Source organism: Benincasa hispida, chromosome 12 (assembly GCF_027475165.1).
Source record: "Benincasa hispida cultivar pf3 chromosome 12, pf3_genome.v1.1, whole genome shotgun sequence".
NCBI lineage: Eukaryota > Viridiplantae > Streptophyta > Magnoliopsida > Cucurbitales > Cucurbitaceae > Benincasa > Benincasa hispida.
In genome coordinates this window covers 77,378,815-77,450,903 of record NC_143489.1, presented here as the reverse complement: position 1 = coordinate 77,450,903, position 72,089 = coordinate 77,378,815, and the positions used below count along the sequence as shown (strand labels likewise).

Below are 72,089 nucleotides of genomic sequence, written 5' to 3'. Positions count from 1 at the left end.
AGTACTCCTACTGCAAGTAGTTTGACGTAGAGATTAAAGATTAGAAGGGAACCGAAACCAAGTGGTAGATCATTTTTCACGTTTAGAAAATGAGGAAATTTAGAATAAAGAGAAGGAGATAGAAGATTGCTTCGCAGATGAGAAACAAATAAGTCTGAGCTAGAAAGAACCATGATATACGGATATTGTTAACTAACTGGATTACATTCTAATGCCTGAAGCATACAATTTTCAATAGAGGAGATTGTCCACAAAGAAAAATTTTATTGTTGGGATGACCCATTTTTATACCGATTAGGATCTTATCATATTTTACGGGGATTCGTTCCAAAGTGGGAGTTCATCGCATCCTTGAGCAATATCATGAGTCCCCATATAGTGGACACTTCGAGGGATAAAGAACCGCTGCTAAGGTCCTTCAAAGTGGCTACTTCTGGCTTACTCTATTCAAATATGCTCGTGTTTATACGGTGAGCTGTGATTAGTGTCAATGGACTAGTAATATATCAAACAAAAATGAAATGCCACTGACTTTGATTCTAGAATTAGAGTTGTTTGATGTGAGGGCATCGATTTTATGGGTTCCTTCCTTGCCTCTGGTAGACATTAATACATCCTGGTAACAGTTGACTACGTCTCCAAATGGGCGGAGCCCAAGTTCTGTCCTAAGAATGATGCGGCCACTGTTGCCAAGTTTCCAAAAAAGAACATCTTCTCATGATTCGTGATTCCTCGTGCGTTGATCAGTGATGAAGGTAATCATTTTATCAATGTCCTTATTTCTAACTTGCTACTTAAGTTCAATGTGAAACATAACCGCATACCATCCACAGACCAACAGTCAGGCAGAAGTATCCAACAAGGAGATAAAATCCATATAGAAGAAGGTGGTCAACACCTCTCAGAAGGATTGGACACAGAGATTGGACAAGGCTTTCTAGGCCTACAAAACCATGTACAAGACACCCATTGGCATGTCTTCTTATGCGCTAGTCTCTGAAAAGGCATGCCATCTCCCATTGGAACTAGAGTACAAGGCACAGTAGGTCGTGAATAAGTTAAATCTAGATATAGCAAGTTCAGGAAAGGCTCAAAAACTCTAACTGAACGAATTGGAAGAATGGCGGTGCATCGCATACGAGAATGCAAAGCTCCAGAAGGAATGGATTAAGCAGTGGCATGACAAAAAGATTTGTAAAAAAGATTTAGCTGTTGGCCAACGAGTGTTTCTTTTTAACTCTTGTCTTCATCTTTTCACATGTAAGCTTAAGTCAAGGTGGTATGGACCATTCTTTATGCGTGAAGTCTTCCCCCATGGAGCCATGGAATTGATGAATGAAGATGGCAACAATGTCTTTAAGGTCAATTGACAGCAAGTGAAGCCTTATTACAAAGGCTCTATAGATCATGACAAGGAAACCATTGACCTAGGCAGGCAAGCTTGATCGCCCATGCTAAAAAATCCCTACAATGATTTAACTCCAATCTTTCCAGTGATGTCTTTTTTTACTTTATTATACTTTCTTGTTTTGATTTATTTTATTTCTGTTGTTTTTGGAATTCTTTCTCTTGGCTTCTTGACTTGGATGAATTTGAAATTGAAATCTTGTCTGATGTGATGAAAAATGAATGATGCGTTCATATTATTATGCAATAAGTTAAAATCAATCAACTCGACGCATGGAATGTGTAGGGTCTTTATTTATTCAAATTCTAAGGACAATCGAGTGCGTCATTTGACGAAATTTCCTTTCGTCTGATCCATTTTTAATGAAATGTCATGACGTGACGTCATTGCCTTCGGTGATTGCGTATCCCGGTCTAAGCCTATATAAAGCACTCGTCTTTTCCATTTCATTCTTTTATCGCCTTTATTTGAACCCTAAGCCCTAAGCCTCTCTGAGCTTTTGAGTTCCCAAAACCTCTTTGATCATCCTTTTTTTCCGTTCTTGCCCTAACTCACCGGAATCAATAGTTTCCCAAAACAAAAATACCCAAGGTCCCACCTTTGAGGACGCTGGAAGCCTTCCTATGCAACCAAACACCTCTACTCTTCTGGCTTTAACTAAAGGAAGCAACTTACCTTACTGTTAACTGGAAAACTCAAGCCCAACAAAAGATTACTCGACCACCGTTCCCCGTTGAAAACCCATCATCCGTAAACAAACCCCTTCTCCGACTGTTTCGACCTCATCGCACAACCGAAAGGGACAACGCCAAGAGAGTGTCTCCACCAACAGTCCTGCACTAGTCACGTCAACGCTTCCCTCTAAAAGTGAACTCAAGAGGAAAGACGACTAGGAAGTGTTTGGCAGTATCTTAAGCACCATCGACAAGAATGGTGGCTTGGTGGTAGTTGGGGTGGTCAACCAGCCAGTAAGGTGAGAAGAGAACTAGGGTGGAGTAGTTGTGGTGTTGCCACAAAGGTCAGCCCTTGTGGCTAAAGATCCTAAAGGGAAAGTGCCAATAGATCCTATTGATGGACCTATCAAGCTGGTGGTGGAGGAATTGACCGCGAGGAAGAAAGAAAAAGAAAAAAAGAAAAAGAAGGAAAAGGAAAAGAAATTCAAGGAGAAGGAAGAAAAGAAAAAGAGGAAGGAGGAAAAGAGGTTGAAAAGAGAAGAAAGGCATCGACGTAAGATCGATCGTCAAATAGTTGAGGAGCAGTCCACCACCATAAGGGTGGAAAAACTGTTGGCGATGAAGTCTACTGAGCCAACATCACAAGATGAAGTTGAGCTCCCATGAGAACGAATGGTTGCATGTGAGGCCTAACCAAGGGATGAAGAAGACGAGAATGATGTGCATGAGCCTTTCATTGAAGGTCAAGAAGAAGAGAAGAAGAAGAAAGGGTTGCTGAGCCCAAGAAAGATGGACAAGTGACCAGTCCTGAGGTCACCACAATTGGGTCTCTTGTGGACCTGGCCCATGTGCGGTTAGCTGAGCGCATCGAGTGGGAAAAAGAATAAAAGGAGAAGAAGAGAAAGGCGGAGCTGTTGGAAAAAACCCACCTGTTTATCGCCTCTGGTGACTTAGCAATGAGTTTGCATCAGGAGGAGGTTCATGGAAGATCTCCCCAAACGGCATACGAACTTTGGCTTCTGATCGATTGCTTCCAAAAGGGAGGTTGTGGGTTTATCTAGTTAAGAGATAACTGATCCCCATAACGCGTGACAAAATAGTATTAAGGGGTTATCTAATGGTTTCCTACTGCATCATAAGAGGCATCCCTATCAACATTGGATGCCTCATCGTATTGCAAATACGGGGAATGTTCGATAAGCCTAGAAGACAACTCTTCTTTCCTTGGACCATCACAAGCCTTTGCCTGTGCATAGGCTTTGGTCGAAGAAGAGCCCTTGGCAAAAGTAAATGAGATTATCACCAATAAGATCTTGCACCGATTGTTAAGAAACTCCCCGCTTTGACCTGAACCTGCCAAAAGCCCCCAAGCGTCCAGCCCTCATTGACTTAAATGACCTCTAACCCCCTCTAGCCAGATAGCAAAGGTCCAAAGCCAAAGTCAAGGAAGTGGTCGGAATTAGTTCTGAGCGCCATAATCTTGTAGAATAGTTCTACACTCCATCGTTGCTACAAACCCTTACGCCCCAAGACCCTTTGCCTCTACTCTCCCCTTTGCCTGACACTTTAAGTTTACTTCCCCCTCCGGCTAATCAACAAGGCCAATCTTCTGCTGAGCAACAAAGGAACTCTCCTTCACTGTAGAAGTCTCCCTCCGCTGACTCTAGACAAAAATTTCCTTCGTCGCATCTTATGGCGAAATCTGATGACCCACTTGATTTGGGCACTGGCCCATCCAACTAGCACCAACCGAAGTTGGTGAGGATTTGGACATCTCGTCGCACCAATCCTCTCACTGCATTCCCCCACCACCTCCATCTGCTTCAGCCATCAACCTTGAGGAGTTAAAGGACTTCATTCGCACCGAACTCACCTATCAACTATGGCCTCTACGACAGTCCCTTAACTCTGTGTAGCGATATGTCTCTATCATGCAGCAATTTCTTACCCTCCAGACTCATCGAAACCATGAGTACTTTAATTTCTTAATGTATTACTTCCATGGTCCCATTATCCCAGTCCATCTCTGCAACCCTCTACGTTTTTACGATGATCCTACCCCTGCTTCTGAGCATAGAGATGACGACTCTCCGATGTAGCAGTAAATTTGGGGGTGTTGTTTTAGAAGTTGATTTTCTCTATGTTTTGTTTCTTTTGCTTATATCTACAAATTTTGTAATTCAACGCACTATCTTTATATATAACATGAATTTTATGTTTTTTTGCGCTCATTGTTCTGCTTGTATCTATTCTTGCCTTGTCATTTTTCATGTCTCATCCTTTTGCAATTCATCTTTATTCTAGATTTTTTTGCGCGTTGATAAATTAGCAACCGTGATGGTACTTATGTACTTCACTAGTTCACTCACTAAGAGTCCCATACTTCTCTCAGCCTTAGTTGCTTCTTCATCGTTTGACAATCTTAATTTTTATGCACTTAAGCCTCTACTCTATCCTATTTTTCAAAATTTTCAAGTAATGTTGTTTTCATTTTTTTTAAGCAATAAGGACCTTGCTGCTCTAAAAAATTTGGGGATGGGAGAGGTCTGAGCAAATGTGTTTAACTTATACATTGCGATTACATACATCATTTAACTTTTTTAAAAAAAAACCAAAAAAAATAATGAACTCCACTATTAGCGTAAGGGAAAAACCCAACCTGATAAGAGTTTAAGTTATGAAAGAAACTGACTTGTAGTTTGATACTTTGCATGACACCTATGCAAGTATGAAAAAATGAAGGTAGGTGACCAGGATCAACACAATGTAAGTAGTATTTAATAAACACAACTCCAACGTCTAGCAAAAAGTAAACTTAGTCAAGATAAGAGTTGAGTTGAACTTGACATCTAACTACTATAGTTGGATGTTTACATGACACCCATAAGGGCAAGCCCAAACGAAGGGCGTAACCAAGTTCAATGGCTCGCGATAATTTGAATAAGTAACTGCAAAATGTTAAAATTGTTTTTCTTTTGAAAATAAACGCATACAAAAGAAAAAAGGGATACGAAAGTATTTGAAATGAGAAAAAGGATTTTGAGCGGAGGTTTTTCGGATTCAAATTAAGAAAATATTTCCTTAAAGAAGTGACCAGGCTTAAGAGAAAAATGTAGTTTGAAAAAGGAGCGCAGGTGAAAAACATTTTGAGAAGCTAGTCAGCGCAACTTTGAGGTGTAGAGTAAGTTTGAATTTCTTTAATATAGGATATGCTTGAAGACAAACATTATTCTAAATTTAGGAATGTGATAACTTGTAGAAATATAAGTTATCGTAGCCTTTTATTTAGAATAATGAGGGTAGATAAGAAAAATATGTGTTGATTATACTAAGAATTCATGTTAAATAATATATTTGCACGAAAGTACACTAAAAATCCCTATTGACCGCATATCATGAGTTAAATTATGCCAAGGTGTATATTTTGCAGTTTATCGCAGGATCTGTCCACATGCATCGAGCTTCCACCTGATGAACGAATAGTTGGTCGCATTCCTTGGGATCTCTGACGCAGTGCCAGCAGATCTTCTGTCATAAACTTCATAATGTTGACCATGATAGCAATGGTAACATTCTCACCTTCCACATCAAAGATGACGATTGATCAGAGCGGGATTCCCAACTATTGTTAGCACATGACTCTGTAAATAAAACCTTGACACCCATGAAGAAAAAAAATTCCAAAGATTTGAGAGTCGAGATTTTACCTGAAAACAGCCCCAGACACGATTCTTGCACCATAAGAAAAGAGTGAACTAGAGGATTTTTTTAGAATTTCCACTTCCAAACTCCACCCCGACTTGTCATCAAAACTTCACCAGAGCAAGAGCTTGAGAGGGCCTTATCCACTCCACACTATCATTCTGTCACCAGCAGCCTCGACATTACACCTGTTGGAAGCAAGACATTGCTTTAAACTTCCCTTCCCTTTACTATCTTCTTGTCTTTTACTGTTGTATTACATTTGAGACTAAGAGATTATTCACTTTGTAATAAACAAGTCTATTTTTATTTATATATTATCATGTCTACTTCCATTATCTCCTCTCTCTTTACTGTCACTTTTTTATTCATCATGAGTAGCTAATCTCAATGGGGGTAAGGGGGGAGTTTAATGCTCCTGTTTGCTTAATGTGTGAATATTCAAATACTTGTCTATGATTACTCATTGAGTCAAGTAGCTATAACCAACTTCCCAAGATGATAAGTAGTTGTGGATCTCAATAAGCAAAATAATAAGTGTTTCTAGAGATAGAATTAACCTTATGCTCAATGCATCATCATTCATGCGTCATAAAGATATGACAAATGTGACATTGAGAGGTGTGCGATGAACGAATGTGCGAGCTGTGATTAATCTCGGAACTAAACTTAAGGATGTGGTAATGACTTCCCCCCAACCCTGCTTCTCCATACATTTCCTTACACACGTTAAAGTTGCTATCTATATAAGTTTCCCAGAATTCAACTCGAAGATTTCTTTGCCTGTTTAGATAATTTAATCACATGGTTTCTTTAATCGCGTGATTTTTTACTCTACTACAATTATTTTAGTCCTTGTCGCATACATGTTATTCTTGAAACATTCATAGTTACAAATCCCTAAGTTCAACCTCGGCTCACACCGAGAAACTTGTAGGTTAGTTTTACTAGGAAATCTATAAGAAAACTTGTGATCAGTGTATGATTAACTACAACTGGACGCATAGTAAATTCAACGCATAGTCATTCTAGCATAGTTCATGTTAACCGCATTGAACACAACACTTTCATTCAAAGTTATGCAACGATTCTCACTTCCTTATAGATTCTCGATCATCTTGCATGCATAAATATTCTTTTGAAGTCGTCTAAATGTATTCATTAATTAGTTTAAGGTAAATATCAATTTATACCTTTGAAGTTTAGTGTTTGTATCAATGAATTTATACCTTTGAAGTTTAGTGTTTGTATTAATTTGAACCCTACACTAATAATTGAATCAATTTAAACTTTGAACATTCATAAGTATGTCAATTTTGTACCCCAAACTATAATTATATCAATTTAAATCGTGAAATTTCATAAATATATCAGTTTAAACCTTGAACTTTAATAAGTGTATCAATTTAAACCCTCCATTATGTTTTATTTGGATATACTTATAAAAGTTTAGGGTTTAAATTGATATACTTATGAAAGTTTAAGGTCTAAAATGATATATTTTTGAAAGTTAAAGGTTTTAATTAGTACAATTATTAGTTTGGGTTATAAATTGATACAACCCTCAAGGTTCAGGGTTTAAATTGATACAATTATTAGTTTAGGGTTTAAATTAATACAACCCAAAAGTTTAGAGGTATAAATTGATATTGGTCATTATTTCATACATTTATGTTGAGGACTAGAAAATATACATTGTCGTAATAATAATCCTCACATTCATATCGTGTGCACGATAAGGTTGGCAAAAATCCCTAGGGGTCGAGTCCCCGCCCCGAATCCCCAGTTTTATTGGGGATGACGGTCAAATCGGAGATTATAATTGGGTTCTCGGTCGGGGGTGAGGCAGGATGGGGAGGGTATCCCTACCCCGTCCCCATCCCCAACCCGACCCCGTTTAATTTTTTATTTTTTAAATATGTATATATATATATATATATTAATTTTACAAATAAATATATATAATATATAATTATATATACACCTTATAAATATATATTAAGTTTAAAAATATTTATATAATTATATATATTACAAAAAAAAAAAAGAACCAGGGACGGGTCCCCATGGGGACCCGTTTCCTCTGATGGGGATGGGGAATCCCCCCCCCCCCCCCCCCCGCCCCGTCCCGCCCCGACCCTGTTGCCAACCCTAGTGCATGAGTTGTTAATTCAAGGGGTATAAATTGATATTTGCCCATTGTTTTATATATTTATGTTGAGGACTAGAAAATATACATTATTTAATAATAATCCTCACATTTATATTGTGTGCACAAGTTGCTAATTCTTCAAACATATGAGGTTCTATATCTCGAAGGATATATAGAGTTCTTCAACACATGACTTAGTGCACATCTCTGCAGAAGATAACTCTCAATGCGTGAGTCAATTTTTGTAATCAAGGCATAAAGATCTCCATTATTAACTAGTTAGATAAGGGAAAGATTGTGGCTATATAAGTTAGTAAAACTATTTTGAATGGTGTGAGACTTTTAAAAGCAAAACCTAGAGTGTTTATATCCAAAATGGACAATATCATACCATGGTGGAGATACTTGGAGTGTTGTTGTCCATGTCAAGTGTTATTAAAGGCATATGTTGGAATTTGTGCCCTAAAGCCTCGTAATTTATTAGTTGATTAATTTAATTATTAATTATGCAATATTAATTTATCTATTAACCGAAAAAATCCAAGTTTATTGCATGAAGTCTTGAATATATATGTAGTTGACATATAGGTGGAGCATGCTTAAGAAATAACCTAAAGATCTATAGTATATGGATAAGGTTAGTGTCTTATCCTAATGACACAATGGATACAAACCACTTTGTAATATTTACAAATGGTTTAATCCAAACCATTCATGTGGAGACATGTGAGTGGGGGTATCCTATACCTAGTCTGTATAAATCTGGACTGCGAAATATTTAATCTCTCTTTGTAAATCTGTTAATTGATGAGATTAATATTTTATAGGATGATATTGTGACTCAATCCTGAGTGATTTATGAACTCCTGTCTGTGAGGTCAATCCTTTAATTTACATGGGTGAGAGTGGCCTAAGTTGCCAACTCAATAAGCCTACAATTTATGACTAAATGAGGAGTTGGGAACATAACTCCACAAGATGGAATTCGCTCCTTCCCGCATAGGGTAAGTAGATGAGTAGTTCCCTTAAGTGCTAATTTGGGTCTTGAACAAGGGGCTTTACCCTCTCATTGGCCAGGAGAGACTTAGTTTATGGTTGGACTATAAAAAAAATTGTTCATTAGAGGAATTAGTGATACTTAAGGAAAATATGTAATTATAGGAGCAAAGTGAACATTTGACCCAGCTGTAATTATGGACAACTCATGAAGGATCGACTTGCTTATATGGATCATATCCATGGACATAACTTGTCTTACAGTGCATAAGAGTTCAACTATGGGTCTATAATAGTTTGCCCTGTAGTTAATGAATGAAGATTAATTTAATTAAAGAGATGATGATTATTAGTGGGTAGGGGTAAAATGGATATTCGAACCAACTGAAATTATGGATAACTCATGAAGGATTGACTTGCTTATATTGATCATATCCATGGACATAACTTGTCTTACAGTGCATAAGAGTTCAACTATGAATCTATAATAGTTTATTCATACTTGCTTATATTGAGTATAGGATTTCATCAACTCATTTAGATGATTATTTGAGGCTAGCTTAAAGATTTTTTTCTTTCAAGGAGAGGATTGTTGGGAATACGACTAAAGTCCCATATTGGCTAAATAAAGGAGAGATCGTGGGTATATAAGTGAGAACAATTAGATCATGTGTATAAAAGATAAGAACAACTATCTCCAGTGGTACGAGGTCTTTTGGAGAACCAAAAGTCAAATCACAAAAGTTTATGCTCAAAATGGACAATATCAAACTATTCTAGAGAATTTGGAGAATTGTTATTCTTAGATCAAGTCATACCAAAGGAAATATTTTCCTAACTTATATATCTATGATCTTTCCTTTATCTACCTACGTCAATGAGGGACTTTGATCGCATTCTTAATAATCCTCCTATCAAATAAAGTACCATCGAAGCATCATCTATCTATTCCAACTTCTTTTCTACTAACATGACTAAGTCAAGGACATTATTCTGATACTACCTTAATAAGTGTTGGATGTGCTTAAGTTAGTATATAGAGATCCTTCTTCTTACACTCTTATGTAGACATCTATCCTCTTAGGGATTAGGCCCTCATGTGGGCCTAATCCTAATTTAATTATTTTCATTAATTAAATTAATATAAATATTATATTAATTTAATTAATATTTAAGATGTCAATTTACCAATTGAAGGGATTGGAATTCCTCGCAACGAAAGCAATTGAACGCATCAATATCTAAAGTTCGTTTTACAGAATGCACAAAATTCAGAGGGATGGAAACCATGGAAATACATAAACCTACGCATGCTTTCTATAATGCAAATAAAGAGAAAGAGATTAAGAAACACTCATCTTTGAAGACCAATTCTTCACGTTCCTCTTCAATTTAAATTGTCTTCTCCCGATCTCACAAACTCGACATCCACGAACTCAATGAACAGAAATGGACACCACCAAGGGGTCTTCCCCGTTATTCTCAGGGACGAGAATCGTGCAGATGTGTGGCCTTGCACTCAGTCTTGGTGTGAGGGAAGGAGAAGAGAATTGAGAATTTTTTCTTCTCTGTAAAAATTCAGAGAGAAGGAGAAACAGAGAGAGACATAGAGAGAGAAAACTTTCTCTCTCTTCATTTGTTACATGAGAGATGGAGAGATTAAGGGGTGAGGGAGTTATAACTCCCTCCCCTTTATTTTTAATAAATTCAAATTTAAAATTTTGAATTTAATATATATAAGTGCTCTCCCACTATTGAAAAATTCATAAGTTGTCATTTTTTTGTCTTATATAACAATAAAGACTTCAAGTAAGCCTTATCGTAAATGTCAAGTTATCTCATAACTCTCCCACTATCATGAAACCTTATCTGTTTGACAGTTAAAAATTGACGTTCAAATGAAATAAATGGTCAACAACACTTGTTAACTATTACGTAGTCGTACTTGAAATAAATTCATCAACATAGCCTGCACCCTTCAACTTTCCAAATGAACCAATAATTGTCACACAAACACATCATTTTACTTTGAAATGTCCAAAGGAATACTTAGGTATCTTTTGAACATTTGTTTCAGTAAAGGTTTGTTTTGACACAAGTGTCTCAACTTACCCAAACCTGAAATGTCATAAACAAGTTTTATAAAATTTCCATGATCAAACAATGTCTCGCAAATATTTTGGTAGAAATAATGTTAAAAAAATGCGATCTATATAGCATTACCTTAGGAATCAGACATCAGTGTAATTTAAGAACATTGGGACTCAATCAACAAAGAACATAAAATGTACTAAGTCGAACAAGACCATCTTTCTCCTACTACAACATAATTTCATCCAAATTGTACTGAATGCTTCAAGTCGAGATCTCATCTCATCTTTGATAATTAGGCTTAGTACATCAAATAACTGGTACTAATTATGATCAGATCATATAATGTCACAATACGTTTGCCTACGTGATTTAAACTTTAATCTAGTTGCTTTTGAACATTTCAAAGAAAATAAGACCTGATTTACATTAGAACAGGATACATTTATTCATAAATACTCATCAATCACATTAATGGATTATCTATGAAATTAGACTTATGCTTTCTAACAAAAGACCACTTGGGTCAAAGAAAGAAAGTCTCACATTAGCTAGATAACCTTATCTAATAAGATTAATTGACACACATGCATGAGAAGTAAGACTTTTGACAGGTAATAATATTTTAACTATAACTTTTAGAGGATTACCCGTAATTGTCATTTTTAAAAACCAAAGTCATGTATCCTCGGGAGAATAGAATTTTTCTTTATTTTCGGATTCATTAATCCTTACACTCTCACAGATGAGTAGTAGATGTGTTAACCTTTTTTTTTTTTTTTTGAAGAGGTATTGTAATTAAAGTGTGGGGTGGGGGAATCGAACATCAAATCACAAGGTTGATAGTATGAACATTATGCCAGTTGAGCTATCTCTTGTTGGCAGATGTGTTAATCTTTAACACACAAAAAATGTGTATATTTAATGTTGAACATATTTTCAGAATAGCTTTTGAAAACATGTCTAATTACTAAAACTATTAATATGTTATAAAATATTTTAGTAATTTTTCTTGGAGAAGTTAAATGTCTCTCATGTTGATAAAAGCAACATACTCAGCATAAATAAACATTATTATGTTTTAATGCACAAAAAATGCATTTAATTAAAGTTGAACATGTTTTCAAAAAGCGACTTTTGAAAGACATGTCTTATCACTAACTATTCATACACTATGAAATATTTAGTAATAAAGCTTGGAGAAATGGAATTTATCTTATGGTGATAAAAGCATTATATTCAGCAAAATTAAATAACATTTTGATGCTTCCCACTACTTTACTTGAGATGAGCATCCTATTGCCAATTAGTAGAACTACTCCACTTAAATAAGTATTCGCCAAAATTTACAATCTAATTGTAATGAAGAAAAATTCTAGAGTGAATCATTATTCAGTTATCAAGGCATGAATTTGTATTCTTCACCGTGAACTTAGTAAATTAATTTTACTTATTCTCATTTTTCTTCTTTTTGAGACTTTCCAAAATCCCTCAACAACCGAAATCCTAAGCTAATTAGGAAACTTTTTTCTCATTAGCTCTAGTCATTATAATTTTCTTGAAACCCCGATGATACTTAATTTTGTAGATCATTTAGCTTCCCATGACTGCAACATACAATATGTTTGTCATGTTTTTATTTAGACAAATCATATATTATGTAGATAATTACAATAAGCTATCGCTGCAAAGTTTATTCATGAACACTTCATAAAATGACAACAATTTTTTTGAGAACATTTCCCAAATTAAAAGACAAAATTACACTATTCTTATGTGTTGATGAAAATTTCAATGTAATATATTCATCAAAATCTTTGACTTACATCGTTAATTAAAACTTTTAGAGAAATAGACATAACTTTGAATAATATAAAATATGCTAATTGACTATATGTAATCTATTATCCATTCTAATTCAGCAAAGAAATTTAAAGATGAGCAAAGAAATTTAAAGATGAACCCATGAATTTGAATATAAATCTCATTCATATAAATGCAAAATTTCTATTGCTATGATACTTTAATAAATCAAAATAAAAAGCCAGTATATGACAGTCATGTTGGGATTGGTGTCCTAAATCTCTATTGTATTCCATAGTTTGTGAATATTGTATAAACAAATTGTTATTAATAAAATAATTGTTATTTTATGAGCATACACCCAATCCAATAAACTAGGATCTTAGGTTATTTTATGTAATTTAAACAATTATGTAGAGACATATAGGTGAATCTTGTTTAAATAATAATCTAAACGATCTATAGTATATGGATAAGGCTGGGTACCTTATCCTAGTGACACTACAAATATGATATGCTTTGTAGATGTTACAAGTGTTGTAAAGTACTACAAATGATCTGATCCCGACCATTCATATAAAGAATTGTGAGCGGACGTATCCTATACAAAGAATTTGTATAAGACCGAACCACGAAATGACTCGTCTCATTATATAATGTCGTTAATAGTATAGAGACTTGCATCGAGATGACCATAGGTGACATGACCTGAATCCTAAGTAAGTTATGAACTCCTGCTCATGAAGGCGGTCTTTTGATTTATATGGGTGAGAGTGGCCAGTTGGCCAACTCAATATACCTACCATTTTGGGGATTCGTCTAATTGGGGAGTTGGGAACACAACTACACAAGATGGATTTCACTTTTTCCTTACTGTTGAGGCAAGTGGATAAATTGCTCTCTTAAGGTCTAATTCTGGGGCTTGAACAATATGGTCACACCCTCTCTTGGCCCGAGAGGGACTTGGTCATAGTTGGACTATGACTTATTATTCATTAGATGAATCAGTGGTACTTAAGGAGGTAGATGTAACTACAAAGGCAAAGCGGTAATTTTGGCTTATCTGTACTTACGAACAATTTGTGAAGGGTCATCGCACTATTCATTGGTTATATCCAATGGACACAGAAATATATTTGTCGTGCAAAGAGTGCAACTATCGGTCTTTAGTGGAATGACCGACAGTTAATGGATGTTGAATAATTTAATTAAATAGTTTAATTAATTATCCAAATTGTCATTGGAGCTTCGATTTACAAGTCCATAATGCCCCCTCTGTAGTTCAAAAGGGATTAAATTGGGAATAAATTTTGGATTAATTTGAATTGTATAAATTAATTTAGGAAATTAATTATTTATGATATCATTAATTAAATTAATTATATGTGATATAATTAATATAATGTATTTGATACATTATAATATAAATTCTATTTTGGGAGGAATTAAATATTTGAATATGATTCAAATATTAGTTATATGGATGATATTCATATAACTGAATTTAGTATAAATATAATTTAGATTAAATGTCATGTATTGTCAAGAGAAAATAAGGAATGGTCGGCAGTTAATCGATGTTGGGTAATTTAATTAAATAGTTTAATTAATTATCCAAATGTCATTAGAGCTTCAATCTACAGGTTCATAATGTCCCATTTGTAGCTTGGATTAAATTGAGAATTAATTTTGGATTAATTTGAATTGTTCAAATTAATTTAGGGTATTAATTATATGTGATATAATTAATATAATGTATTTGATACATTATAATATAAAATTTATTTTGAGAGGAATTAAATATTTGAATATGATTCAGATATTAGTTATATGAATGAGATTCATATAATTGAATTTAGTATAAATAAGATTTATATTAAATGTTATGCATTGTTGAGAGAAAATAAAACTGTAGGTTATATTGTATTTGATGTAATATAAAAACTATATATTATGTATTATATTTGATATAACATATATTGTGTGTGTGTGTATATATATATATATATAATTAAATTAAATTAAATTTTAATTTAATAAAAGGGAGGGAATTACAACTCCTTCTCCTTAATTATCTCTCAACCAAACATGCAGGGAGAGTACATGAGAGATACATTTATCTTTTTCCTCTGTGTTTCCAGAGAGTGTTTTTTCTCTTTGGCTTTTCAAAAAGAATAACGTAGAGAAGAAAAAAGTTCTTCTTCCCCTCTCAGTCCCTTTCCCTCTTCCAAAAAGTAGTAGAGCCCACATCTTCTAAGAATTATCATTCCTTAAGGAGAATACATGAGGTTCCTTTTTGTTGTGGTGCCTTCGTTATTCAGATCGAGGGAATTAGTGAAGAAGTTGTTCTTCAAGGGTAAGTCATTTTCTTCCATAATTTATGTAATTAACATGTTGTATTATCGTTTAAATGCACAATCTTTTTGTCTCGTTCTGTAATTTGAAATTTTATGAAAACCAAAATTGGGAACGATCCTCACTCCCACTGCAAAACCTTCACTGGTTCCCTTCAAGTCAGTCATTCCTTCACTAGATTGAGATATTTTCAACCAAATGTTACACCAGAATAACTTTATTCTTATAACATCTAGTTACCATATTTTGTTCAAGTAACCATGAACTTACTTAACAATTTCTTGTAAGTGTAACCCTTCATTTTAGATTCTAGAGTTCTGCCCTAATAAACCAATCGTAATGAAAAACCGATTGGGGCAAAGCCTAAAGCAATCCTATCTCTTTATGGAGCTTGGGTAAAATTTCATGCAAACACCATCCGTAGGGGGACACAAACAAAGGTGTCTCGAGACCGAACATGAAAGTTTACTGAAAACTAATGAAGGAGACTGTGGGATGTGTTGGCACACTTCTCTCTCTCACTTACTATAAACACTCTCTCCATTCACCTTGGTATTAACCTATACAAAAATCATCCGTAGGGGGATACAAGCAAAGGTGTCTCAAGGCCGAGCATATATCTCACGGTGAGAACTATTTAGGGAGAAACACGAAAAAGAAATTGAAGTATCATATACATCATTTTCCTAATAAATTTATCTAAGTGAATGTTAACTTGGCCTAAAACAACAATCATATTGGATAGTTTAACAATGTTTATTCTTGTTTATTAAATACTTTAATAACCCTAAATCATTCATTGCATATTTATAATATTATTGTCTAATTCACCTTCTAGATCGGTTCCCAAATAGGGGTGTTTAGTTTCCATCAGCTTAATTACCCCAGTCTTAGACAAAAGCTTCCTTAGACAAAGGTCCCTTATAGACAATTATGCCATAAATTTAATCTTTCATTTACTCCAATTTAATCCTATTAAGAGGGAATTAAAAGATTAATCTTATTTCTAATATTAGAAATAAATATTAACATAGGTCTAGGTGAAATTAATTTTAATATACGTTTGCATGCCACTCTTGATTATAGATTTTAATTCTAATTTCATTTAACTTATAACTATTATAAAGTTTAATGAAACAATTAAAATCCAAGTCATGCATCTAATGACATACACAAAAATATAATAATTATATTTCTAAGGTAATGTCATGCTTCATGCATTTTCATTTTCACTATATAACATAACATTTATATTATCAAATAATGAAAATAAATAACACACCCATCACATAATATAAAACTTATGTTATATATCATACAAATATAACATTTATAATAAAGTATGATGCATGGACATGTTACAATATACTCAATCATATAATACAACTTTTATATTAAATATGATGCATGAGCATGTTTATAATCATGCAACTATATAATATAATTTTTATATAAAAATGATGCATGATTTTATGTTTATCCTGTGTGATTTATACTATATGACATGCAATATGACATATAAATAACTAAAATCTTATTTCATAAAACAACATTATTGGACCGAAATTGGCATCCTAAACATTAATTAAATTAAAATAATACTTATATTAATTTAATTAATGAAAATACAATTAATAATTAAAAAAACTACAAAGAAATCACTATGGAGACTTGAACCCATAATTTGGAGGATTCTTGATGATATTGACCATCCAGAGCATTGCAACACATTGATGATAGCATTGCAATTTAAATTGTCTTCTCCCGATCTCACAAACTCGACATCCACGAACTCAACGAACAGGAATGGACACCACCAAGGGGTCTTCCCCGTTATTCTCAGGGATGAGAATCGTGTAGAGCTGTGGGCTTGCACTCAATCTTGGTGTGAGGGAAGAAGAAGAGAATTGAGAGTTTTTTTTCTTCTCTGTAAAAATTCACAAAAAGAAGGAGAACCAAAGAGAGACACAATTCACAATTGTTACGTGAGAGAGGGAGAGATTAAAGGGTGAAAGAATTATAACTCCTTCCTCTTTATTTTTAATAAATTCAAATTCAAAATTTTGAATTTAATATATATATATATATATATATATATATATATATATTAACCATTTAATATATATTTAAACTATATGTTATATCACGTATAACATATAACCCATAGTTAATATTATATCACATATAACATAAACTATAGTTTATTATTCTCTCAAATAACCTAAGATATTAATATGAATATAAATTATGTTAATTTTAACCTATAGTTTTTATATGAATACATTCATATAAATGATAATTGAATCATATTCAAATCATAACACCTCTCAATAAAATATACAAATTTAATATGAATCATATTCATATTAATTTTAACATATCGTTTCTATATAAATCATATTCATATAATTAATATTTGAATATAGTTAAATATTTATTTCTCTCATAAATCTATATATAAATTTAGTATGAATAATATTGTTGATTATTTAGGAACAGATTGCTTTATTTATTTATTAATGACGGATGGGGTTGTACATGAATTCATGCGTTTGACATGGCTGATGCGTTTGCACCCATATGTCTGAGGTCATGCGTCGGAATGAAGATGCGTTAAACTAATATGCAATGACCACGCATTCCTATCACAAGTTTTCTTACGCTCGCGCCAAGTATAACGCAAACGCAAGTTTCTCGAGTAATCCGAGGTCAAACACAGGGACTTGTCACTCAATAATTCTTGTGAAGCAATGCGTTTGAGGCGATGAAAAGAAAAATAAAAAGAAGTTTAATGGATGTACAGACTATTCCTACTTCTAACTAAACAGATTGATTAATAGAAGACTTGTAATGAGAATAAGTAGAGACACAACAACCATTAACGCATAGTAATGTTTAGCATCTTAAATCGCCCGAGTAATCCCAGCTCATTGCACTAACGCGTTGCACACCTTTCGGTGGTCAGCCGCATGATATATCTCTATAGTGCATGGTTGCGTCGAGCATAAGATTGTGCCTATCTCTAGGAACAATACGAACTTTTCTTTAGTGTGTTCCATCTCTTACCTTCTTAGGAAGTTAGACGCGGCTATTTAACTTATAGACAAGCAATGCAACATCCCAAAGACGGGCATTGTTACAGCCTTTCACCAAGCAAAGAGGATTAACTCACTATACTCGCATAACGCACACCTTTCGGTGGGTTGCTTCATGCGTCCTATCTCTAGGTTACACGATTAAACATGCGATTGTCTTTGATAAATAAATGCTGAAGATAAACTATGATAGAAACGAAGATGATGAAGAAGACGACAATGAAGGAGTTAAGATTTGCATTGATCACAAATTATCTTAATAACTTAAGCTAAAATGTAATACAACATAGAGATTAAAAGAGAAAGGAAAGACTTTGTGTCAAGGCTGCTGGTGGTGCCATGGTTGAATAGTGGAGATGTCTCTCTCAAGCTCTACCTCCGGCGAATGCTCCGATCATCACTCAGTCTGGGTTGTGGAAATGAAGAATTCTCACTGAAAATCTCTTTTAAGCTCTCACCTGTGATCACAAACCTCTACCTTGTGGCATAAATTCGAATGTCTTAAAATGAAGGTCCCAAGGGCTATTTATAGAGTTTGACGTTGACAACTATAATGATGACGGTATGGCTCACTGCTACTTTTTTCGCGGTATGAGCATTGTCACATCGCCTTATCTTGTTGATACTCCCAAGTTATGCGTCTGAGCTTAATTTAGCTGAAGCAACGCGTTCTACCCATCTTGCGATCTTTTATTATGGCTATCACTCTGTGCCCGCAGTCTCCATTTGGTCACCGCAATTCCCATGCGTTAGACGCATGTGATTACCGCAACTTCCATGCATTGGACGCATGTGATTACCGTCTGTGATTGCTTAGCTCATGCGTTTGTCTTTGCGATCGCCTGGCTTCAGCGCATGCATTTATCTGCGATAGCTTATTTCAAACGTATGCGTTTGATTCCTACAATAGCTACAGAAATAGACACCTTGGCATGGATAACGCATAATATTAGGGTCAGTGAGAATTTAGGTGTTAATTGACGCAAAACTCAATTTTTCACAAATTCTAAGTATTATCACCGTATTTTCTACTTATTAGCCCTCATGATTCTAAATAAAAGGCTTATAATAACTGGCATTTCTGTCAGTTATCACATATTCACATTAAATTATAACATATAGTTTTTATATGAATCATATTCATATAATTAATATTTGAGTCATATTCAAGTATTTATTTCTCTCATAAAATTATATAAATTTAATATGAATCATATTCACATTAAATTTCAACATATAGTTTTTATATGAATCATATTCATATAATCAATATTTGAATCATATTCAAATATTTATTTCTCTCATTAAAAAATGTATTGACATACATTATATTATATAATGTATCAATATATATAATTTAACTGTATCTTATACAATTAATTCCATTTAATTAATTTGAATATTTCAAATCACATCAAAATTAATTTGATTCTCATCAATCTTTATTAAGCTAACGAGGAGACGCTATGCACCTATAGATTAAAATTTCAATGATACGAGATTAATTGATTAAACTCTTTTAATCAAATTAATCAACATTCATTAACTGTCAATCACTCTACTAAGACCGACAACTAAACTTTTCGCACTATAGATATATTTATGTGTCCATTGGATATAACTAATCAACAGTGTGTTGACTCTTCACAAATTGCTTGTAAGTATAGCTGGATCAAATTACTGTTTTATCCCTGTAGTTACATCTAACTTCTTGAGTACCATTATTCCCTCTAATGAAAAATTAATCATAGTCCAACTATGAACGAACCCCTCTCGGGTCAGGAGAGGGTGAGGCGTCTCATTGTTCAAGCCCCAAAATCAACATTTAAGGAAGTAATTTATCTTCTTATCCTAACTATAGAGAAAGAGTGAATTTCTTCTTGTGTAGCTGTGTTTCCAGCTTCCCAATCAGATGAATCTCCAAAATGGTAGACTTATTGAGTCGACGAATCTGGCCACTCTCACCTATACAAATCAAATGATCGCCTTTATAGGTAAAAGTTCACAACGCACTCAACATTAAGGTCAAGTTACCTATAGTCATCCTGGTGAAATGTAAATCTCTTCTACAAAGAGACTTAACATTTTGTGGTATGATCTTTATATAAATTCTTTTGTATAAGATACCTTCGTTCACATGCCTCCACAAGAATGATCAAGATCGGATCATTTGTAGTACTTTACAATAATTACAACAACTACAAAGCGGGTCGTATCGGTAGTATTACTAGGATAAGATACCCAATCTTATTCATATACTACAGACCATTTAGGTTATTACTTAAACATGATCCACTTATATGTCTCAACATACATGTTTAAGTTATATCAGATAACCTTGGATCTTAGGTTTAATGGATTATTGTACAAGTAATATAAGATTAATCAACAATTAATTCAACTAACATAAAACTACGAGGCTTTAGGGCATACACCCCAACAATTGATTGGGGCAACTCTCAGCAATAAGGATAACAACACTCCAAACATCTCTACAATGGTATGATTTTGTCCATTCTAGACATACACTCTCATTGATTTGTTTTTAGTTTCACCCAAAAAGTTTCATATCAATGGAGATAGCTGTCATAACTTATATAAACATGATATTCTCTTTATCTAGTTAATATAGGACCTTGATCGCATTTCCCGTATATTTGTTGTCTTCCCTCCATATACCAATGATCTATAATTCCATTAATTTTTTTTCCTTTTGGAGGTGGGGTTGGGATATTGTGATTGGCTTTTAAGGTAAGGTTGACACTCTCATGGCCATATTAATTGTCCAATCAATCAATGCATCAAGTTAGCATTTAAGTACTCTGTCTGAATCAATGATTTTCTTTTTTGGGTGTTATGCTATGTGAATATCACATAAATAGGGAAACTACCATTACAATTTATAAATTAAACAAGATGTCCTCTGTTTCAATATTGATGTTACTCGTGTAGCGCCTCAAGACCCAGCAAACATCATTGTGTGGAACAAATTCCTCGAGATCCTAACAAACATTATTACTAAGACTTTAAGGAGCATGTGTACCTTAAGACCCGTCAAGCATTATTTTGTGGAACAAATAAAAATCGAAACTTTATTAAGCGAGTGTGTGCGCACGAGTGCGTAGAACTTGACCATTGAATGAAAATTTGAAAGAATGCAAATGATAGAAAATTCAAATACCATTACTTTAACATATTGAAATCAAATTTTAAAAAACTTAAGATTTTGTTTGATAATTATTTGATTATTTGTTTTTTGTTTTTGAAAATTAAGTTTATAGACACTACTTTTCCCTCTAAATTTATTCATTTATTATCTTTTTTTTTACCAATGGTTTAAAAAACTAAGTCAAATTTTGAAAACTAAAAAAATAACTTTTAAAAACTTGTTTTTGTTTTTGGAAATTAGTCAAGAATTCAACCATTGTGTTGAAGAAATATACAAATCATGGTAAGAAATAGGGAGGAAATAAGTTTGATTTTCAAAAACCAAAAACCAAAAATGAAATAGTTATCAAACAGACCTAAATAATTAATTGAAAATTCTAAGAGTTAAGGAAATAAGAGGAGAAAAAAATCAATTTATACTTTTAAAATGTGTATGTGGATTCATTTAAAACCAAATATATATATATATATATATATATATATATATATATATATATATCAATTGTATTAATTAAGTAAATGAATTATCAATTTATTTGGGTTGGATTATTAATTTATTTGGGTTTATTTGAGTTCAAAGAAATGAAACTTTTATAGGTTGGGTTGGTTCATGGGTTCACTAATATAATCAAAATTATTTATACATATATTTATTTTAAATTTATATTTTTTTAGCACTTATAACACAATTATTTATACATATATTGATTTTAAATTTATTTAATTCCAATATTTTTTTTTAATAATGATACTTCAACAACTCTCAAAATTAATTTTTTTGCACTTTAGAAAGAAAATTTTCACTATATAAATTGAAATTGAGTGGTTAATCTTATTCAATATATGAAAATAATTAAATTATATTTTTACATATTTACTATGTTTTGCTTCTTTTTAGAACAAAATTTTAAATAAATGACCCGATTAACCCTAACAAATCCATTAACTCGAACAAATCCAACCCAAATATTTCATTGTTGGGTTGGGTTCATTTTTTAACAAGGGTTATTTGGATTGAAAAAATTTACAATCTAAACATGAATACCCCTAGTTGATAATATTTTCAAACAAGAATAATTTTATTTGAATAATGATAGACATATCAATCAAAATTTGAGGATTTAATTTCAATTTAAATCAAATAACATTAACATTTTATAAAGAAAAAATTTCATACATAGAAAAAATATCAAACTATTTACAGAAATAACAAAAAAATATTGATAGGCCTCTATCAGCGTCTATCATACAATATCAATGATAGACTTCTATCAATTTCTATCACCGATGATAGACTTTTATCAGTCTCTATCAGTTTATATATAAAAAAAAAGACTAAATTTTGCTATTTTATGTAAATAGTTTTCTTTATTTTTTTTTTAAAAAAAATGAAAATATAATCCTTTTGTAAAAGTCAAATTTCCTTAATTCTAATAGCCAATTAAAGTGTCATACTTAGGCTACAAGTCATGTCTAGAGCAGGGGGACGTGCGGACGAAAACTCGACCATTGAAAGATTAAAATTTGAAATAATAAAAGCATTAGGGACTAAATTAGAATTAGATGTTTGAGCCTTTAATCTTCTGGTCGGATTATATACATATTTCAACTTGAGTTTAACTATGTTGGTATTGATATAATAATATCTAAATATTAAAAATTAATTAATATGCTCAAAGTATGTTTGATTTAATTTTTGAAGTGTTTAATTTTGAAAAAAAAAAATTATTAGTTTGAGAGATATATTTGAAATCAACTTTTAGAAAAAAGGGAAATTAACTTCTTTTAGAATATTTATAACTTTTAGGAAAAAGGGTTTTTAGTGGTTAATCTCAATCTCTAGTTTGTATAATACATAAAATTATCAAAATACCATCACTAATCTTGTACTTCATTTCTACCATGGTTGTCGTTGGGCTACCATTTCCCTCTGTTAGTCACCTTTGGCGTTCAACTTTGACCATCACCTCCAACAACTAACTTTGGCAACTACCTTCGATAACCAAATTAGCGACCTACCCTGTTAACCAACTATGACAATTATTGCCAATGACTAACACTAGTGTCCAAGTCGATTTATCACAATACTAAAGAAAAAAACTCAACCGTTGAAAGCATTTTTAAATGCAAATATGAAATTATTAGTTCATAATATTTAGGGTTGCTTTTAAATATAGGAAAATGAGTCAACTCATTTACAAATTAAATATAATAAAAATGTTACTGTTTATTAGTGATAGACACCGATAGATGTTTATTGGTGTCTTGTCACTTGTAGACCATGATATTTTGTTATATTTGAAAATATTTTAAGCAGTTTTTCCATTAAAAACAGTTACCCTGATATTTATTTATCGTTTTTTCTAGTAATTTGACATCAATAGAAATACTTTGACTATATAACAAACCAAACAAACTTGTATATAAAACACTTTTGAAAAAAAATGACAAAACACATGGGTGTTTTTCTTATTCTAAATAGTTTTTATAAAAAAAATGTTTAAACAAAAATGATTTTATGAAGAAAAAAAAAACATTGTTTTCCTCTTAGACAATCAAATAGGTCCTTGGCTAATGAATTTAATTTATTATTATTATTATTATTATTATATATTGTTCATGTCCTTTTCCTTTAGTACAACAATTGAGGATGTGGAATCGAACTTTTAACCTCCAGCAAAAAAATATCATGTCAATTACCGTTAATTATCGTTGTCACTCTAATATTATCTCAGATCCTTAGCTAACTAGAATTAGGGTGTGTTTGGAATACATTTTCAAGTATTTAATTTAAAAAATAAGTCATTTTAGAAAAAATTGGAGTGTTTGACAATCACTTAAAATAGCTTTTGAAGTTTATTTTAAACTGTTTTGATAAAAAGTGTTTAAATAAAAATGAGTTCTTGAAAAACATTTTTTTTCTGAATTCAAACGGTCCCAAATTGTTGTTAATATAATTACTTAAAGCCTGTTTAGGCCCATAGCCCACTCCATGTTTTGGGCTCTAACTATTTTTAGTTGGAGCTCCAATATTATCTTTAAAATTAACCCTAGGGAACGTTGTTTCCAATCCCACGATTTCTGTCGTTTCACAATTTACAACATCTCCTCTCTTATCCCTCGTCTCTTCTGTCACCTTTCTTGTCCGATCAAATGAAATGAATGATGTTCTTCATTCTCTCTTTATTTCTCTATCTTCAGATCTGGTTTCGGTGTCGTCATTAGATCCAGTTTCACGTTTCTTCATCTTCGTCAATTCCATACCGTCGAAACCAGATCTGGATCCTTAGATCTATAAATCTAGCCATTCCTAGATCTATAGATTTACGTTTATGGTGGTACTCTTCTTGCATGTTTTTCTTTGGATCCTTCACAAATCTATAGATCTACATATTTGGATTCGTGTCTCTTCCCTTTGCCATTGAAACGATCTCTCTCTCGTCGGTCCAAACCTTTAATTCCATTTTCTGCTTTATTCGATCTTCTTACTCATCGAAAAATGCCCTAATTTATTTGGTTGAGGACGATTGTGCTTGGTGGTGGTGGAGGTTATCGTTTGGAGAGTGGTAGGTGTGAAGGACGAGTTTTGAAACTTGATAGGAGGGAGGTTGAAGGTAATCTTCTTTTTCCTTTTCCTAGCCAATGACGAGGTCCATTTTTTTCAATTTTAGTTCAAAATTTTGTAAATTATGCTCTATTTTGTCCACATTGTCCATTATTTCATTTCATGTTTATTGTTTTGCTCCAAATTGGTTTGCTTGGAAATTATGCTCTAAATTTCATTTCATGTTCATTGTTTTTCTATTATCATCTCAATTTGTTCATTATTTGTCCATTTTCTAAATTATAAAAAAATGGAGAAACATGCGTTTTGGGCTGCTGGGTATTTTTGGGTTGATTCTATAGGGTATTTGTTGGATTTTGGTAATTTTGATTAGGTTATTTGATGAATTTAATGAATTTTAGTAATTTTTTAATTAGGTTATTTTCACTATGTTGTTTATAGTGTATCTAATGAATTAAGGTAATTTTGATTAGGTTATTTTCATTATATTGATGAAGAATGATGGATTTTCTCTGTGCAGTGTCAAATATTTGTCCATTTTGGTCACTGCCTGTCAATTTTTTGTCACTTTTGGCCTCTATTTGTCCATTGGTTGGCCATTTCCGTAAATTTGGTATCTGTTTGTCAATTGTTTTGTTCATTTCTATTTCTATTTGTCCATTGCTTGTCCATTTTGTAACTATTGACCTCTGTATGACCATTGTTTATTGTATATTGATTGACAGTGGTTGTTAGGTACTATTTACTGTATTCATCATTAGCATATCCCCTGTTTTTAGGTTAGTTGTGATGGAATGAACACATCCGCAACGGAAGGAAAAACAGATCTAAAGTACTCTAATTAGATTAATTTCAAAGAATAAGCATGCAAGTAAAATTAGAATAAAATGATAGAAGAAATACAATCTTTGTAGTCTCAAGTTTTCTCCAAATCAGTTTCAATCTCCTCACGAACAGTGCATAGACCACCCCGAGAGTCTTTCTGACTATTCTCCAGCCTTAGAACAAGATGGTGGGATCCGGTGAGTGGCTAATTTGGATAGGAAAAAGCTAAGTATTTGAGAGAAAATAAGGGTTGGGATTATCAAATAATCTCATAAAATCCCACCTGGCCAAGAAGATTAAAATTCATTAAACTCTTCCTTTTAAAGACCATTTAATGTAAAACATGCAACTTTGAGTTTGATGAGAATTTGATAATAAAAAATCCACCAACTCAAAGTGTGATTAGTAGGGCAAGTGTCTTCAATTGAAGACAACACTTAGCAATGCAAATGTTGGTATTTCTCACTCACGATTGTTGGATCTTTCTACTAACTTAGTCAAAGGTTAAAGTTTGACTCTCAAAGTTCAAAATCAACAAATTTGACTTTTTGACTTTTAAAGTCAAAAGTCAACATTTTGACTTTCATTGCATTTTTTATCTAGTCAACAATTTTGACTTTTAATGCAATTTTGACCAATTTCATTTAATTTCAAAATTAATTCTACTAATTAATTTTAAAATTAAATTAATATTAAATATTTAATTAATATTAAATATTTAATTAATATTAAATATTTAATTAATTGAATTTAATATTAATTCCAACATTAATCCCATTTAATACGAATCCCTATTCATAATCTTGATATTTAAATCTTATTTAAATATCTCATTTCTCTCTCTTTATGTTTAATTCATAATTAAATATTAAGTTAAATATATAGTATATATTTACGCTTTGCTCTAAAAATTGAATTTGAACACTTCAAATTCGTTCGTCAGACTGTTCTAAGGTTTAGTCCGATATGAGTTAGTAGGGATCTCATGGACCTAGAGATCATGGGCTCTAATGATCCAAGATAGGGATCTCATGGACTTAGAGATCATGGGCTCCAAGGATCCAAGATTAACCGGCTAAACTTAACCTAATTAACCACCATTCGTTAATTACCGGATCACTCCACTAAAGCCCAGTAGTTGCACTCCTCTCACTGTAGATATATTATGTTCACTCGATATAACCACGATTAGTAAGTCAACCCTTCACAGGTTGTTCGTAATAACGGTTGGGCCAAAAATTGTTCTACCCTCGAGATTACATCTTGCTCTTTAAGTCCCACTGATCCTCTAATGAACAATTGGTTTGTGATCTAATCACTAAACCGAGTCCCTCTCGGGCCAATGAAAGGGTGGGATCCCTTATTCAAGATCCGGAGTCAACGCTCAAGGGAACAACCTCTCTAATATTCCTAAAAACGGGTAGGAGTAAATTCCGCCTTGTACCTTATGTCCTCAACTATCTACCCATCTTACCCTTGAAATGAGAGGCTTATTAAGTCGGCGCTGTTGAGCCAACCCTCACCCATGAAAATCTAAGGATAATCTTGAATAAATAGGAGTTCATAGTTAGCTTAGGATTAAGGTCAAGTAACCTAGATCATCGCTTTGAAATAATCATTCTTAAATAGTAAACAACGTTATAAAGTAAGAATGACTTATTGCTTGGTCCGATTTTATGTGAACTCATTGAATAGGATGCCCTTGCTCCTCATGTCAATAAATGAACGAATCAGGATCACTTCGTTTGTAGCACTCTACAATAAATTATAACAATTACAGAGTGGGCCGCATCTGATGGTGTTACCAAAATAAGGCACCTAACCTTTTTCATATACCATAGACCGTTTTGGCTATTTACGGAACTTGATCCACTCTTATGTTTCCACATAAAATTCAAGTATTCATATAATAGTCATGCATATTTAGTTTAGTGGATTTAGGTTCTTTCTAAAACGAAATGAGCAATTCATACATTCAATAATAATTTTATTGAATAAAACCTCAATAACATATTTATTAAGAATAAAATAAGTTTATTGTTTACAAACCACGAGTTTTAAAACATAAAACCCAACAGTTTGATTGTATATTGATTGACAGTGGTTGTTAGGTATTGTTTATTGTATTCATCATTGTCATATACCTTTTTTAGGATGATTTATTATATATTGATTGACAATGGTTGTTAGTTATTGTCTATTAGGTAGGTTTTTGTCAAAATCATTGACTTTTATTTATATATGGATCTCACTTAAAAATTTTCATGGGTCAATAGATCACACAACTTTATATATGTGTGTCTCACTTTACTTCAACTTTAGGCCAAACCCATTCCATCTATTTGCTTAATGCAATTGGTATGTCATTTCTCTTGTCTCCAATATTTTCTTATCCCGTGTTTTATTTCAAAATACTATGAACTTCTTTGCATCTTTGGGTTTCTATCGTCTCTATTGTTTGTCTTTAATTTTCAATTCTTCTTCCTTGAATCAAATAATTTACTATTGTTTGTCTCTGATTTATGGTTGTTCTATCTACATTGTTGACTTCTCATTTACCATTATTCGTGATATTATCTGAAGTTCAAGTTTCAATGAATGAATAACTCTAAGGCTGGATCCTATTCCATTCATTTTTTTGCACTTTATAATTATGGTCTCACTTGCCTCAAACTATAAGGACAAACACACTCCATCTACTTCATAAATGTAAATGGTATGTCTTCTTCCTCTTTATCCAACATTTTTTTTATCATGGGTGTTGACTAGTGCCCCCTGTTATAACTTCTTTCGTATAATACTAATGTTCTTTATTGTAATTTATTTTAGGGTTGGTCTTGTTATGAATCAACCACATCAAATACTATTTACCAACTTTCTCTTGCCAAGGTGATAACTATATGTTATTACTATGGTTTATGTAATTCTCTTCGGGGTTTAGGTTACACTTTTTTTTCTTTATCTTACTTATATTTGTTGCTAATCATTACTTTTTGTGTGCTCTTGTCAGGGTGATCTATTAGCATACTCATGCATTGTGTGAGGTTCGTTAACATGAATCTATAGTAATTTGGACGACTATTAATGTATTCTTAATTATAGCTATTTGTATGATGAAAATAGTAATATATGTTTATTTCGTATTTATAGCTGTTTGGATGAATTTATAGTTGGATGATAGTCTTATAAATCTTATTTATGTTTAAATGAATAATATTACTTTATACTTCTTGTTATGTTTGGATGATTGACAATAATAATATTTTTTAAAAAACAATATAAAAATCATATTTTTGTATTATTTACTATCAAAGGATAACATGACAAAAAAAAGATAAAAAAGATTGACATGAAAAAAAAAAAAGAAAAAACCGTTTTTTATGGATAAAAATAAGTTTTTAAGTATAAAAAAAACAGTTATGTTAACATGAAAAAAAGAAAAAAAAGGATAATCAGTGTTGTTTAATTCGCTTCTAGAATAACATGAAAAAAATAAGATAAAGAAACAGTTTTTTAAGAAAAGAGTCCTAATCAACAGCGTAAGAAAAAAAAAAAAAGAAAGAAAAATTTGCTATGGACAAAAATCAAATTTTTAAGTCTCATAAAAAAAAAAAAAAAAAACAATGTTGTTAACATTAAAAATAAAAAAGGATAACCAATGTTGTTTAATTCACTTCTAGAATAACATGATAAAAAAACAGTTTTTAGGAAAACAACCCCAATCAATAATGTAAAAAAATAGTTTGTTACGGACAAAAAACGACGTTAAGAATCAGTTTTTAAAGTCTAAAAAAACTTTAGAAAATCAGTTTGCTGGACTCAAAAGAACATAAAAACAGAGACTTGAAAAACAATTTGTTTCATACGACATTAAAAAAGAAAATAAAAAGAATAAGTTCTTAAGAAAATAGTCCTAATGGTCAATTGTTGTTGAAACTACTTGTTTAGGGTAAACCATAGGAACTACTTCTGAAAAAAATCTATATTTTTTTTCAAAAAAGCCAGACTCTATTCTCATTTTTGCTTGACTTTTCCTCTTTTCGATCTTTTTCTCCATTCACTCACACATATCCGATCCACAACAAAATCGAATGAAACTTGGTGAAAAAGAAGGTGTATCAAAAAAATAGTTTGCTACGGAAAAAAAACTTGAAAACCCAGTTTTTTAAGTCTTATAGAAAAACTCAAAAAATAAGTTTACTGAACTCAAAAGAACATACAAACATGCACTTGAAAAATAATGTTATTTAACGTGACATTAAAAAATAACAAACAGTTTGATATGAAATAAAAAAAAACTTGAAAAAAAAACTTAAAAAATCAGTTTCATAAGTCTCACTTGTTTACTATGAAATAAAAAAATAATTAAAAATCAGTTTGATGGACTTAAATTAGAACATAAAAACAGAGACTTAAAAGAACAATGTTGTTTAATGTGACATTAAAAAAGAACACAAAAAAGTCATTTCTGGATTTGTTTTAAGAAAATATAGTACCAATTGATAGTGTATTTATTTTTAAAATAACATAAAAAGAAGAACCTAAAAATCGATATTGTAATTATTTTATGATCTAAAAATGATTGGTTCCAATATTTTGAGTACACAATGGATCCAATAAAACTAGTTACGATACTAACCACGTTCATAATTTAACAAGGACAGTTACTTTGCGGGGCCATTATTTTACCATATGTGTTTATTCTATTACTAAACTGTAATTTATCTATTTTGAGGAAACAAAACTATAATTTAGCAAGACCAGAAAACAAGTGACACGTGGGAAAGATAACAGTCAACTAAAACAAACAAAAAAAAAAAAAAAAAAAAGAAAAATCAGTAGAGCGGGGCAAGCTACATCCTTTACTTAGTTTCTAGTCTAGTATAATAAAATTTAATAATAACAATTAAATCTAGATAAATGAGTATTTATAATCTTAATTTTTTTAAAAAAATATTATGAAATTATGTCTTAATTTTCAAAATTAAAATGAAACTTATAAGAGGAGTAATATTTATATACTTAATTTTTATAAATTCAATAGTTAACAAGTATGAAAACAATATATACTTCTAAAGATTTGTACAAATGTAGCCATTGGTTGATGTATTTTTTGATAAAAGAAATGATCACATAATTGAATCTGTCCAACATATCGTTGAACTACAAATTTTACTAAATTTTGGTTGTCGTAATCAATTCTATAATAAAAATAATTCAAACACAATTTAATAAATAAAATATTAGACAAAATGAACTTTTAGTCCTTGATTTAACATTAAATTAATTTAATGTTGACGTGTTAATTATAGTTTATGATATATTTATTATTTTTTATTATCTAAAAATAAGTTAGAAAATAATGATATCATTTGCCTTACACTTTTGATTGTTTTTCCAAGGACTAAAATACAAACGTTGATATTGATACCAAAGTTTCAATTTTACAAATATATTGATATCGGCAGAAACTTTGTAAGTCAACAAATTTATAAAATTTATTTAGATTGATATTTAATTTGTTTTACTCTCCAACTAACTTAAGTATATTATTATAAATATTTTTATTCATATTAAATTAAATAGATGGTATTTTTGTTTATGTTTTATGAACATTGGTGAAAAATATCAGAGATATTAATGAATATTTAATATTGATATCGAATTTTTCAATTTAAGAATATATCAACATGTTGAAGAATATTTTCGTCCTATGTTTTTTTTTCCTCATATGTATATTAGGATAAGGATTTGTGAGTAGATGCAAACATCTCCAAATATTTTCTTTTAACCTCCATTAGAGTAAGTATTTAATATTGAGGGCTCTCATGGACCCAAGTTAAACTGTGTACAATGACTTGGATTTCTTTTTGTTAGGTTTTCATATTTACACCAAGAATCTAAAATTTTTTGCCAAACTTTGTAACTATACCACCACAAAGGTCTTGGAGCTGGACATTTTTAGTAAAACTATGTATTGTCATGAAAATGACTTGGAACTATAAATCGCAAAAGTTTAAGTTTATTGGATTAATGAGATCAAGTCATTTTGATAAAATTAGTTGGATCAATGATAGCCTCGATATTAAATACTCGCTCTAGAGATGTTAAAGGAAAATGTTGAGAGTTTTCTTACCTCTATTCACCATTCTTAGTAAGGGTGTTCACATTCAACCGAAAACTTTAGTTTTGGATATATACTAAATCAAATTAGACCATTTGTTTGGTCCAAATTGAATCGAATCCAATTACAAATATTATTTGGATCAATTTTTTAGTATATATATATATATATACTGTTTAATGATATAAATAGTTCGATTTAGTTCAATTATAATGAGGTCAAAGATGATTTAAAATCATTTTGTGGATATTGAACTATTTAAAGTATCTATTTTGAGATTTATTTAGAGACAAAAATTATATTTGTCTTAAAATATTTATGGTTAATAATCAAGTGCAACTTTATACTTCTCTTTACATAGTAAAAACAAAATAAACAAAGTTGAAATATGATCCCTTTTATTATTGTTATATGGGCTATAAAAGAGATGAGTGCAATTTAGAATACACCAAGTTTTTTTTTTTTTAATATTTATTAAGTTGTCTCCACTCATGGGTAAAAAAACAAAGAAAAAACAAAAAGAAAAGAGAAGAAATCTAACATATGGTCGTATCAGCACCGTACGTCAGAAGCCTAACAGTAGAAATATACGGTGGGAAAACTCTCTCCTAATATTCGAACAACGTTATCCTACGCTTCAGCTTTTTCAAGAAAAAAGGCCACGTAGCGGTTTCACAAAGCCACGTCAGCCAAAAAGTCATACTCCCCATTCTCAACCCGCACGTGACCGGCAGCTTCCGGTTATAATCGTCGCCACGTGTTCAAGGGGCCCACAAAATACAGCTGGACGGGACGCTTTTACGCACTCAAGCCTCAGCTTAGAACTTGTGGACGAGAATTGGAGGACCAAATAACAAATTTCAAAATAATAACAATAATAAAAAGAAACCCAAAAAAAATAGGAAAAAGCGCATCGGTGGGCTTTATCACTCACACCCACTAATTTTCTGCCACTTGTCATAATCCAATGTTACGACCTTTCTCTATTACCTTCTTCACTTGTTTTTAGCCTCAAAAATAAAAACTCCCTCGTTTTTATTTTTTATTTCTTTTTTATTTTTAAAACGAGGCAAAATCCAGAAGGAATTATAGTGGCTGAGATTGCTCCGACGCCCAGAACTGTAACTTCCGGTGCGTTAGGTCTCATACAGAAGAAAAAGGAAAGAAACAAATTAGAAAAAAGAAAAGAAAAGAAAAGAAAAGAAACGAAAGAAAGAACAGAGAAGAAAATACTCTGTGCTACTACTACTCTTCAAAAATTTGATTCTTCATCTTCAGATTCTTCTTTCTTTTTCGTTCAATTCACGTTCTTAATTGCCGGAAACCATGAGTTTTCCGTTGAGTTTCTAGTGATTTCACTCTCATGCATGATCGGAGTAGCTACTGTTCCTTTCCGAATTACCTCCAATCATGACTGTCTTCGAAGGTACTGTTCTTTCTCTCTCTCTCTCTCTCTAGGGCTTGTTCTTAATTCTTACTCTCAGTCTGGTTGCCGAGAAAATTTTTAGAAACGGATAGAGTTCTTAATTTGTGGAGTTTTGTTTTTGTAGATTGGATATGGTGCTGCTTAAGTTAGTTGTTTTTGTTTTTGTTTTTAATTATTCGATTTCTAATGTTTTCTCGGCAGCTAAATGGATAGTTAACTTGACTTTACCAGATCAGTATTGTAAAGATGCATTACTTTGAGGTGGAGAAAGGAGTTTGTTGATTACTGATTAGAATTTTCTCTCTTTTTCTACATTCTAAGGTTTTGGCGTCTTCCAGTTCGTTTTGGTGAGGATTCTGAATAAGGAATTTTCATTTTAAGTTCTTTTTCGGCGAAGTATCTCTATCTTGTAATTGCGGTGGCTTCTGAAAATATTTTATTTGAAGTTCCATTTTGATGTTTCCTAAAATATTATTTTTTTTATTTTATTTTATTTTTTTCATACAAGTCTCCTGATGCAGTTAAATACGAAACTCTTAATTTTGTTTACATGAAAAAGAGACGGATCGCTACCGATTGCTGTCGCTTTTTTTCTGTCTTGCAGTAGCATCTAGGAGCCAGGTAACAAAAGCAACAACGGCTTCACCATTTAGAAATTTTTATATCCCTAACAATGAAAGGAGGTTTTCGTTTTACCCGTTGCTCGTTAGAGAGGATTTGAAGCAGCGGTAGCTGCTCAGGTCCGTTGATGGATCCCAACTCCTCAGGAGAAGACTTGGTTTTTAAGGTGATAATCCATTCCCCTTCCTCACAAAAAGGGAGGAAAAGGAAATTGAAAACTGTTTATAACTAAGGTCTGAATATGATAGACCAGGAAGCCATATACTATTACAAAGCAACGAGAGCGCTGGACGGAGGAGGAGCACAATAGATTTCTAGAGGCGCTGAAGCTCTATGGGCGAGCATGGCAGAGAATTGAAGGTTGTATTTTGATCAAATGTTAGCATTCCTTTTTAACTTTTGTTCATTTCTTAGCTTGTAACCTTGGTTGGATGAATTATATACTGTGTGATATATGATGCAAAATTTAATTATCATGCAGATTATTAATCAAAATTGCGTAATTAAAAATTTTATGATCTGTAATATTTTTGAACAAGAGACAACTTTTCATTGAAAAGATGAAAAGAGATTATTTCTCAAAGAATATAAACTCCAAAAGAAGTAGACAAGAAGAAGAAATAAAGAGAAGTATCAAAAAAACCGCTGCCCTAAACCAAAATGATAAACTTAAAAACGTAATAAAGAACTAATACGTAAAAATGAATCAAGAAAATTAATGTCGAGCTATCCATAGAAGGTGGAGTAGACTTCTGAAAGCTTCATTATATATTGGTGAAGAATCTCAGTCATATTGTTGAGCTAATTTGATCTGGATCCTTTAACGGCTGCCATCAAGTTTATATTGTCCCTTAAAAAGGTACCTCATTCTTCGTTGCGTGTCTGTTTATGCAGAACATATTGGAACCAAAACTGCAGTCCAGATACGAAGTCATGCGCAAAAGTTCTTTTCAAAGGTCGATGGGTACCCTTCTCTACTTATTCTTAGTTTTCAGTTTTGCTTCTTGGTTTGTCAATCTGACTTCAATGCTTTTATTTTTATTAAATATTGTATTTGAGCGAACTTGTTTCCTTTTGTGTTCTTTGTTAGGTCCAGTTGTTTGGTTTATAATCTTGTTTGCTCATCAGTATAATGTTTGAGCGTTTCAAACAGGTAGTTCCATGTTTTTTAGGGTAGAAGGGTATATTCATTGGCATTATGACATAGTTTCCTTTATTCTGTATGCTTGTTCTTATATATGTTGATTATAAATGTTGCTATATCTTGTAGTATCTAGTATGGGTACTAGACTAAAATTAGTTTGGCAACATTGATGACACTAATCAAAATAATGTCTCTTCGAGGCTTTGACATCTCACCTTTGAGGTAAGGAATTAATGGATGAACGAGAAGACCTTTTCCCCCAGAACATTCAAACCTAAAGTTATCGCATGACTTCTCTTTCCCAGGCTTCGTTTGTACTAAATCCTTCTGCTTAGGATGCTAGAGTTCTGAAGTTTTTTTGGATTGTTGGGTATTATCGAACACTTACTGAAAGTTTCTAGTTAACTGGAAATAAAGCACAATTCAAATAGTTTACAGAATGCCTTATTAAAAAACAATAGCTTAAAGAATGCAAGGACAACTTGTAGTGGCACAAAGGAGGTACTGGCGACAGCATGAGATTAATAATATCACAAACCGACGAAACCTGGGTTCTCAATTTACAATGAGGCCTTGGGGAAAGGATTCCAATGGTATCTACAAAAAGATCATCACTTACACGTACTTGAAGAGCTTTTCCTTGTATGAACTATTTATGCAAGGACAACTATGATTTTTTTTTTTTGGGGTGGGTTATGCAATGTAGTGCATCGACAACGTGTAGTTTGCAACTCAAGAAAGTGAAGAGTTGTTTAAAGATCCAAAAGTTATGTGGATATATAGACTCTACACGGAGTTAGGTTTTAGTGCCTCAGTCTTTTAACTTGATTCAATTATGGTGTAATAATCCATTGACACTTGAAGGTATGTGATTTTCTTGGAGGGAGCATTTTGATTCGGCCAAGATTAAAGCTTCGTTTTGGTTTTCTTTGTCTTCCTCGTCTGCTAATTATTCATTTAACATATTTCCCTTCATTAGGATGCACTTATACCCCCTTGTTAATTTTTATTTTGTTTCTTTAATTTGGTTTTGTATCCTTGAACATTTTTTTGTTTCTTTTCATTAATCAACGATTATTTCGTTTATTGGTGAAAAAAGAGAATCCAATGAACTTAGGTACTTCAAATCAGTATTTCATGAGTGCGTTAGACATATTAAAGTTGATTATCATTTTGTTTGTGGGAAAATATAGCAAGGCTTAGTTTCCATAGGATGTGAAAATTTGTCGAGTTATTATGAGTCATCTTCACCAAGGGCAGTTAATGGACCTCAACTAGAGTCTCTTTGTAACATGATGGGCATAACTAATAGTCTAATATATATGCGTTAAGAGTGTTACCCCATGCACATTAGTTCATACAACTCTAAATAGCTTAGTTAAATGAGTCCACTAGTTGGTTTGCTCTTTATTGTATCTTACCTTCTTTAGTCTAGGACTCCCAAGTCTCATGACCTATATATATATTATGACTCCAACGAATGGAATATGATTGAGTGCCTCTTTTCCAAACCTTTGTTAGCCTATGTATATGTGCCGGATTTTGTTATCTATTTGGTATAAATTTTTCTCCTTTTGAACCTGTAGTATACATGGTAAATTAAAGATGACCATTTTCAGCAGCCCCACATTAGTGATGAGATTGAATATATCTTCCCAACTCATTCATGCCCTTGCTCTTATTGTAACGTTCAGGCTTCTCACCTATTTCTTGTTTGTTCAAAATTTGTTTATGTGATGATAATGATTAGTTTTATAATTTTATTCTATCAAAAAAAAAAAAAAAAAAAAAAAAAAAAAAAAAAAAAAGAAGAAGAAGAAGAAGAAGAAAAGATTTCTTTAAGAAATTTGGGGCTTTCCATATGCAACTACATTTTTATTAGAAGTTCAAGTAGAGGTTTTCTTGCACATCAAACGTGAGTTCAGCCAATACAATTTTCAGTCAAAGGACCCCTGTTTATTTTGAAATTATAATCTTTGCATATTCCCATCCAATATACGTGTGTATGTGTGTATGTGTATGTGTATGTGTATGTGTGTATATGTATATGATCTTTGCATGTTCCAGGATTCAGTGTTCCTTACTCTGACTTATTTTCATGAAACTGTCCTGATGTACTTGGTAAAATCTGTTTCCTCATTGCGTCATTCTTATTGTCTTAAAATAGTCACTTCATCAGAAACCATTTCTGATTCTTACATGGGGAGATAATTGGTAAGTGATTCAGATTCTTACACAATTACGTAAGGGCATCTTCACGCACTGTTGGTTGACCAAAAGCATCTACAGATAGTGGGCAACCATCCTTGATAATATTGACTTATCTGAACATCCTACCATCTGGATCCTTGTGATGTAGTATCACTTATGCTCATATCAACCCCACATCGGATAAACAATCTTAGGGCTATTCTCTGTAATAGAAACTTCATTCAGTGAGAAGGAGAACAATGCTGGTAAGCCTCTTCGGCTACCCCATATATAAAATGGCCAGATAGTTAACACTGTTGAAGGATTCACATAGGCCAACCTTGCCCCAAGTGTAGTTGAGAGTTAACACTGTGTTCCCCCTCCCAACAATGCTTACTTAACCACATGATCCCAATGGCTAGGCTTGCTTCTGCTAAAAAAAAAAACATTATTTTTTCTCTTATTAATCTTAGGAGGAAAGGGTTTCTTAAATAGAAGAAATACCCAATTACAAATAAGGAAAGAATAAAATAATTACAAATAAGGAAAGAATAAAATACAACAAATATAATACAATAAGTACAATATAAAATTTCACAATAAAGGAAATAATCAACACTCCCCCTCAAGCTGGTTTGAAGATATCATTCATAGCTAGCTTGTCAATCAACTTGTTGAATTGCCACTTTGGAAGACCTTTGGTTAACACATCTGCAATTTGCTTTGCTGTCGGGAGAAAGAGAATGCATATTATTCCTGCATCAATCTTTTCCTTTATGAAGTGTTTATCAACTTCAATATGTTTGGTCCTATCATGAAGGACTGGATTGTGATTTGTGGGCAATGGAAATTGCTGGCTTGTTATCACAATAGATGCGTAAGGGCATTGTCTGAGAGAAATTCAATTCTTCCAATAGTCTTTTTATCCATATGCCCTCACAAATACCATGGGCTAATGTCCTCAATTTTGCTTAAGCACTACTTCTTGCAACCACACTTTGTTTTTTACTTCGCCAAATAATCAGATTTCCTCCAACAAAAGAGCAATACCCTGAAGTAGATCTTCTATCAGTCATGCTTCTTGCCTAATCAGCACTAGTGTAAACCTCAATGTTTAGGTGGTCATGCTTTGTGAATAATATACTTTTTTCTGGAGTACCTTTCAAATATCTCAAAATTCTATAAACTGCTTCAAAGTGAACTGACCCGGGAGCATGCATGAACTAACTTACTACACTAACTGCGAAAGCAATGTCAGAACGTGTGTGAGAGAGGTATATGAGTCTCCCTACAAGCCTCTGGTACTTTTCCTTTTCTTTTACTTCTTTTTCAGTTGCAACAACCAATTTTAAATTTTGCTCAATAGGAGTTTCTGCTATCTTGCAACCAAGTAAACCTGTCTCATTCAGTAGGTCAAGAATATACTTCCTTTGGTTGACAAGAATGCCATTTTTAGATAATGGCAAACTCCATTCCTAGGAAATACTTTAAGGTTCCCAGGTCCTTGATTTGAAAATCATTAGCAAGGTTTTTCTTCAAGATATTCAGTCCTGTCTCATCATTACCTGTAAGAATGATATCATCAACATACACTATCAAACTGACCAACTTACCACTTCCAGTATGTTTATAGAACATAGTATGATTAGCTTGACTTTGACTGAATCCATAGCTTGTGACTGCCTTTCCAAACTGTTCAAACCATGCTCTGGGAGATTGTTTAAGCCCATATAATGATTTCTTTAACTTGGCACACTTTGTTAATCCCGAGATCTACCTCAAAACTAGGTGGCAAGTCCATAAAAACCTCTTTTTCAAGATCCCCATTGAGAAATACATTTTTCACATCAAGTTGATAAAGAGGCCAATCAAAATTAACTACCACAGACAACAAGATTCTAATAGAATTAATTTTAGCTTCCGGAGCAAATGTTTCTTGATAATCAATGCCATAGGTCTGAGTGAACCCGTTGGTAACCAATCTGGCCTTGTACCTTTCAATACTACCATCAACTTTACATTTTATAGTGAACACCCATTTGCATCCCACCGTCTTCTTATCTTTTGGTAGTTCAACTATGTCCCATGTGCAATTTTGTTTCAGTGCATTGAACTCTTCCATCACTGCTAATTTCCAATTCAAATCATTTAGGGCTTCCTGTATATTCCTTGGAACAAATAGGTTGGTTATTTTGGATGTGAAGGCTTTATGACAGTCAGACAATCTATGATAAGAAAGATAGTTTTCAATGGGATATTTGGTGCATTCCTTTCCTATGGGCAATTGGAATATCAAGATCAGAGACATCAGGTAAAGGATTAGAAGGAGATGAAGAACTAGGAGAAATAGGAGTAGAGTGTCTAATACCTGGATCTTCAGGATCATTCATCGGAGTATTTGATTGATCTTGTTATAAGTCAATTGTTTGACCTCGGACTTTTTATGTCAAGATTCTTCTAGTATGAACCTGAAGTTCAGGATTTCGACTTGTAGAGTCATTTTGTAGTGTTTCTCCCCTTGAAGAAGAACTCTCCATACTTGGTATCAAAGGACTAGAGCTCATAATTGCAGGACCACTGATGTTTGGGAGAGATAAAGTATCCCAAAAGTTATCTTCAAGGTTAGATATCACCCTTGAAGAAAATTTGGGCCAAAAAAGGTTGATTTTCCAAAAAAGACACATCCATACTCTCAAAATACTTGTGGGTCAAAGGATCAAAACATTTGTAAGCTTTCTTATGAGAAACATAGCCTACAAAAATGCACTTAGTGGCTCGAGGATCAAACTTAGTTCGAGAAAGAGGAGAAGTATGGACATAAGCAGTACACCTAAACAATTTAATTGGTAAATCAAAAGACAGCCGATTATTAGGAAAAAACTCATTGAAGTGATTAAGAGGAGTTTTAAAATTCAAAACCTTAGACGGCATTCGATTGATCAGATATGCAGCTGTAAGAACGGCATCACCCCACAAATATTTTGGAACATTCATAGAGAACATAAGGGCACGAGCAACTTCAAGTAAGTGTCTATTCTTTCGCTCAGCAATGTCATTCTGCTGAGGTGTGTCACGACACGTACCTTGATGAAAAATGCCCTTTTCTTGCAAAAAAATTGGTTATTTGTTCATTGAAATATTCAGTGCCGTTATCAGAGTGAAGAATTCGAATTTTAGTTTGAAATTGAGTCTCTATCATATTATAAAACCGAACAAAAATCTCTTTTACCTCTGACTTTTTTGTTAGCAAATAAAGCCAAGTTAAACGAGTGTGGTCATCTATAAAGGTAACAAACCAACGCTTACCACTATGAGTTAAGACTTTAGACGGACCCTAAACATCAGTATGAATTAAGGAAAAAGGTGATGAAGCCTTGTACGGTTTAGACAAATAGGTAGATTGATGATGTTTGGTAAAAATGCAACTTTCACATTGAAAAACTGAACAATCAAATCCCCGAACAAATACTTTAAATAAAAGAAATTTGGATGCCCTAATCTATGATGCCAAAGCATGATAGTTTCTTTAATAGAAGGAGAACAAACACTACTCAAGCCCTAAACTTTTTTATGACTAGCAGAAACTTCATCAAAGTAATAGAGACCATCAATCATCCTAGTACGTCCAATCGTCCCCCCTGATTCCTGATCCCGAAAGATACAATGAATTTCGCAAAAGATAACACGACAGTCAGCATCCTTAGAGAGTTTACTAATAGACAACAAGTTACAAGCTAATTTTGGAACATGAAGGACAGAACGTAATAAAAGTTTTGTAGTTGAAGGAATAGTTCATTTTCCTGCAATAGAGGTGAAGCTGCCATTGGCAATGTGAATTTTTTCATTGTAATACACAGGAGAATATGATTCAAATAAACAAGAGGAATTGGTCATATGATCAGAAGCTCCTAATCCATGGAGATGAATTAAGACAAGAGAGAGCTTGAGGACAAGTACCTGATTGTGCCAAGGAAATATTAGGATTACCAAATGATGAATTGGTTTATAACAGCTTCAGAATTTGATCAATTTGCTCTTTATTAAATGGGCTGGAGTCAACAACATTAGCATTAGAGGCATGTTGCTTAGAACTTTTCCAATTTGCAGGTTTTCCATGAAGTTTCCAACAAGTTTCACGTGTATGTCGAGGTTTATTGCAACGGTTGCACCAGGCTTTTCATGTGGCTTATTGGATTGTTTAGAAGCCTTCATTGTAGTATTTTCAGTCACCAACGCAAAGCATTCAATTGAGTCAATAGGTTTTTTTGCAAATCATAATATTCCTGCGGATTTCTTCCCAGCAACTAGGAAAATTATAGCTGACGGACAGCGGCAACTGGTTGGCAGCGGAAACGGCGGTCGGCGGCGCAGACATGGTCGGACAGCAGACTGCGAAATCGCGACGACAAAAGGCTGGTTTTTTTTTTCTAGGGTTTCAAAAAGAAAAAAATAGGGTTTTTTGGGTTTTTAGGGTTTAAAATTTTTTGTTGCTCTGATACCATGCTAAAAGAAAATATTATTTTTTCTCTTATTAATCTTAGGAGGAAAGAGTTTCTTAAATAGAAGAAATACCCAATTACAAATAAGGAAAGAATAAAATATAGCAAATTTAATACAATAAGTACAATATAAAATTTCACAATAAAGGAAATAATCAACAACTTCAAAAGTTCATGTGCTATAGATGGGACTCCGAACCCTATACTTGTTGAAGCTCACCGTATTCATTAGCCCCTTATTATTTTAAAGATACCTTTTATCATTTTTAAGTTTTCCCCTTCCTCCTATGGATGGAAGTATCCAAGCTACTTGATGCACCTTGAGAGTCAAGAAGGTCATATGCCTAATCCTCCAAATCTTGGACGATACATTCATGTTGATATACTCATGAATACCCTTCTCCTATATTACCTTGATTTAACTTGTCTACCAAACTTTGGGTTTTCTAATGGTTCATCCTCTTCAATTGAATTTGGGCACTTCTTTTTGGTTCATGGGTGGCAAGCTAACTAGTGTGCTAAACTTCTGTCAAGGGTGGAGGAGAGTTGAATGCCATGTCCTGCATTTTAATGTAAATCAACTCTACCATCCACGTACGTAGAAAGTGGTAAGGAGTTTGACTCCTAGATTGTCCTAGTGAGAGTACTATCCAAAATAGCATTTGAGGTGAAGTACTGATTCAACAAAGACCTGCAAGTGAAACACGTAATTCCTCCAGGGACCATTTCGTTATGTCTGGAATGCTGAGTTTGCCAAATATTATGAAGAATACTGGGTAGAGCAGCCCTTTCTTAGTCCCTAATTCAGAAGGATGTCTTCTAAACTCAAGATGGTTATCTCTTTGGTCCCCAGGCCAGCAATTACTAGGGAAAATATCCTTTAGAGCATGCCATTCTAATACAGTCTAAAAGTAAAATTTAGGCTAAATTATAAGAAATGCCCCTGAACAAGTGTAAAAAATGCCCCTAAAATTTCAAAAGTTTAAAAAATACCCTTAAACCTTAAAGAATAGTTCAAAAATACCCTTGCCGTTAGTTTCGAATGGAAACCATTAAAGTTTTGTTTCAAAAATACTCCTGAACTTTCAAAAGATTCCAAAAGTTAAAAAATACTTCCACCATTAGTATTTGAACAGAAATTGTTAATTCCTCCTGAGAAATTGTTAATGTTGACGTGATACTGCTAGAGATGTTAAATGCTCATGTTGCAATGCTTATCTGGTCAATTTTATATGATGTGGAAAATTTTAATAATTTTATATCTCCTCTTTTGTGGCCTTTTCTGTCTTCCTCTGAGAATCTATTACTTCCCCTCTTCTCACTTCTGAGAAGACAAATGTGTAGTAAGTATGGAGCTGCACTGGCAAAAGCTCCCAAAGTTGAGATGTGGCATTCTCGTTTGCAGAAAATGAGCTGTATCCATTCCACTTCTCTAAGTTCCCATAAGAAGATTTTTATTTTCTTAGGATAAGAGTCCTTTCAAACCACTGAATAAAGGTTGCTCGAGTTTGGAGCAATATTATCAATTAATCACTCATGAGAGATTTAGCGGTGAATACTTTGGTGGAATTAAGAGACCATAGCCAAAGTCATTCATCGAATTTCGTAAAACAAACGAAAGAAGATGGGAAAAATTAGGCCATTCAAATCATTCAAATTTCAGCAAAGATGTAAGTCCCACGCAACATGAAAGAAATACAAGCCTGTGCGACTATTTTTTTTGGACAAGTTAAGAGGAGATAAGTCTATAATATGCAGGTGCACTAGTTGGAAGTGAATGAAAAATTGAACCCAGCCTTACTCTGCACATTAAAGATAAGCCAAGTGCACTTTTTCTCTTCCAAAAGTCTCTTAATAGTTCTCTCCATGAGTGACAAATTTACCTGAACACATCACCCCCAGTCACCAATAAAAGGGGAAAAAAAAGGATAAGGATTCCCTTGGTTCCCAAGATTCTTCATTTTATCGGCAGGTTTTTAAAGCCTTTTTCTTCCAGAAATTTTGTAAGCATTATATTTCACATATACCATAATGGTTACCATTTTTTTAAAAAAAATTATTTTAACACATATTTTTTAAGTTCTAAAATTTAAAACATATTTTTGAAGACATAAAAAATATTTTAACTTATGCTTGTAAATTCTTGGACTCTATTTGAGGACAATTTTATATATGTTTTAAAAGTTCAATCCGAAATATTAAACGATTTGAAAAATAAATTGATGCAATGTATTTTAATTAAACTTGGTAGTTAGGATTCAACTGGGATGAACTAGCTATTGGACTCGTTAGGATTCAGACGGTATAAACTAATCGTTGAGTTAGTTATGATTGGATTGGAATAAACTAGCTGACATTGGGTTAGTAGGGTTGCAGTTGGCGTTAGCTAGTATAAATATTAGTTTTCCATCTGCGGAAGAAGTCTTAGTATATGTTCCATCTATGGATAGGCTTTTGCGGAAGAAGTGTTCGCTTATGGGGCGTTTTTATTGTATTCTTTGTTGGAAGGCGAAGGAAGACCTGGATCACCTTCTCTGGAGTAGTCAATTTGCGAGATCGGGGTGGCGCTGCTTCTTTTAAGAGTTTAGTTTCGAGCTGGCTGGCTAGGGAGATGTTCAAAAGATGATTGAGGAGTTCCTTCTCCACCCACCTTTCAAAGAGAAAGGCTAGTCTTTGGTTAGATATGGGGTGTGTGCTATTTTAAGGGATATTTGGGGGAGAGGAATAACAAAGTTTTAGGGGTGTGGAGAGGGACCTTGTTGATATTCGGTCCTTGGTGAGGTTCCATGTATCCCTTTGGGTTTCGGTCTTGAAGACTTTTTGTAATTATCCTTTAGGTAGCATATTACTTAGTTGGAAACCCTTTCTCTAGGGGGTTGTGAGGGTTTATTTTTTGTTGCCCTTGTATTCTTTCATTTTTCCGTCGTTTCTATATATATATATATATATATAAATATAAAACTGGTGTTCCATTTGTAGACATGTCAAATTTCATTAATTAACTTTCTCTACTTGGGAAGTGAAGTAGTTTTGCCCGCAGGGAGTCTAAAGTGGAATTTCTCCATAATCTGCAGACTATTTTTTCACCAAGAACACCAACTTCGTTTCACTTTGGAGAAATTCAAAAGAATGTGATCAAAGTTCAACTTTTGATTGGTAGAATGGCCAGATAATTGAATCAACTTTTAAAACCAATCAATTTGTATAGCGAGAGCAAACATTACAAAGGGACCACTCCTAGAAAATGATGATTTTATTTCCACCACAATAGACCCCAATAATGCATAAAGGAAGGGTCTTAATCATCTTTGTTTTTTGGTTTTCCTTTTAGTTCATTTGCGTTATTGGGGTTTAAATCAACCTGACGGTTCTATCTTCATTCCACCTTATTCCCTCCCACATAGGTATATTGCCTTATTATAGCTTAATTTTCAACCACCACTAGGGCTTCAACTCTAGAGAAACATCAACCACCATATCTAGATGAAGGGCATGCTTTTGTTAACGTCTGGCCATATTGCTACCTCATGTATAGAAAACAAAATTTTGAAAGCTCATTAAATGAAATGTGCGAGTCCTAATTCAAGCTCTGTCATTCTTGTTAAATGAAATGGTGGGAGTTGGGGATTTATGTGGACTATCAAGTGCTCTACAACATCACCACCTTCGATGGGTCCCTACCTAAATGGTTGAGTTTTGGGTCCAAAATCTACTTTAAGATGGATCATAAGTTGGGTTATCATTGGATTTAAGGGGGTGTTTGGTCCTCAAGTTGGGTTGGGTGGGTAAAAAAACCCACCCACCGTTTGGTTCACCAATTATTAAAGAGGTTTATTACTTCGTTATTCGCTTTAACTCACATTTCTCACCTCGTTATTCGCATCAACTCTCCCAATTACTCTCCTCCTATAATAATTACTAACTCAACTCAACTCTGCATGCCAAACTCCCCCTAAGCGTTTAAGCAGGTGTACCTAAGATAGCTTTCCAAATGAATGAAGGAAATTATGGATTTTGGTGATGCCTTTTGTTAAATCACTAGTGAATCCAAAAGCTTAAGTTGACGGGTTGACACTCCCCCTCACTTTTGAGCTTGGAAATTGTAGGTCCAATGTAAACGAATAGTAATTCAATAGTAATTGGGAAGGAAATGAATTTATAGGGATTTAAACATAGGACTTCCTACTCTACTACCATGTTAAACACCACTGAACTTGAAAGCTTAAGCTAATGGGTTACAATAAATGTAATTATATCAACCTTAACAGAATTTGTGAATGCACTTGCAACTATCAATTTTTTACTCCTTACCTAAGTTCTTTTCAAGAATATTCTAATTTAGAAAATAGATTTGTCCCATATGTATCATCTAACTATGGTTTTTAATCTACAAAGAGAAAACTCCTTATATGAGAACTTGAAGAATGGTCAATTCGCAAGAGATCTCATAGAGTATGTTGGTGATCGAGTGTTATCACAAGAGGTGAGGTAGGCTTAGGAAAGGTACGATTGATGTTGCAATGGTCAATGACCAAAAGTTTGAAGGAGCCTTAGGGTTTCTTAGGTCATGGGATACTATTGACCGTTTGTTTCAAATTATAATGCTATTGCCGCCTCTTTCGCCCAGTTTCGGTAGAAAGACTCCCATGTATGAACATAATCGACTGCCGAGACCTACGAGAAATGGGATGGTAACTGTACCTATGTTGGCTGTTCTACACTTCATCTCGCCTTACATGATTGAGATTGATGCACCACGACACAGGATTAGGGATGGTTTTATCGCAACAGTAGCACACAATCAAATTTTCATTCAAAATTTGTTGACGTAAGCCCTCAGTTCATGTTCGTTTACAAAAAGGAGCTGATAGAAAAAGTCCTCCCAGTCCGACAATGGAGGCCATACTTAGTGGGCCAAAGTTCATTGCAAGGATAGATCAACAGGCAATGAAGTACCTCCCAGAGTAGATTGTTCGTCAACTAGACTACTATAGGTTTCAAAATTGTTGTTGGGGTATGACTTCAAGATTCAGTATGCTTGAGTTAGAAAACAAAAAACAAGACCACTTATGCCCAATTGTGTCGTTCCCCCTCATTCTCTCGACAAGTTTCTCACCATTCTTTATGTTAAAGTGTCTAATGATGAGGTCTCAAACGACCCAAAATTTATCCAAATAATTATTGACCTTAAGAAATATTTGGGCAACATACCTAAATACACGCTACCGTGAGGTCTTTATTCAATAAAGATTGCCTAGTTTTGTTGAAGACATCCGCATTAGAAGGCTATAGTTTATGTGCTCTCTTTTGATTTCCCTTCTGGAGTTGGTTTGTTAAGTTTAAGTGTGTGCTTTTGTTGTCTTATTCGCTTTATATCCCATTGGTATTTCTTCTCTTATTCTATTAATATTTCTTCTCCTTTTGTTTTCTCGCATTTTCTTTTTCCTCTTAAAGGTTATTGTATCCTTCAGCATTAGTCTTTTTTCATTTTATCAATTTCATTATGTTTCATTTAAAAAGAAGAAGAAGAAGAAGAAACAAATTAGAAGAAAATAAAAAGAAATGATAGTAGCAACATTTGTTCTCATAAAAGAAAAAGATAGTAGCAGCATTTGTTTGCGATGTGGTCCGGCTCCATGGGTCTTTTTGCATCGCTTACCACCCCTCATTTGATGGACAGACAGACATTGTGAGCAACTACTTGGAGACATTCTTGAGGTTACAAGTGCATATTGGTTTGGTTCTCTCCATTTTAGTCTAAACAGAGAACCAAACCAATTTACTCAATTCTCTTAAATATTGAACCAAACTGAAATCCGTATTAGCCAATTTGGTTTGGTTCTTTGTGATTTGGTTTTTTGGTTCAAGTCTTGCTGGCTACATTTTCTTTTGAAACGGAAACAAGACTTTTTCATTGAAATAATGAAATGAATCTAATACTCAAAGTACAATGACATGGATAAAGATAAAAAGAGAATACGAGGGAAGATACGGAACAACAACGACAAGAACAATAAATTAGAGAAAAAAGAACACAAGCTTAAAAAATCCCCAAAGAATAAAAGTTTTCCAAACGAGAAATGTTCTTGCTGGCTACATTTTGCATTGTATTGTTTTTTCCCCCTTCTGGGGCTTGTGCTTTTGGCCTGATTGTCAATGTTCCAGGTTCTTTTTTACCACGAAATAGCATTATTATTATTTTTTTTTTATTATTTTCTTTGAGAGGAAAGAGATTCATTTCATTGATAAAATGAAATTACAAAATGATGAGTTCAGCCCATGAGATTGAGTCAACAATTGCGGGATGGAGGATTGAACATCCGACCTCTATAAGATTGAAGTAAATGCCAATATCACTGAGCCAAACTCACTTTGGTTGTTTAGCCCATGGGATTACGAAAAAGAATTCCAATTAGATATAAGGTGTGATAAGTTTTATAAAAGGGAGAGCAAAGAAAAGTTTGAATGTCCTGTTCCAGAAGATATATGAATTATGCTCCAACCAAATAGACAAAAATAAAGCCCACGGGAAATTGAAAAATTGAGAAGAAAATGATTAATTTTGTTTGGAAGAAACCTCACACTTCTACCGTAGGAAATAAGCAGAAAATAACAAGAAAATTAGAAGAAAGCAATAAATCTAAGAACACAAAAAGTTACGTGAAAAACTCCCCAATTGGTGAAAAACCACAGACCAGAAAAATTTACAATGTGACAAGTTGCTACAATCACACAAAAATCTCTCCCCGACCCCAATTACAAAATCACTCTCTTCAAAGCTTTTGTCTATTCACACCCTTTTTCTTTTTCCCACTCAAAGTAGAAAATGCAAAAGAGGGAATTTAATTAGTATACATAAACTTAAAGTATTTTGCTAATTGGAATATGTAAAAAACTAAGGAGATGGGCTCCATTTATAGGGTTGGAGCCCACCCCTTCCCAAAAAATTATTGATGTGGGATGTGGGTTTCCCACATCTTGCCAATCCCAACAAATTCCACCTTGTCAAGATATTTGAAGAATCCACATCTTCTGAAACGTCCATTGTCTTCACTGATAATCGTAATTCCCAAGACAAAATTATAAATCACTCCACTATAACGAGTAGACCACTAGAAATACCATCTTCCAAGAATTTTCTTTTTCGTCACATGCCGGCAAAATCTTGCTGATATTTATGGTGAATCTTCCACCTACTTGGCTCTTCTGAAAGTCCTTAAGCCATCGACATAATCTTCCACCACACACCTTGTATAGCCACCAAGTCAATGCCTCGTGTGCAAACTTGTAAAGCTGCTAACACCACATCCTCTATCATGATAAAGCAGACATACCACGGGGATAAATTTTCGTCTTCTTCAGAGGGGGTCACTATCTCCCCTGGCGAGAAAGGCAATGTCAGCATCTGACTCTTTTGACATATTGGCTCTATTAGGACAATCCTTTTTCATTTGTTCAGATTGTCCACATTCCCAGCAAACCCTTTTTTGCACGAACTCTTTCTTCTTACATTTGCTAACTACAAATGCTGAATTCTCTTGTGAAGTATGACCTTCACTCTTCAGTCTTTTTTTCCTTTGACAGAAGTTTACTAGTAACCTCAGCCAAATCTAAAGTTTCTTTCCCGTACATCAAGATTGTTTCCTGTGTCCATAAGAAGGAGGAAGTGACCAGATGAGTTGGAGTGCCTTATCTTCATCTGCTATCTTCACTCCTATCACCTCCAGCTAAAAAACGATGCCATTAAGAATACTTAGATGATTTGAGATTTTTGTACCTTCCACCATTCGCAATGTGTGAAACTGTTCTTTCAGGTACAATCGATTTGAGATGCTTTTTGCCTGATACATTGCTTCAAGCTTCTCCCAAAGCTCTCTGGCTGTCAAAATTCCATGCACATTTACAAGAACGTTTTTAGCCAAATTTAGCCTAATTGCACTTGTAGTTCTCAAATCCATCTCCTCCCAATCTTCATTGCTCATGCTGGATGTCTTAGAACTTTTACTGGAACCACCACTGGACTCTCCTGGATCATCATCACCACTTAACTCTTTAGAAGCACCATTGCTTGGTCTTCCCTTCAAAAAATTATCGATATGGGATGTGGAATTCCCACATTTTGCCAATCCCAACAAATTTGGCTATTAATGGTAGGAGTAGCTAGAATCATCGAGTAAAAGTAGGTTAAAGAGAAGAAGACAATATCAATGATAATAGAACCGCCACCACAATTGATTATGGTTATTGGGAGTTACTTAGGAGTGGTGAGTTTAAAAGTGCTTGAAGAGGGTCTAAGGTAGGGATGGATGGATGAGGAAAGGAGAGGTAAAGGCCAGAGAGGATTCAAGCCGAGGGAGTGTGAAGGTCTAGTCATTGACGCCTTAGAGGGAGCAGCTGAAGCTTGGGTTTTTCCCAGAGGATTGATGATGAAGGGAAAAATGGGAATGAAGATAGAGATATAGCCAATCCCAAAGATAGAGACCCAACAAAGATGAGACAGGGAGATCCAAGCTACAGATGAGGAAAGAAGAGAGTGTGAAAGACAAGGGATGGTGTAAGAGGAGATATGATGTGATGCCAATAAGGGAAGGTTAGGGTTGAATTTTATTGTAGATATACATTCACTTGGTTGGATTTTTTATTTGGTCTTTTAACATTGAATAGAACCAAACTAAAAAAAAGTGGGTTTTTTAAGAAAAGGAATTGACCTGCCCAAATTTTCTAATATAGTCGAAACCAAACTAGTCGATTGGACTCGTTTGGTTTGGTTTGATGGTTTTGCAATTTTGTGGTCACCTCTACTTGAATTGCTTTTGTTATGAAAATCCCAACAAACAATTGGGAATTGGACCGGTTGGGAAGAATACTATATAAAACAACCTATCATATTTCAATTTGCACCACCCCTTCCATGTGGTTTAAAGCAAGTCCCTCCCCATTAATGTTTTATGGCAACCAAAAGCTGGTTTGTCCTTTATGTTTGATTAGAGATTCTGCAAAAGAAGCTTCCTAAGCAAGCATTATTGCCATTGGTTTGCCTTTATGTTTGAAGAACGGAGAATGTCTCAACCATATCTTCTTCCTTCGCTCTTACTCTCAATGGTGATGGTTTAATTTGTTTAATTTGTTCGGTCTTAAGTGGGTCATTCCAACTTTTTTAAAGATAATGTCCTTCAAATTCTTTGCGGACCATCTTCGAATGCACTTATTGTGGATCAGTGCAGTTAAAGGTCGTTTGTCTGAATTATGGAACGAAAGAAATCAATTCATTTCCAGGATTCCCCTTGGTGACGTGTTGAATGCTTCAACTCAGCCCACCTAAAGGCCTCCTCTTGGTGCTCATTATTTGAATGCTTCAAGGGATACTATATTCGAGAATTGAACAGAAATTGGGATAGTTTCATTGTTTCCTTTTGATTACTATGTTGCTTTGATCGTATTTTGTTTCCTCTACATTTTCAGTTTGCAGTTTTTCCCTTAATTGGCTTTTTGTACTTTGGAACATCAAATAGTAAGACTTTAACCCAGATCATCAACTACTAAAGAAAGATAAAGTTGACTAAAAGCATATCTCTTTTTTATTTTTTTTTAATAGAAACAATTGCTTTCATTGGAAGAAAATGAAAGAATATACTGTATACAAAAAAACTAAGCGACAAAACTCCCTAGTGAAAGGATTTCCAACTAAGTAAAATATTGTCTAGGGAATATTACAAAAAAATCTTCAAAACCAAAGCCAAAGAGAAACATGAAACCTCACCAATGACCAAACCTCACTAGGTTCTCTCTCCATACATGAAACACTCTGTTTTTCCTCTCCCTTCAAAGATCCCACAATAAAACGCACACCTCCGCAAACCAAAGAAAGTGGCCTTTCTCTTTGAAAGGCGGATGGAAGAAGAATTCTCCGATCATCGAACGAACATCCCTCTGACGAGCCAACCCAAAATCAAACTCCTGAAAGAAGTCATTCCACATAGGTCTTGCATACTGACACTCTCAGAGAGAGAAGATGATCTAGGTTTTCCTCCACCTTCCCACAAAGAACCTATTAATGAAAGCATCTTTCTCAAGAGCCTATCCATCGTGTTCACACACCCAAGACAATGAAAATCTTGCCAAGAAAAGAACTTGACTTTCTTAGGAATCTTAATCCTCCATAAAACGTCAAAGACCATCTCAATAGCAAGAGAGAGATCTAGTAAAACCCTAAAGAAAGACTTAAAAGAGAAAACCCTCTGCGGTCGAAAGACTCCAACATGAACCTCCTTTCTCCTAAGCCTAAAGTCAAAACCCTCAATCAAGGAAAGAAGAGAGGTCACCTCCGTCATTTCCCTAAGTGTAGGCGTTGTCTTTTCCACAGCGTCTTGTGGGCATGTGTAGGTATATTGTATTTGGGGGAGGGAATGTTGAAGAAATAGGCACAAAAGGAAGAGAAACGATCTCTTTTGAAGAAAGAAACTTTTAATTAGAAATATACAAGGATGAACACTTAGTAATTACACTTTCACTCTCAAGACACTCACTCACTTTTCTACACTAGCTCTCTAGCTTTGCTTGGGTCACATATGGGGTCACACCTCCTATTTATAGGCATGAGATCTTTGGAGCCCAAGTAAAAGGATTTTTCTAGACTATTCTTGGATCCTACAAACATTCTAGATATTTAGATTATCTTTACCTAAAGGAATTCTCTTTGAATCTAAGAAAAATCTAGGATATTTCTAAATCTTTTCTTTTGAGATATTTATTTTACATATTACAACATGCCTCTAGAAAAAAAATCTAGTTTGCATTTTTATGTCATATAATAGATACTTCAAGAAACTTCTAGACTAGTTAGTGTGTCTCCAACATTTCTTCATCAACTGTAGTTTTGATTGCAAACATGACCTTGCCTAAATGTTCCATTTCTTCAAAGTAGCAACATCCTCAGTCCACTGACTTTAGTGCCTCCCACAACATCCCACAAGTCTTGGCCTTAGAGATACGGCTTCATGCATGTGGACCATATGTTGTAGTTCTGACCGTTGAGCTTCTTGATTCCTCCAACAACTTGAAGGTCTCCCATCATCTTGTAGTGAGGAATGCACTCCATGAGCATTGTTTTTAAAGGCCCAAGGTGTACTAAGATGCAATGGTCCTTTGAAGTCTAAGCGTAAGGTGCAAAAAAGGCGCGGACTTTTTTTTTTTCTCTTTTTTGTGAGGTGCACAATATATAAAAATATTACATTATAAAGAGAGCATATTGGAAGTAGAAATATGTTAATAAAAAATGAAAACCCTTAAATATTACTATTTTTTAAAAATAAGAAAAAAGCCTCAAGGCCCAGAGCTTTGAGCCTTAGGGCTTCACAAAATTTGCGTGCCTTATTTTGTGAGCCTCGCCTTGGGAAGGCGAGGTGCCAGACCTGCGCCTTGGGCCTAAGACGTGCGCCTGAGAGGGATTTTTAAAACACTGCCCATGAGTAGCTGTGTCTCAGACAACAAACTTCACAGTCCCAGACTGTACTCGACCTTCAGAAGCTCCACCACATCAAGCTATGCTAGCTTGGCTCTGATACCACTTGTTGAAGAAATGGGCACAAAAGGAAGGGAAACAATCTCTTTTGAAGAAAAAAACTTTTTTTAGAAATATACAAGGATGAACACTTAGTAATTATACTTTCACTCTCAGGACACTCACTCACTTTTTTACACTAGCTCTCTAGCTTTGCTTGGCTCACATATGGGGTCACACCTCCTATTTATAGGCATGAGATCCTTAGAGTCCAAGTAAGGATTTTTCTAGGCTATTCTTGGATCCTACAGACTTTCTAGATATTTAGATTAACCTTATCTAAAGGAATTCTCAAAATTACTTGAATCTATGAAAAATTTAGGATATTTCTAGATCTTTTCTTTTGAGATACTTTGGATTGGGATCTTTGCTTTTGAAAATAAAGAAATAAATATGAAAGTACAGAAAGTAAAATAAAAAGGATGAGTAAAAAGGTAAGAAAACAAATGAGAGAGAAGGAGATTGAAATCGTTTCTGCCCTTTCTGCATTGTGCCCACCAATGCACCCGCAACTTATCCAACTAGGCTGCAACTGCACCCTGGCATGCAACACTCTTGTGCCTGCAATTAACACTCTTTGAAGCACAGCGTGACAGGCCACAGTGCGTTTAGGATGAGCCTGCAAACTACCTTGCAGATGCCTAGCAACACAAACCAAAATTAAAGTCTATTTGATCCTTTTTCAAAGATTGTTTAGAAGGCTAATCAAATCAACTCATATGCCTATGGTTAATTTAAGACTTAGATTAATAAACATGCACTTTAAAATGATTTTGTTGGCTTTTACCTTATGTCTAGAGCAAAATCAAGTCATATGTCTTGGTACTTTACCTAAACTTCTTTTATGAAAACCGTATTGTTAAACTCTTTTGATGTTGAAGTTAAACATGACATGTCAACCTAATTGACTAGAAAAGATTCACCTTAAAGGCCAGATCTTGTACATGCATGAAACTCACGAGCCAGATATCTCTAACACATTGAGCATTCGTTTTCTTTTGGATGAGGCATATATAAGTGGGAGTGATATAACTAAATTTACCATGACCATGAGTGTAAGCTTTTGGGTTAATTGGTGATTTAACTACATATCAGAGTGGAGGTCCTATGTTTTAACTCTTGTGATGTCATTTCCTCCTCAATTAATATTGATTTTCACTAGTTGGCCTTCTACAAATTTTCAAACCCACTAATAATGGGAATGTTTAAGTATTGATATAATTACATTTATGGTAACCCATAAGCATAAGATTTTACGTCAATGGGTGATTCAGTTTGATATAAGAGCAGGAGATCTTGTGTTCGAACCCTTGGAATGTCATTTTCTTCCCAGATTAATATGGATTTAAACTATTAGGGTTCTACGTTTCAATTAAACGAGCATTGATAATGTCATTCTAGAAATTCTTGTAACACCTTTATAATATAGCCCCCCTTAAGGATGTTCCAAAATTTTATTGGCTATGCAGTAAAGCCATTTGGCCCGAGAGATTTGTTTGACCCCAAGTCCTTCACAACTTGCCATACTTCCTCTTTTATAATGGCTTGACCTAACTCGAAGGATAAGGAAGGAATCTGCAGTTTCGGAAAGTATAACCACACATAGAATTTTATGAATTCCTTTTCAGTTTCATTGTTGTTAATAAGCTTCTACATTCAGCTGAGAGCATCTCAAGGATAGAGTTCTTCCTTTTTCGAGTAGCCACAGTACTGTGTGGAAAAACCTGGTATTAATATCTTTCCTCATTCAGCCATTTCAATTTACATCTTTGTCTCCAAAGTGATTCCTCTTTGGCAGCCAAGGGAAAAAGCTGTGATGTAATGAAACTTCTTTGGGAGCAATGGACCGTAGGTCCCTCGATTCCTCTAAAGGATCCAGCATAGAGAGCTCCAGAATAAGCTGATTCCTTTGTGTATTGGTGAAGCCAAAAGTGCCATTATTCCACATATTCTGGTAACAGAATGAGGAAGGGGCCTTAATTATTTATGCCAACAGATAGTTGTATGGGATAACGATCTGATGTCACTCTTTCCAACATTTGACCACTGGATTTTGGAACTTTGATAAGAAGGTTTCTGCGGCTTAAAATCTGTAAGTGGGGTGAGGGTGCGGGTGTTCCTAAAATCAGACCATGTATGTAAACCATTTAATAGAGGAATGTAATCGAGGACCGGAGATTCAATGAATTTGTTGAAGTGTGCCTACTCTTTGATGGTCTTTTATAGACTTATTTTTCATTAGGCCAACAAATCATGTTGAAGTCTCCCCCAAAAGAGCCAGTTATCCAAGGAGAGAGAATAAATCTGCGAGTTCCTCCCAGAAGTGAAGTTTTCCCTATGATTTAGTGGGGCCGTAATTCCTAACAGCCAAAAAGAATACCCAAAAGCAAGAGATATGTGGGAGGGATAAAACAAAAGCAATTTTGGTAATTTATTATTATTATTTTTAAAAAAGCCTGTGAAAGAAGGGTCATTCCACATGATGCTGATTCCTCCCAAGAATCCCATGGATTCCTGTGCTGTCCAACCAATATCCTTAGCACTCCATAAAGAGTTGATGAAAAGTATATCTACGATTGCCACCTTTGTCACTTGAAAAATGACAATGGTGGGATTGTACTTAACAATAGTACTTTTAATAGGATTGTACTTAATAATAGTATTTTTAATGGGAGCCCAACTTTCTCCCCCAGCCTAAGCCTTGATATTGAGATTTTTTACCCACCCATATTCTTTGAGGAAGAGGGTTTGTCATAATTCACGGAAGAGGGAAGGCTAGATCTAGATAACTCCCTTATTCCTTGGCTTTGTTTCCTTCAAGATTTGACTGGGTTGGTCATTTGTGTCCGTAAGTTTACAAGCCATTGATTTCTATTGAAATTTCTGAATTCTCTGAATTTTTCTTATTTCTTTACACATGGATATAGTCCTAATATATACAATGAGAAGAGCCAAATATGGCAAAGATAATCAACGGTAAAAAGAATGTAAATAACGAAAGAATATTACATAAAAAGAATGAATACTAATTACAAAATAATATTCCAAAGAATCAGGGGAAAGGAGAAGACTTTCTATATTCAACACTCCCCCTCAAGCTGGATTGTATTTGTTGATTAAGTCCAGCTTGGCTTTTAAGACTTCAAAAGTGTTATAAAGCTTTTGTAAGAATGTCAGCAATCTGCATCTTGGTGGGTATGTTGTTAATGGAGACACTTTTGTTTTCTATTTTCTCTTTAATAAAGTGTCGATCAATATCCACATGTTTTATGTGATCATGATGGACCGGGTCTTTGGTAATACTTAGAGTAGTTTGATTGTCACAATATACCTCCATTGGTTCTTCTGATGTGATTTTAAGTTCTGATAGGATGCTTTTGAGCCAGATTCCTTCATATATTCCTTGAGCTAGTGCCTTTAGTTCAGCTTCAACACTACTCCTAGATACGACTGATTGTTTCTTGCTCCGCCAAGTGACTAGGTTTCCCAAACAAAGGTACAGTATCTACTTGTTGATCTTATGCCTATTTTTGAGCTTGCCCAATTAGCATCCGTGAATACTTCAATGTTTCTTTTCCTGGATTTCTTGAAGTACGGGCCTTCTCTTGGAGTTCCTTTCAAGTACCTGAGTATTCTATAAGTAGCTTGCATATTTTCGTCAGTTGGATTATTCATAAATTGATTTACAAAGCTTACTACAAAACAGATATCTGGTCTAGTGTGAGTTAGGTAAATTAGTTTTCCAACTAGCCTTTGATACTGATCTTTGTTAACCATTGTGTTTTCTTTGCTTACGTGATGATTTGTGTCGATGGGAGTATTAGCGGGTTTACATCCAAGCATACCAGTTTCCTTTAAGAGATCAAGGACATTTTCGTTGAGAAATACTTGAATCTTGCTTTGAGCGGGCCACTTCCATCCCTAGGAAGTATTTAAGGTTGCCTAAGTCTTTTACTTCTAATTCCTTGGCTAAGAGTAATTTTAGTTTTCTTATTTCTTCTTCATGGTCTCCTATAAGGATAATGTCATCTACAACGATGATAATTGCTATTTTACCCTTGCAAGGATGTTTGACGAAGAGGGTATGGTCAGATTGACATTGCAAGTACCCGTTGTTCTTTACTACTTTTGAAAACTTTTCAAACCAGGCTTTAGGAGATTGTTTTAAGCCATAAAGGGATTTCTTGAGTTTGCATATACCTTATTCCTAGTTTTAGTTGATTCTATACTAGTGGGTATATCTATATACACTTCTTCTAAGTCTCCATTAAGGAAGGCGTTCTTTTTTTCTAATTAGTGAAGTATCCAATCATTATTCGCTGTTATAGAAAAAAGGACACAGATAGTATTTAATTTTGCTATCGGGGCAAATGTTTTTTGGTAGTCCGCCATAAGACTGGGTGAATCCTTTTGCAACAAGTCTAGCTTTTAGCATGTCAATTTCTCCATTAGCTTTGTATTTGATGGTGAAGATCCATTTGCATCCTATCATGTTCTTTCATGGGGTAAGTTTGTTATTTCCTATGTGTTGTTCTTTTCCAAGGCATTTATTTTGTCTAATACAGCTTGCTTCCAATTGGGGTCTTTAAGACCTTCATAGACGTTAGGAATGCATATGTTGGATAAGGTAGTTGTGGAATGCATCCTACAAGTTCTTACTCCTTTCTGTTTTGCAATGGGAAGATCGAGGTTCATAAGGGTTTCCATTGTGGAGTTGGGGACATGATTTTCTTGCATTTCGGTCGGCTTTTGACTAAGCACTGGTTTATGTCCAAGAGTGTTTGTTTTTTTTTCGAGTATAGACTATGGGATATTTCCTACATTCGAGTGTGTTTTGGTTGGAAATATCAGTTTCATTATAGACTATGGGATCTTTCCTACATTCGAGTGTGCTTTGGTTGGACAATATCAGTTTCATGTTGGAAGGGAGCATTTTCTTCAATGAAGGTTGTTATTGGGGTTCCTTTGTTTTCAAGTATGGAAGGTTCAGTGATGTCTTGCTTTTGAAAATAAAGTTGTGCTTCAAAGAAGGTTACATTCATGGAGGTATAAAATTTTCCTGTGGTTGGTGAATAGCATTTGTATCCTTTTTGGCTCGAAGCACGACCTAGAAATATACATTTGATTGCCTTAGGATCTAGTTTACTCCCATTGGGTCGATGATCTTGAACAAATACTGTACAACCAAATATTTTTAAGGGAACTTGAGAGAATAATCTATTATGTGGAAATAAGTCCTTAAGTTTTTATAAGGGATTTTTGAAGCCTAATGTTCGAGAGGGCATTCTGTTAATAAGGTATGTGGCTGTCAGAACAACTCCCCAAAAACGATGGGGAGTGTTAGCGAAAAGCATTAAAGCTCTAGAAACTTCTAAGAGATGTCTATTTTTCGTCTCCGCAATTCTATTTTGTTGGGGAGTGTTAGCGCATGTACTTAGGTGGGCAGTACCTTTTTCTTGTAGAAAGTTCCTTGAGGAAGTGTTAAAATAATCCTTAGCATTATCAGTGTGAATGATTTGGATTTTTGTGTTAAATAGATTGAGAATCATAGCATACATACTTTTAAATATGAAAGTAACCTCAGATTTTTCTTTCATTAAAAATACCGAAGTAAGTCTGTTGTGATCATCAATAAGGAAAACAAACCATTTAGCTCCTGTTATATTCTAAACTCTACTAGGTCCCCAAACATCATATGCATTATAGAAAGAGAGGGTTTATAAGCGCTTACCGGATATGAAGTTCGAGCCAACTTTGCTATTTCACAAGACTCACATTGAAAAACCTGAAAACTTTTATTAAAAATATCTGGAAAAATTCGTTTCAAATGTAGAAAATTGGGATGTCCTAAACGATTATGCCATAACATTATTGTACTATCATAATTGTCTTTAGAAACAACAAAAGTAGATTTGCTAAGACCTAACTCCTTGACAAGAGACTTGGAAGCATTTAGTATGTAAAGACTCGAGGATTCCTTGGTATTGCCAATCGTCTTCTCCAAATTCAAATCCTGAAATATGTAATTATGTGAGTGGAAAACTGTAATGCACTTTTTCATAAGTGTTGGTTCGCTTATGGAAAGAAGATTGCATCTAAGTTTTAGAACATGTAATACATTTTCTAACATAAAATCTTTAGAGATAAAAACATTGCCAGTTCCTATCACTTTAGAACAGGTACCATCAACAATTTTACAGGGGTTTGACCGCTACAGTGGTCATAATTAGTTAAAAGTGAGATATCACCCGTCATGTGATATGAAGCTCAAGAATCAATAATCCAAGTACTACAATTTTCTTTAGTTGCATTAAGGACATAAGGGAAGTTATCTGATTGTGCAACGGTAGCCACACTTGTTTCTAATGTTTTTTGAGTAGATTTGGGTTGACCAAAGAGTTTTTAGAGAATATCCAACTACTCTTTAGTAAACATATTATTTTTAGGGGTAATGTTACGTTCGGTTGTTGCACTTGTTTGGTAGGCCTTTCCACTTCTATTGCCTGTTCCTTTGTTTGACTTCCAATCTAGAGGTTTGCCATGAATATCCCAACACACTTCTTTAGTGTGTCCTGGTTTTCTATAATGCCCACACCATGGTCTTGGTTTCGTTTGCCGACTATCAGTTCCTATGTAGCTGATTTCGATTGTAACGGTTATCATGAGTATTTATACGTACCTCATTACCAAGAATTCGAGCAATTAAAGCCGATCCTTCAGGTTCAGAGCTTGCAGACACTCCTAATATTAGTTTCTTCTTACTTTCTTCTCTTCTTACTTCTGCAAAAACTTCTCTGATATTAAGTAAGGGTTTAATAGCTAAAATTCTACCATGTACCTCATCTAATTCTTTATTAAGGTCGAGAAGAAATTTGAACGCTCATTTCTTCTCAACCATCTTTTTGTATGTAGCTCCATCTGCAGTGCATTCCCACTTGTGGCTTTCAAATACATCAAGTTGTTGCCAAAGACGAGACAGTTGAGTGAAGTAGTGAGTAACTTGCATATCGCTCCGCCGTATCTCGTGAATTTTGCCTTCAATTTCAAATGATTCCGTTGTATTTTCTTGGTCGGAATAGGTTTCACGAGTTGTTTCCCAGATTTTGCTTGCAGTCGAGAAGAGTAGAAATCCTTCACCAATCTCTCTGTCGTCATGGAGTTGATTAGCCATGACGTAACCATATTATTTTTCAGCTTTCCATGTATTTCAGATCAACTTGGTCTGAGATAAGATTTTCGCTTGATAGATAATCTTCCTTTCCTTTTCCACATGTAAACATCATAACAGATTGTGACCAAGGGAGATAATTCCTTCCATTTAGTTTGTGATTAGTAATTGGAAGTATGGTCCCTTTTGTACTGTTAGAATTTGCAGATCCCATATTATATTGTTAAATTCTGTAGAGGAGGATATTTAGCACTTACCCAAATCTTCCTTGTAACAAAGGAAAAACAAAAAGATACATTCTCAGACCTGAAGCTTGAGGAAAATTGATCCGAAATAATAATAAAAAACACGATTCAGATATGCCTAGACCCAGATGAAGTAATAATTGCGAAAAAAATAGGGGAAATGGATATGCTCGTGACCCGATTCAGCAACGACTTGAGAAAAATAGGGGAAGCGGATATGCCCGACCCGGTTGGATACACGCGACCCAATTGACCCACGATGAAAACCCTTGCTCAGTTACGGCTTTGTTCAGACATGATTCAGCCCATGATTCTTGGTCGATTTGTTTCAGAAGATTTTGATTGAAGCTTGGCTGCAATTTGCTTCTGATGTGAAGCTTGGTTGCGATTTTCTTCTATTTGGATGATTCCTCACAAATTTGCTCCGGACGTGGTTATGGATAGAGGTTTTCTGATGCACGGCTTGAAACCAATCGGTATGTTGATTGAAGCTTCAATGCTCTGTTTTTCTTTGCTAGGGTTTCAGATGTTGTGAAACGTGTGGATCTGATACCATATTGAAATTTCTTAATTCTCTGAATTTTTCTTATTTCTTTATACATGGGTATAGTCCTAATATATACAATGATAAGAGTCAAATATGACAAAGATAATCAACGGTGAAAAGAAAGGAAATAAGGAAAGACTATTGCAGAAAAAGAATGAATACTAATTACAAAATAATATTCCAAAGAAATAGGGGAAAGGAGAAGACTCTCTATATTCAACAATTTCAAAGGGTGTCAGATATTGGCCTCTTCTTCAATATGAGTGATTTTCATAAGATAAAATAGAGTTCCATCTTAAAACTAATTGGCAATGAGAGGAGTAACTCATGTATCTTATAAAGATGGTGAGATCTCTTTATCTTTCTGATGTGGGATCTTCAACATGCCCCCACTAGATGATGGATTTTTTGGTTCATCATTCTTGGGCCGGAGACCAATTTTTTCGGGCGAAATACCGTTTGAACTTTATGGGTTCTTCTATCATATTATATATAAACATGAGGTTCCATCTAAAAAATAATTGGCAATGAGAAGAGTGAATTATATGTTTTCTAAAGATTGTGAGGTCTCTCCAGAGTTCTAATATGGAATCCTCGACAATTTTCAATCAATTGTTTTCTTGTGACTTGGTGATCCATGGAAATGGACTGTTTAAGCTTTGGGTGAAGATTATAGGGATGGACCGATCAGATATATCAGAATGTTGTTAAATTGAAAAGGATTTGATTATTAGCCAAGGTCTCTCCATCTGAATTATTTGTTTTAATGTCTTCAATTTGAACTGCGATTCAATGGGTATGAGACATTAGAGATCTCCATTTAAGGGGGAGGAGGACTATAGACTTCATTAATTTTATCCTTAGGCATGAGATGAGCATGTCAAGATAGAAGTAGACACTGTCTCGGGGCAATTGTACTGGAGTTCTGGAATTATCGACTTTAAAAGATTAGTGCATGTGTAATAACTTGTGTCATTTATTTTCTGGCAACAAAGCCAACAAGGATTTGCTATTGAAGGGACGTTCAGAGGGGCAGTTTGATATTGATACACAAGTTCGCGCAAGCTTGAGTGGGGTGTTGGGTTTATTTTTCTGTAAATACTAGTGGTTCATATTTGTGCAGCTCTGTCCATATTCCAGTTTATTGCATATCCCTTATGCCTTCTCCGGTTAGTTTGGAGTTAGAATGTATGACTCTAAGCTTGTTTTGGGAAGGATCCGAAGGCAGCAAACCAAATCACCTTGTCTGATGGAGCATGGTTTATACGGCAAAGGATCAAGGAGGCCTCGGAATTGGGGACTTCACTAACAGCAACTTGGCCTTGATAGAAAAAGGGGCTGGAGATTTTTTCAGGAGCATGACTCTCTTTGGAGGAAGGTAGTCCTTAGTACCCACGGTGCTGATGATTCTGCTTGGCACACTCTTGGAAAAGGGCATTCAAGCTTTAGAAGCCCCTGGATAAGTATATCTAAATCATGGAAGAAGATTGAAGGCCTTGCACATTTCAAAATAGGAAACGGAACGAGAATCCTTTTTTTGGAAGGATCCTTGGCTCAATGGATCTATTTTGAAGGATATCTACCATGGCTGTATGCTATTGCTTCTAATTCAGTGGGATCGGTTAGTTCTTATTGGGGTTCCTCCACTTCTTGGAATGTTGCTCTCCGAAGGTTTTTGAAGGATGGGGAGATTTTAGACTTTCAAACTCTGTTGCATTCTTTATCTAGCGATTCTCTAAATGATAGTGAAGACTATGGTCACTTGAACCTTCAGGTAATTTTTCGGTTAAATCCTTGACAAAGCATTTGGCTTCTTCTTCTAATCTGGACAGCATCATCTTGTTAGGATACCACCTAACAAGGAAATTCTCAAGAACACAAAAACAAATAAGAACTGTAAAAGATAGATATATATTGCAGTATCAATGATGAAAACTACAATATACCATAGCCATAGCCTTTTTAGAGGGCTACACTCTCCTTCAATTCCCCAAAGGAAATTCCCACCAAACTCTTCATACCTCCTAACCTCACACTCACCTACTATTTATAACCTGAAGAGACCTAACAACCCTCATGGCTAATTACTAGAATACCCTTACTACTAATATTCCACTAATAATCCTCTATGACTAGGGGTCTTACACATCTTTAATGAAATTTGGAAGACTAAGAGCCCTAAGAAAAGAAAACAAATATTTTGGTGTGGATCATGCGTAATGGAAACCTCAATTCAGCTGATGTCCTTCAGAAAAAAACTTCCATCTCAGTGTTTACAATGCAGGGGAATCTCTTAGCCACATTCTATTTGAGTGTGTTTTATCCCAGCATTGGTTCTTGTTATTCGCAGCCTTCAACATTCAATGTGTTTTCTCCAACTCATGGAAGGAAAACGTACATCAGCTTCTTTGTGGCATCAGTTGGAACTCTCAAGCTTATTTACTATGGGTTAATGTGGTCAAAGCATTGCTTTTTGAGCTTTTTGGGTGGAAAGGAATCATCACATTTTTCAGCAGTCTTCTCAACATTATTCTTCCATCTTTGATTCGGCCCAGCTAAAATCTTCATCATGGTGTTTTCTCTCCAAGAAGTTTGAAGGGCATTCCATTCGGGATATATTGCAATTGGCCTGCTTTTATCAAACCTTTCTAAGCTTTTAATTTTTTTAGTTCTTGTTTAATTCTCTTGTTTATGTTTTCTATTCTTGTACACATTAAGTTCTTGTTCTTTTTTTAAGTCTTTTGTTTTTAGCTTGTTTATGTTTTGTTCATTGTATCCTTCTGTATTACAGAGCACAACTCTTTACATTCTCTTAATGAAAAGTTTCATATCCTTTTCTAAAAAAAACCTGGCCACTGTATCTGTTACTAAGATTCTAACGTGGTTGACCATTTACAAAGTTCCTATCAATATTATTTGGATATCCTTTGAAATTCTTTGCTGTGTGGATATTGTGAATATGTATTATTCTCTTTGAGATTCTGATTTTTTTTTTTCATAAAAAAATGGTTTTACCAGTTGGAAAAAGAAGCACTTGTTAAAGGGATTCCTGTAGGACAAACTCTCGATATAGATATTCCACCACCTCGGCCCAAGAGAAAACCAAGCAATCCTTATCCAAGGAAAACTCCTATATCAAAGTTGGGTGCAAATGACGGGAAGCTCTTGACTTTGGTGTCTTCTTCACAGAGCAAACAAATCTTGGATTTGGAGAAGGAGCCACTGAACGAGGTGTGCTGCACTCTTCTATCTTCTTCCATTGAGTTAATGTTTATTGATATTTCATTTTTCTTATTATATTCTTAGGCCACTAGTGGAGAAGAACAGGCAACTAATGAAAAGGATACTCATGACGATAATTACTCAGAAGTACTTACCCTATCACGAGAGGGCAACTCCTTTTCGTGGAAAAACACAGATTGTGTACCTGCGCAAGTTAAACTAAATGACTCGTGTGCTTTCAGGGAGTTTGTGCCTTCATTCAAAGAGGTAATTGTGCAATATGAAACAAATGAATTTTATATGTTCTCTCAACTTATATAGCATCGTAATATCAATATTACCTTGATGCCAAACAGCCACTCCATGATAAAGGCACGGGCAAAGCTTTAGAATTGGAGATTTCAAGCACTTCACAAGAAAAATCTGTGCCTGCTGAAAAGAAAGAAGCTTTAAGCTGCGTACTGTCCGGAGATGAAATGCAAGCTGCTCATAATTATCCAAGGCATGTGCCTGTGCATGTGGTAGATGGAAGCTTAGGAGCAAATGTTCAAGGGTCAGTAACCGATGCTCCACTGCTGGAATCGACTTTTCATCCAGCAATGGAGGTTCAAAGAGAGCATAATATACTTGGGAATCCATCTGATTCTGTTTCCTTTGAACATCAAAATAATGCACCTAGGTGCATTTATCAATCGTTTCCAACTATTCATCCTCCATTTACCTTACTTCGCCCTAACCAAGAAAATTACAAGTCACTTCTCCACATGTCCTCATTTTCAAGTCTGGTTGTGTCTACCCTTCAACAAAACCCAGCAGCCCATGCAATAGCAAGCTTGACAGCATCATGTTGGCCCTATGTGAATCCTGAAACTTCTGTAGATTCTCCCGCGTGTGATAAGGAAGGTTTTAGAACCAAGCAAATGAATCCCACCCCTAGTATGGAAGCCATTGCTGCAGCAACTGTAGCAGCTGCAACTGCATGGTGGGCGGCCCATGGACTGCTACCTTTATGTGCTCCTTTTCATTCTACCTTTACTAATGCCGCTATATCAGCTCCTGTGGTACAATCATCAGATACCTGTCGAAATCCTGAGTCCAAGGACAAAGCAGAAAGTTCCCAACAAAATGCTGCTTTGCAAAATCAACAGCTGGATGCAGAACAATCAGAAGCTTTAACTGCTCAACATTCAGGTTCCAAGTTACCTACTCATTCATCATCTGATTCTGAGGGTAGTGGAGGTGCAAATGCAAATGATACAGTGAAACCTGCCCATGACGAGAAGACCCCTGCTGAGGTTGAGTTTCATGATTCAAACAAAGGGAAGAGGGGAAAACAAGTAGATCGTTCTTCATGTGGTTCAAATACACCATCTGGAAGTGATCAAGAGATAGATGCAACAGAAAATAACGATAAAGAAGAAAAAGAGGAGGAAAAAGATCTTGAGATGAATCGTCCAGCCGTCGAGTCTAGTAATCGTCGCAGTAGAAGTATCAGTAACACAAGTGAATCTTGGAAGGAGGTTTCTGATGAGGTAAAAAGGGTATGTTATTTTATTTTATGTATTCTATAGCAGTTTTCTTCGTATAATGCTTACATTTTCTTGTAACTTATATCCATACAGGGGCGACTGGCTTTTCAAGCACTCTTCACTCGTGATGTATTGCCTCAAAGCTTTTCACCTCCCTATGATGTAGAAAATGAGAATAAGGCAAATGAGAACGTCGAGAAAGATAGTCATATTGTAGGTAAAGATAGTGGTGGCTCAGTTTTGGACCTTAACAGCAAGACTTGTGGATCTTCTAGTCATCAAGGTACGGAGAGAGATACATCAGCAATAGGTGTCAGCAATGGAGAGGGAGAATTTCTCACAATTGGACTAGGAAATGGTACCCCGAAGGGTTGTCGAACTGGATTCAAACCTTATAAAAGATGTTCAATGGAAGCAAAGGAAAAAAGAATGACAACATCGAGCAACCACTGTGAGGAGGGAGGTCAAAAAAGACTACGCCTGGAGCAGAATGCTACAATTTGACAGTTGATTCACATGCAAACGAGCAAAGGAAACCTTTGTCTGCTGCATGTATATCTAACCTTCCTCATCGATCTATCTTTCCTACTTTAATTCTTCACGTGTGTACTATAAAATGCCTACATTATGTGATTGGTACATTCGAACTTATACAACTGAACTGAAGATTACCCTAAATTAGCCTTTTTGTAAGAATTGTTCAGTACCCAGTTGCCATTATCTTGCTACCCCTTCTATAGGCTTTAGTCTCTTTATGAAGACGGTACAAACTTAGCATGTTGTCTAATGCATGTTCCAGTGTCTAGGAACCTAAAGTCAAATCTGTTAATCGTGTAGAAACTATTAAAGCAATGAAGACATTCCTTCGGTGTGGCTGCTGATGATAATAATATCTTGCTACCTACCATTCATTTTCATGCTAAGTCTCTCAGTTTATTTTTATGATGTTATTTTGATTACTAATTTACTGGTTGGATGTTTTCCAGTTACAAGAACAGAACTCTAGAAGACTCTGAGATTTGAGTCAAAGTTGATACTTTGAACAGATTCCCATCTCTGATCTGTATCAGCAAGCATCATGAAAAATTTGGGCCGATGACCTGGGTCCAAAATATCAAATGACCCATTTTTTTTTAAAAAAGGTCAATTGACCCTCTGCTGACATCATCACAGTATGAGATTACAAAATTGCCTCTCCTTTTGTCTCTCATACGATATCCCTCTCTTCAAACATAACGGTTGTCCCAGAAGGTGTCGTTTGAAATTATTGTGGACGTGTCACTCAATCTCGCTCTACAAAATCATTGTCTATCTGCTGCCGTAATCGAAGTTCTTGGGTAAGTGAATGTAATCTTTGTTGTGCATGTTGTGTTGTCTGTTTAGGTTTCATTGGGTTGGAATCAGCCTGCACATTCTGTAAGTTTCAGGGTTTAGAAATCGGTCACTGTCTATTTTTATTTTGGGTTTCAATGTATTCTACGTGGGTTGAGGACAAAGGAGATATAGTGAGAGCCAAATAAGGTGAGAGCGAGTTTTGCGAGAGCGATATAGATGAGAGTGAGATAAGTGATGGACACTGGGGAGAGCTAGATCAGCGAGAGCGAGATGGACGAGAGCATAATAGGCGAGGACGATATATGTGAGAGCGAGACAAGCTAGAGCGAGATCAACGAGAGAATAATAGGCAAGAGCGAGATAAGTGAGCAATTATAGCGAGACTTTAACTGTATGCATAGTTACTATTTTGTTTAAGAACCTATTAACTAATAGATTGAATGTTTATATCATGCAGGAGTAATTTAAGATGTCAGTTTTGAAAATACGTGAAGTTGATAGGTTTCCAAGTAACGAGCCTAGCCCACATTGTGAATGCTAACAAGATTGTGAAGGAGAAGCTTACCAAAAGGCAGTTAGAGATGTTCAAGAGAACAGTTTTTAGGCGATTTTTAGACATTGACCTCGTATTTAACAGCCCATTTATCCACCATATGTTGTGGGAAGTAAAGAAGTAGATAGAGAACTCGATTAGCTTCTTTGTTAGAGGAAAGATCGTCACATTTTCGAAAGATGATTTTTTACTGATTACTGGTTTGTAGCAGTCCCCTACGTGAGTTGTTCGGAGTGAGGAGTCCTCACAAGTTGCAACGAGGTACTTTGGTAATTGGTCGACTTTGGATGCATTCCACCTGAATTTACTAGAATAAGAATACTAGAATTTGAAGTTTGAAAATGCCGATGATGCTATTAAAATCACCCTAGTGTATTACATGGAGGTTGCAATGATGGAAAAGAACAAGCAGAAAAGTGTAGTCGATCATACATTATTTGAAGATGTTGAGTACATAGATTATTACAATAGTCTAGATTGTGGTATAATTATTTGGGAGAGGACACTCGACGCCCTCAAGACTGCATTGAATGACAATGTTGGTCTATACAAGGAGAAATTGGGAGGAAATAAAAATTATGTTGTGAAATACTCGTTGCGTAGATTTCCCCAAGCATTCTAGATGTTCCTTAACATAAGTTTATCTTCGATTAATATTAACATAGTTATAAATATATGTTATTTTATATTTCGGTGTGGACATACGAGATCTTATCATCGGTTACGGAGAACATTACCACTCGAAAGAGCAAGGTAGTCGTGCCTCGTATATTACGGTGGTCATGCTCTCACTTGGTGTCATTCAAAGTACTCGAGAGGGACCTTTTTTAGTCTCAAAATGTAAGTGTAATCTAGCCACAATATGTTGATTTGATTGTTAAATAGATACTAACCATCTTACTGGGTTAAACTGTTAATGCAGACAAAAGTAAGAGAAGGTCTTATCATGTCAGATGCTGAAAAGGAGTTTTGGGATATCCTAGTTGATAGACGGGCGCCGTAAGACAAGTACATTCGAACGTTGAGAGTTGGGGAAGCTTTAGTAGTACAGAAAGTGACAGTAGTCAAATGGGGATGATAGTTCAGAAGGTGGGGAAGGTGATGAGTAGGATAATGCTAAAGGTGGAGTGAGGAACGATGAATCTGATGATGACATAAACATCCACCAGTCCACTTACACCTCAGCAAGGATATGTTACATGATGTGCTGGTGAGCCACGTACGTCTTGAGCCTGAGGATGAACGTCCTGAGCCCGAGGAGGAGCGTTTTGAGCCTGAGTTTTCAGCCATAGAGAGGGAGCCAATGTTGATCCTTCTATATATTCGTACATGCAGAGTATTGACAACTCAATATCGACTTGGCGTGTATTGAACCTCGAGGGAGACACGAGAGACATCAAAGCACAATTGTCAACCATTATGTCTCTGTTATAGTTTATGAAGGGTTCTGCATTGTTTGAGATGACAAGGTCACCCACTCCACAGACAGGCCACGATGCCACTATGTCACCCATCCTTTCTCTATCTCGGTTACCTACCCAACCTTTACATAGGTCACCCATCTAACCTCTACCTAGGTCACCCACCCAACCTCTACTTAGGTCACCTGTCTCACCCCTACCTCGGTCACCCATCCAACCCTTGCGTAGGTCACTCATCCCACCTCTACCTCGGTCACCTACCTGACCTGGACAACCTGATACATCTACCTCACCCATTCCTCTTCCACCCACAGAGCCTGATATCATGGCCCCGCCTATCACTTTTCCACCCACAGAGCCCAATATCACATCTTCGTCTATTTCTCACCCTGATACCTCAACCACTGCCTTTCCCATTATCCTTCCACCTCCAGATACGAGTAGAAAGGACATTGAACTTCTACCTTCTAAGAAACAATGCCTGTTGGAGCCATCGCCTATCGTACAGGCTGACACCATACATTTCGATTCACTGGTATGATCTTTATGTGATTGGAAAATCTCTTTCTTCATATTTGTTATTCGACATGTTCACCATTTTGTTATATTTCTATAGGTTATGGTCGAGAGTCGAAAAACCACTCATAAGAGAAAGACTGTTTACAAGTACACACCTCTGGTCGAACCAAAGAAGAAAATAACAAAACAAAAGGAAAGTAAGGTACAACTTCCTTTGGACTGCCCATCGATTAAATACCTCTCCTTAGAGTACCTACAACACTGTTTAAAGTGACGGTCCAATACTCCTTGACGCATGAGGTTGCAGCTACTGTATTTATGGAAATGATGACTTGAATTGGATTGTCAGTAAGAATACGAACCACGAGGTTCAAGAAAATGCATTTCGACCATTATTCAAGTCATTTTTTTTTCAGGAATTGATCGAACCAAGTTCATGAGTTGTAAATAAAGTTACGTTGGTTGATTATTACATATTTTTAATGTTCAATTCGCTGTGTAGAGTTACCTTAATGCTCGAGATGGGGTCTACAAACAGATTAAGAACAAGTTGACATTGCACGCTATCATAGTATGGGGGGAAGAAGAAACGTATAAGGATTATATCATGGGTAAATTCGACGTTCAAGTGGTCAGATGTGGCTTTTGTGTATACGACAACAAACATCGGTGAACATTGGATGTTGATTGCATTTGACCTAAATAGAGCTTGGTTGTTCGTATTCGATTCACTATCAACCATGACATCAATGAAGAAGTTGGAGTCTTGCCTTGAACCATTGACTTACACCTTACCATCGCTTTTTCACTATTGTGACTTCAAACGTTGGAAGCCAGACATAGAATCATCCCGTTGGAAAATATCCCGACCAACTACTACGAACACATAACACGAGTCGCTAATTGTGGAATATTTGCAATCAAATTCTTAGAGCATTTGGTGATGGGTAGTGATCTTTCTGTAATCACTCAGGAGAAGATTAGTGACCACAGGATGCAGTTAACATGTCAGCTATGGGCGAACACTCTATATTATTGATGTAATTTTACATGTGATGTATATAAAACTCAGTATTTACATGTGATGTATATAAATTGTCAGTGTAGTTTTGATAACATGTTAAGTAAGCGAGAGCGACACTAAGAGAGCGAGGCATTTACAGAAATGATGATAAAGAGATATAAACATGTTAAGTAACGTTGCTAGATACAGCAAGATTAGCGGGAGCGACACTAAGAGAGAGCAAGACATTTACAGAACAAGTCGTAAAGAGATATAAACATGTTAAGTAATGTTAATAGAGATAGCGAGATTAGCAAGAGCGATATGAGAGAGTGAGACATTAACAGAACGAGTCATAAAGAGATATAAACATGTTAAATAACGTTACTAGAGATAGTTAGATTAGCGAGAGCGACACTAAGAAAGAGCGAGATATTTACAAAAGAGTCAAAGAGTTATAAACATATTAAGTAACATTACTATAGGGAGCGAGATTAGCGAGAGCGATACTAGGAGAGAGCGAGACATTTACAGTAAGAGTCTTAAAGAGTTATAAATGAAGGGAACCGTAAGGTTCGTAGCAAAAGCGAGATTAGTCCCAATTTTCAGTTTGTAAAAAAATATTATACAAATTTTACAGCATGCTAATCGAGGGAGGAAGAAGGGAAGAATTAAAGTTTACCCTTGAAGCCAAAAGGTCTTCACGTATTCCCTTGATCCAGTCACGTACTCTCCCCGTACTTCAGTCCCAAACAGAACAAAAACTAGTGGCCACCACCACAAGTGAACCTCTTGTATTCTCCATAGGGATTGAAATTAGCAGGAGGAGTGGACTCTACTATCTTATTTGGGAAGAGGGAGATTTTTTATTTATTTATTTTTATATATATAAATTTGAGAGGAAGAAGTAGAGATGGATTTCACAGTGGGGAAGCAATTTTCCACTCACAAACCTTTTGTTTCTTTTCTTCTCGTGAAAAAGATGACCGTTATCAAAACTTTCTTCCATTCTTTTTTTTGCCATACGACTGATAGAGAGAAAAACTAACTTATTATATGTATATATAACTATATGGTATATCAAATATAACAAAACTTATAGTTTTTATATTGTATCAAATACAATATAACCTATACTTTTAATTTCTC

At 34.6% G+C, this 72,089-nt stretch overlaps 1 protein-coding gene across 8 annotated transcripts; it reads left to right on the top strand.

The window, feature by feature from the left end:
- Positions 1-32,983: 32,983 nt before the first annotated feature.
- On the top strand, positions 32,984-67,026 carry LOC120067216 (protein LATE ELONGATED HYPOCOTYL). 8 transcript variants are annotated; one of them, XM_090308610.1, is made up of 9 exons: positions 32,984-33,384; positions 33,706-33,731; positions 33,989-34,171; positions 34,254-34,365; positions 34,900-34,961; positions 64,377-64,589; positions 64,665-64,847; positions 64,937-66,112; positions 66,203-67,026. In XM_090308610.1, exons 3-9 carry the CDS (start codon positions 34,133-34,135, stop codon positions 66,611-66,613), a joined length of 2,196 nt encoding a protein of 731 aa, XP_090164736.1. In that variant the 5' UTR covers positions 32,984-33,384; positions 33,706-33,731; positions 33,989-34,132; the 3' UTR covers positions 66,614-67,026. The 8 variants fall into 8 exon arrangements, with proteins under 8 accessions (XP_090164736.1, XP_090164733.1, XP_090164739.1 ...); XM_090308607.1 differs by having other exon boundaries at positions 32,996-33,384; positions 33,706-33,793; positions 33,893-34,171; positions 64,937-66,121; XM_090308613.1 differs by having other exon boundaries at positions 32,997-33,384; positions 33,992-34,171.
- The last annotated feature ends 5,063 nt before the right edge of the window (positions 67,027-72,089 follow it).

Excerpts from the sequence above, each read along its gene's own strand:
- LOC120067216 (XM_090308607.1), top strand. The coding sequence starts at position 34,133 with ATGGATCCCAACTCCTCAGGAGAAGACTTGGTTTTTAAG. Across the intron at positions 34,172-34,253 it reads GAGAAGACTTGGTTTTTAAG|ACCAGGAAGCCATATACTAT; the intron begins GTGATAATCCAT and ends TGAATATGATAG. Across the intron at positions 64,590-64,664 it reads AGAAGGAGCCACTGAACGAG|GCCACTAGTGGAGAAGAACA; the intron begins GTGTGCTGCACT and ends TTATATTCTTAG.